This window comes from Camellia sinensis, unplaced genomic scaffold (genome assembly GCF_055761805.1).
Source record: "Camellia sinensis isolate YWXY unplaced genomic scaffold, ASM5576180v1 Unanchor1, whole genome shotgun sequence".
Lineage (NCBI taxonomy): Eukaryota > Viridiplantae > Streptophyta > Magnoliopsida > Ericales > Theaceae > Camellia > Camellia sinensis.
In genome coordinates this window covers 2,976,354-3,042,334 of record NW_028128987.1, presented here as the reverse complement: position 1 = coordinate 3,042,334, position 65,981 = coordinate 2,976,354, and the positions used below count along the sequence as shown (strand labels likewise).

The 65,981-nt window shown below is 35.6% G+C and overlaps 1 protein-coding gene and 1 long non-coding RNA gene across 6 annotated transcripts; both read right to left on the bottom strand.

The window, feature by feature from the left end:
* Positions 1-19,428: 19,428 nt before the first annotated feature.
* Positions 19,429-32,855, bottom strand: LOC114316080 (uncharacterized). Of its 5 annotated transcripts, XR_014357633.1 has the most exons (10): positions 32,727-32,855; positions 32,445-32,633; positions 30,549-30,592; positions 23,438-23,530; positions 23,229-23,347; positions 22,985-23,114; positions 20,721-21,048; positions 20,457-20,629; positions 20,245-20,323; positions 19,756-20,122 (listed from the first exon to the last, which is right to left on the bottom strand). XR_014357633.1 is itself a non-coding variant. In XM_082910954.1 (9 exons), the coding sequence occupies exons 1-8, from the start codon at positions 32,739-32,741 to the stop codon at positions 20,471-20,473; spliced, it is 1,077 nt and encodes a 358-aa protein (XP_082767080.1). In that variant the 5' UTR covers positions 32,742-32,855; the 3' UTR covers positions 19,429-19,681; positions 20,457-20,470. The 5 variants fall into 5 exon arrangements, 4 of the variants coding, with proteins under 4 accessions (XP_082767080.1, XP_082767081.1, XP_082767079.1 ...); XM_082910954.1 differs by lacking the exons at positions 19,756-20,122; positions 20,245-20,323 and adding an exon at positions 19,429-19,681; XM_082910955.1 differs by lacking the exon at positions 20,245-20,323.
* Positions 32,856-50,219: 17,364 nt separating this feature from the next.
* LOC145814290 (uncharacterized) lies at positions 50,220-53,810 on the bottom strand. The gene is made up of 3 exons (XR_014357632.1): positions 50,799-53,810; positions 50,571-50,692; positions 50,220-50,490 (listed from the first exon to the last, which is right to left on the bottom strand). It is a non-coding gene; the product is annotated as an uncharacterized LOC145814290 (long non-coding RNA).
* Positions 53,811-65,981: the final 12,171 nt, after the last annotated feature.

Below are 65,981 nucleotides of genomic sequence, written 5' to 3'. Positions count from 1 at the left end.
AATTTTCATGCATATAATGTGTATATATTTATATAAAAAAATACACATATTTTAATGCATAAAAAATAAGCACAAAAAACCCATATAGGCTCTGATACCAATGTAAATCATAAAGCATTATAAATTAACGCAGCGGATAAAAATAATTCGGATCATACCTTAATGACACAACCTCGTGGGTAAATCACGTGCTTCCAAAATCTGATCAGTCAACGAACCCAGCAGTGGAGTGATACTACAAAATGAGTATCACCTACACAAGTCACAGTGCAAAATGGCTTGATCGTTGTTTTCTGGGAGAGAGTTAGAGAGAGAGTCTGGAAAAAAAGTTATGGGTAAAAACCACATAACGTATATCTGATATACGTATATCTTTAGATTAACCATATAATCTGATATATAACCAATATCTATCTATCCATCTATCCATATCTATTGATATGATAGATATAGTGAAAAATCTATAAATCCTCTAGATGTTGATTTGTGATTATGTATCAATTTTAAGCAAAAAAAACAATCCCAATCAAACAATCAAGACAAAACGACACAACGATTTTAACGTGGAATAACCACAATTGGACACCTCCAACTGTGATTAAAAAACCACGGGCAACAGCCACAAAACAATTCACTAAGAAGATTTAAAGGAATTACACAGGTATACTCTCAATTACCTAGCAAATCCACGCCTAATTGAACCAACCTCTATGTGCCTCTTCCAACCCCGTCTTCACCTCGGAATTGTCTTTACGATGAGCCACTCCAGAATCCACCGAAGCTTCAGGCTCAAATTCTTCAGAATCCACGGAAGAACAACTCTCTCTCTCTCTTGTGTATAGCAAACAAAACCTTTGATGTACTCTCTTTAAACCATGAGTTGAATACTCAATAAAACATCAAAGAAAACTAACAAAATATTCCCAGATATAAACCTTAAGAATCAAAAAGAAGATCTGGAGGAATTCAATAGTTTTGGGAAAAAACCAACTATTTATAGAAAATCCAAAAGTAATCCTAGTTTTGGAAGAAATCCAATTACTTATAGAAATTCAAAAGTAATCCTAGTTTTGGAAGAAAATCAACTTCTTAAAGAAATCCTTGTCAAACGGGATTGCCAATAATAAATCTTAACATATAGATATCTTGGATGGTTATCCAAATAAGTTTGAATTCAAATTCAAACTTACATGGATAAGGTTCAAAAGGTTCAGGTTTAAAAGGTTCTAAGGGTCATGCCACATGGGCACCCAATTTCTAACATTTTACTTTTGGTTTTCTTTTTCATTGAGCAGAGAGCTTGGCTCTCTTTCTCCTCTCTGTCGGCCTCTCTCTTTTTCCCTATTCCTCCATTGTTGCTCAATCTTTGGGCTTCGAGTGGGAGTCTTTTGAGTGAGATTTTGCAAAAGTTTTGTAAATGAAAGTCAGAGAGCTCATCGTGATCTTCGCAATGGTAGTCTTGAATTCATGATGGGGCAAGATTTGCCTTCCAGATTTGCTCTTCTTCATTATTTGAGGTAGGGACTTTCTTCATATTTTTACATTAAAGCTATGTTAGGGTTATTTTGAGAAAATATATCATTATAAGAGGTATTGCATATATATATATATATATATTCAGATTTTTGTTTGGTAATTTTTGGAAAAGAAATTATTTTGAAATGTTAAGAATATTATTGTTTTGAAATTGATTTGGAAAAATCATCTTGTGTTGGAAATACTTGTTAAAAATCCGAAAATAAAATAAAATAATAGTTGTATGAGTTGTATCTACCTCATATTATGGTTAGATAATTTATTTTGGAAAAATAATGTTGAAATACTTATATCATCTTTGAGTTTTGGAATTTATTTTTGAGAAGAAAAATAAATTGATATTGATGAATATGGTGTGAATTGTTCAGTTGAGATTATATAATGATTTTGGGATTTAAGGCTCTAAAAGCGTGATATTTATGATGTTTGTAAATGTTAATTTATTAATTTTAGAAAAGTTGTGAAATTGTGGTTTGTAGAGATTTGGGAAAAGTGGCTAGGCATGAAATGTGGGGGTATTTTGAGTGATGAGTCATGTGAATTTATGTTTAGTGTTATTAATTTGGAAGATGGTAAACTTAATGAATTTACTAATTTGATGAATTAAATTAGTTTGGTTAATATTTAAAATCCTTTGTAATTAAAGGGGTGTTATTGGGTTTAAATTCCTAACTTTTAATATTATGAGATCAAAAGTGATGATGGTGACCAAGAATGAGATTTGGGGAAATTAAGCGAGATTAAGTTAATGTGATATGGTATTTGGTCCATAGTTTTACTAGTTGAGTTCTGTTATCATAATAATACCTAAAATTCATATATGAGATATTTGAATTGTTTTGGCGGATTTTGACAATAAAGGAAAAGAATATGATTTTAGCTCGTTTGGAGCAAATAGATGAATTAGATTAAAACAAGAATGAGTTATCAAAACTTTTATTTATTTTTCCTTGGTTTAATTTGATGCAGTTGATGTTGATAATCGGAAAGTGAACACTCACATTATATTTTATATTTATAGTCAAGAAAAGATTTTGATATAATTGATTAAATGTTAGAATATTCACTTATGCTTATTGAGGATTATGATTGAACTTGAAGATCTCGAGATTTCACTTGCATGAGAAAAATAAGAATTTGATTATATTTAATGTTTGGAATGGGGATGAGTTTTGAAAAGATTGTAATTACATTTCATTGATAAAGTATGTGAGTTAGAAATCGATGAAAACTTGAACCCACCTTGGTGTCATATGTTATTTCTATTGATGAACCTATTGCATAGAAATTTTAGTTTTGATAACTGGTAGGGGATTGCCACGTTGGTATTTAAATGAAGAGATTTTTGGAAAGGTAAGAAAATGTTTGACTTTGGAAGTTTGTTTTATATAAGGAATATTGTTGAATTGTCTTGAAAAGACTAAGTTAGAAGTTGTTGATTTACATGTGGTAAATACATGAACATTGACATTGTTATATTATCTCTTGGGATTGTGTCATGATATTACATTGATAGGGATATGGAAATTGATCACAATGGAGAATTGTGTGGAGGAAATTGGAAATGGAATCATATGAAGGATTGTACATTTTGCATTATCATTTTATCGAACCACTATTGAAATTGATTTTTAATCTTGCATTGGAAGGTTATGGTTTTAAAAGAGAAATTGTTTTATGAAACAAGATCTATTGTTTTGTTTTTGGTAAATACGTTGGTAAGTCCGAATAGGGGGTGTAGTTGGTATTGGTTAAGTTGGCCTGAGTGTCCATGGTGAAAGACTAGAAACCCGCGTGGATAGGTATCGAGACTTCCAGTTAATACTGGTAAAAATGACAGATTATAGGTGTCGAGCCTTCCAATTAATACTGGCAAAAATGGCAGATTACAGGTGTCGAGCCTTCCAGTTAATACTGGTAAAAATGACAGATTACAGGTGTCGAGCCTTCCAGTTAATACTGGTAAAAATGACAAATTGGTAGTACTTGTATAGTCTACTTGCAGACACCAGCCTAGGGATTACTTGAGTCATATTTACCATCTTGGAATTTTATTAAAATTGTTGGATTAATGTGTTTTCAAAATGGCATTGTGCGCAAGATTTTCAAAAGATGAGAAAAAAAATTTGAGCATGACATGGCATATGCATTCATCTCATAAGACTGTATAAAATGGATTTGATGAATTGCTTAATTATTTGATTCAATTGATAATGAGATAATTGAATGAATTGAAAAGGATGTCATGTTGCTATTGAAACATGTTTATTTATTTAAGTTAACTTGTTGTGGTTAATTAAATAAATTGGATTTAAGAGGTTATGTAATAAAATCATATGGTTTTGACATGATATGATTTCACGTATATGTATGAGAATTTTGGTACCCACATATTTTTTAATGTTTTAATATGAGATTGCTTGGTGGGCTAGTGGCTGCTCACCCCCTGCCTGTGCATGTGTACAGGGAATGCTTTTTGGATTTGAAGATCAAAAAATGGGTTTTACCATTTCATAAGTGTAATGTAGTGATGGATTGTACTACTTCATTTGTTGTTTGACTGAGTGCTATTTGTTTTGTAAAGAGTAGTGTCCTCTCTTTTATTGTAAGCCTCAGGGCATTTCTTTTATTTATATGTAAATGTTATTGTTGTATAACGAGAGGGAATATGTATATTTAATTATTCATCATTTCATCCAATGATGAAATGTTATTTGTAAATGAACTTAATTAATGAATATTGGTAATGTTATCCAAGTAATAAAATACGAGGCGTTACACACACAATCTCAATTCATGTAACACTAAGGTGTGATTGGAACCAACCAAGAAAATTAAAAAATAAAAAATAAAAATCATTATACAAATCAATTTAGAAAAATTACAAAATTATTTTTAAAAAATTAATTTCCAAACATCACCTAAACAAGTATCCAATAATTATTTTGAAGTGAGATCAATGAATTTATTTTTGGGACAATCCTGGGAAATTTAAAAAGTGTGATACAACATGTGATCACACCAAAATGGATATACACAAAAATAATTAGTATGGATATATTTATATATTTTAAGGAAGGGTAAATTTAGGAATGACAATGGAGACCCTACCTAGTTGATGTAGGACAAGATTTTAAGAATTTTTATATTTTTATGTATTATTAGGATTCTTGTAATTTAGTATAAATATTTTAGAATTATTAGGTTTCTTAATTTTATTATTTTAGAATTAGATTTTTACTAGGATTTTAAATAGTTTAGAATTTTAGTCTCTTAGGTTTCCTAGTTCTCTTAGGTTTCTTAATTTGTGTTGATTTAAGTTTCCTAGTTTATTTTGGAATCACTTTTCTTACAAGTATTAGGTTTAGCCTATTATAAATAGGGAGTTTTTTTGATAAATCCATTTTCTAAGAGCTTTATTCCATCCAACCCATATTCTTTTTGACTATTCTATTAGGTCCAATTTGAGATAAGAAGACCAAAATACCCTTTTCATCTACTTATGTTCCATTTAGTTCACATTATTTTCTTATATTTCAATAAGTCCTATGGGTGACATAATTACTAAAATACCCTTAATGTGAATGTTCACACCGTCAACGTAAATGTTCATATCGTCAATGTGTAGGGGCCCGGCCCATGTCGATCCTCGTGGGTGCCCAGAAAAATTTGAGTCGGGCCGGGCCGGGCCGGCCCACAGGCCAAAAAAATAGGCCCGGCTCGGCCTGTTGATAATATAAATATTTACATTGACAAGTTAACATTCACATTGATAGGAGTGTAAAATTGGCCTGCGGCCCGTGGGTGGCCCGAAACCAGCCCACCGCCCGGGGCGGGCCCGGACCGGCCCGTTCACAATGTGAATATTCACATTGACATATTAACATTAACAATAACATTGACAAGAGTGTAAAATTGGCCCATGACCCGTGGGCAGCCCGAAGCCCGGGCCCGGCCCGGCCCGGTCCGTTGACAATGTGAATATTCACATTGATATGTTAACATTCACATTGATAGGAGCGTAAAATTAGCCCGCAGCCTGTGGCCGGCCCGAAACCCGCCCGCGACTCGTGGGCTGCCCTGGACAGGCCCGGCCCGACCCGTTGATAATGTGAATATTTGCATTGACATGTTAACATTCACATTAATAAGAGTATAAAATTAGCCCGCGCCCCGTGGCTGATCGAAACTAGCCCACGGCCCGTGGGCGGCCCGGGGTGGGCCCGGCCCGGCCTGTTGACAATGTGAATATTCACATTGACATGTTAACATTCACATTGATAAGAGTATAAAATTGACTCGCGTCCCATGGGCGGCACGAAACCCGTGGGCGGCGCGGGGCGAGCCCGGTCCGACCCGTTGACAATGTGAATATTCACATTGACATATTAACATTCACATTGATAGGAGTGTAAAATTGGCCCGTGGCCCGTGGGCGGCCCGAAACCCGCCCGCTGCCCAGGGCGGGCCCGGCCCGGCTCGTTGACAATGTGAATATTCACATTGACATATTAACATTAACATTGATAAGAGTGTAAAATTGGCCCGTGACCCGTGAGCAGCCCGAAGCTCGGCCCCAGGCCGGGGCGAGCCCGGCCCATTGACAACGTGAATATTCACATTGACATATTAACATTCACATTGATAAGAGTGTAACATTAGCCCGTGCCCCGTGGCTGTCCGAAATACGCCCACGGCCCGTGGGCGGCCCGAGGCGGGCCTGGCCCGACCTGTTGACAATGTGAATATTCACATTGACATGTTAACATTCACATTGATAAGAGTGTAAAATTGACTCGCGTCCCACGGGCGGCCTGAAGCCCGTGGGCGGCCCTGGTTTCGGTCCGGGCCTACCCCGGGCCGCGGGCGAGCTTCGAGCAGCGGACAAATTTTACACTCCTATCAATGTTAATGTTAACATGTCAATGTGAATATTCACATTGTCACGGGTCGGGCCAAGCCCGCCTCGGTCTGCGATCAGGCTTCGAGCCGCCCACGGGCTGCGGGCCAATTTTACACTCCTATCAATGTGAATGTTAACATGTCAATGTGAATATTCACATTGCCAACGAGCCGGGCCCGCCCCGACCTGAGGTCAAGCTTCGGGCTGCACACGGGTCACGGGCCAATTGTACACACTTATCAATGTGAATGTTAACATGTCAATGTGAATATTCACATTGTCAACAGTCCGGGCCGGGCCCGCCCCGAGCCACCCACGGGCCATGGGCGGGTTTCGGGCAGCCACGGGGCGCGGGCTAATTTTACACTCCTATCAATGTGCATGTTAACATGTCAATATGAATATTCACATTGTCACGAGTCGGGCCAAGCCCGCCTCGGGCTGCGGTCGGGCTTCGGGCCACCCACGGGTTGCGGGCCAATTTTACACTCTTATCAATGTGAATGTTAACATGTCAATGTGAATATTCACATTGTCAACAGGCCGGGCCGGGCCCGCTCCGGGCAGCAGGCGGGCTTTTGGCCGTCCATGGGCCGCGGGCCAATTTTATACTCTTATCAATGTAAATGTTAACATGTCAATGTGAATATTCATATTGTCAACGGGCCGGACCGGGCCGGACCGGGCCCGCCCATGGGCCGCAGGCGGGTTTCGCGCCACCACGGGACGGGGGCCAATTTTACACTCCTATTAATGTGAATGTTAACATGTCAATGTGAATATTCACATTGTCAACGGGCCGGGCCAGGTCGGCTTGCCCTGGACTGCTGTCCAGTTTTATACTCTTATCAATGTGAATGTTAACATGTCAATGTGAACATTCACATTGTCAACAGGCAGGGCCGGGCCCGCCCACGGCCCGTGGGCGGGTTTCGGGCAGCCATGAGGTGCGGGCTAATTTTACACTCCTATCAATGTGAATGTTAACATGTCAATGTGAATATTCACATTGTCAACGGGCCGGGCCGGGCCCGCCCCGGGCCGCGGGCGGGCTTTTGGCCGCCCATGGGCCGCGACCCAATTTTATACTCTTATCAATGTGAATGTTAACATGTCAATGTGAATATTCACATTGTCAATGGGCCGGACCAGGCCCGCCCCGGGCTGCCCATGGGCCGCGGGCGAGTTTCGCGCCGTCACGGGACGGGGGCCAATTTTACACTCCTATTAATGTGAATATTAACATGTCAATGTGAATATTCACATTGTCAACGGGCCGGGCCGGGTCGGGCCCGCCTTGGGCTGCTGTCCAGTTTTATACTCTTATCAATGTGAATGTTAACATGTCAATGTGAACATTCACATTGTCAACAGGCCGGGCCGGGCTCGCCCACGGGCCGTGGGCGAGTTTTGGGCAGCCACGAGGCGCGGGCTAATTTTATATTCCTGTCAATGTGAGTGTTAACATGTCAATGTGAATATTCACATTGTCAACGGGCCGGGTCGGGCCCGCCCCGGGCCGCGGGCGGGCTTTTGGCCGCCCATGGGCCGCGGCCCAATTTTATGCTCTTATCAATGTGAATGTTAACATGTCAATGTGAATATTCACATTGTCGACGGGCCGGACCGGGACCGCCCCGGGCCAGCCATGGGTCGCGGGCGGGTTTCGCGCCGCCACGGGACGGGGGTCAATTTTACACTTCTATTAATGTGAATGTTAATATATCAATGTGAATATTCACATTGTCAACGGGCCGGGCCCGTCCCGGCTCGCGGCCGGGTTTCAGGCCGCCCACGGGTCAATTTTACATTCCTACCAATGTGAATTTTAAAATATGAATGTTCACATCATTAAATTGCTAATCGTTCAAAAAATATTTATAAGGGTATCAAAATTAAATATAAGGGCATAAGTGTCCAAGAAAATAGTGTAAATCAAGAAAATGGACTTTATGGAATAAAACTATACATACATGGGACTAAATGGGTTAAAAAATTCCTTCATGGACTTCTTGGATTAAAACACTTCTAAATTGGACTTATCAATAAAAATCCCTTATAAATAAGCCTACAAGCATATGTAATACTCATTCATTCAATAATATTTTTAACAGCTTTTCTTCTATCTTCCTTGTGGATTCAAGGGTATTCTTGTGGATTCAAGAATTTTCGTCTACTAGAACGATATCTAGTCTCGTGTGATTTAATCCGCTGCACCAAGTGGTATCAGAGCAAGGATTCACCTGGCTCTATGGCACAAGACAGAGTAGATCATGCAAACCCTACTAACGGTGATCGTAGGGTCGAGGCCCTGTGGGTACCATATAAGAAACAGCAAGAGCAGTTAAACGAAATTCGTGATCTGCTTATTGGCCTAAATCTCAATGCCAACAACAGGCCACCAATGGTTGATAGGGTCCGTGCTGAGGGAGTTGCCCAAGGCCAACCTATTAACCAGAACAGGGTGCGCACCGAAGGATTTGCCCGAGGTCAACCTGTTCAGAATGCTCCTAGACGTCCCCTTCGTTGTCCATCTGATAGTGAGGAGGAGTCTGAGCCAGAGTTTGAACCACTTCCAGTCAACTATCAACCCCGAAGGCAACAACAACAAGGGTTCGATGAGTACCGAATGAAGATAGATCTTCCCCAATTCAATGGAAATCTACATATTGAAGATTTTCTTGACTGGCTTTCAGAGGTGGAGCGATTTTTGGGGATGATGGATGTTCCAGAATTAAAGATGGTGAAATTGGTGGCATACAAACTAAAAGGAGGTGCTGCAGTATGGTGGGATCAATTGCAGAAAAATAGGCATCGACAAGGAAAAGAATCTGTACGGACTTGGCGTCGGATGAAACAACTCCTCCAAGACAGATTTTTACCACCAGATTATGATCAATACTTGTTCCAGTTGTACCAAAATTGCAACCAAGGAAGCCAATCTGTATTTGATTACACAACTGAATTTTGCCGACTTTCAGATCACAATAATTTGAATGAGACCGAAAGACAGCGTGTAGCCCGGTATCTCAATGGGTTGAAATTAACCATTCAAGAGAAGATGGGGCTATCAGTAGTGTGGATTGTGGATGAAGCACATAATATGGCTCTCAAAACCGAGCTAATGGATCGCAAGACAACCTATTCTGGATATTGTTGGAACCTTCCTGATTCATCGTTTCCTACTAAGGAAAAAGGAAAAGGGGCTACCCAACCAACAATTCCAATAAATCAGCAGAGAAGTACCACTGGTGGAGGAGGAGGAAACCAGATGACTGGATCAAGTAGCAGAGAGGCACCTCGAAACACAAATCCTTATGCCAAACTAACAACGGATAAGTGTTATAGATGTGGTACGCCTGGCCATCGCTCTAATGTGTGCCCAGAAAGAAGGACTGCTAATTTAGTTGAAGAAGAAGATGAAATTGGAGATAATGGAGATTCAGAATATGAGGGTGATCAGTATGAAGGTGCTGAACTCACCAGAGAAGAAGGAGAACGAGTCAACTGTGTAGTTCAAAGGGTTCTATTTACACCAAAAACTGAGGACCTCAGTCAACGTCACAGTATTTTTCGCTCTTGTTGTACCATAAATCAAAAGGTGTGTGACCTTATTGTGGACAGTGGAAGTTGTGAAAATTTTGTGGCTAAACGATTGGTAACGCACCTGAACTTGTCTCCTGAACCACACCCCTCTCCCTACAGTATTGGTTGGATCAAAAAGGGACCTGCTGTCAAGATAACTGAAGTATGTAAGGTACCTATTTCTATTGGTAAACATTATAAATCCGATGTATTATGTAATGTGGTTGATATGGATGCTAGTCATGTATTATTTGGAAGACCTTGGCAATTTGATGTGGATATTACATTTAGAGGGCGAGACAACACTTATGTATTCAATTGGGGGTCTCATAAAATTGCTATGAGTCCCTTAAAGCAACACACAGTGCCTCCGAAAGTCGAAGCAAAGTCTTTCCTCACTATAACCAATTCAGAGGCTGAGTTTGTGGCAGATGCGAAAACTTCACAAGAGTTATATGCTATGGTTGTGAAAAAAATTGTACCTATGGCCAAGGAGAACACAGTCACACCAATCCATCAGAAAATTCAACCATTGTGGGAGGAATTCCAAGAACTTACTGCTGACGAGTTGCCAGATGAACTTCTACCCATGAGAGACAAACAACTGAAATATTCCAAGTATCTTTTTATTTGGCATGGACGATAACAGATCTCTAATATGAACTCGAGGGCGAGTTCTTTCAAAGAAGAGAAGTCTGATGTAGGACAAGATTTTCAGGACAAGATTTTAAGAATTTTTATATTTTTAGTTTTAATATTTTTGATGTATTGTTAGGATTCTTGTAATTTAGTATAAATATTTTAGAATTATTAGGTTTCTTAATTTTATTATTTTAGAATTAGATTTTGACTAGGATTTTAAATAGTTTAGAATTTTAGTCTCTTAGGTTTCCTAGTTCTCTTAGGTTTCTTAATTTGTGTTGATTTAAATTTCCTAATTTATTTTGCAATCACTTTTCCTACAAGTATTAGGTTTAGCCTATTATAAATAAGCCTACAAGCATATGTAATATTCATTCATTCAATAATATTTTTAGCAGCTTTTCTTCTATCTTCCTTGTGGATTCAAGGGTATTCTTGTGGATTCAAGAATTTTCGTCTACTAGAACGATATCTAGTCCCATGTGATTTATTCCGCTACGTCACTAGTGGTCACCTATGGAGATCCAATCCGAAATACATGGGTTTCTCCCATTTTTCTACCCATCAGGTTAGCTTGGTGGAATAATTTAAAACTCCATCGGAGGTGGGTAAGGGATGGATACCCACCTATTTCTCTATATGTTTTGACACCACTTTTTTTAAAAATAAAATTATATTTTTTTAGAAAAAATTAAAAATAAAAATAATAATTTTTTTTAAAAAAATAAAAATATTTTTTAAAAATATATATATATAATATTTTTAAAATATTTTTTTTAAAAATATATATATATATATATAATGTATATTTTTGAAAATATATATATATATATATATATTTTTAAATATGAAGTAAATGGGTCAAGTCGAGGATGGGGGAAACCTAAACCCGTTTGGGGATGGGGAGAGCAGTCGCCATAGGAGATGGGGTTAGGAAATGGAAAAAAATTAGGGACCTTTTTTTATAAGTCCTCTTATTAAGAGTTTTATTCCATCTAATCCATATTCTTTTTTATTATTCCATTAAATTCTATTTGAGGTAAGAAGGCCAAAACACCCACAATCTCTCTTGCCCCCTATTAATGTTGATATTTAATGTTGATTGTCATTATATTTTGGTAGTTCTCATGCATCAAGATATTGACTGTCATTATATTCATATTAATTTAAAATGAATTTTTGTCATTGTGTTGTCAATTACATGATGTGAATATTCACATCATGTAATTGAAATGAATATTCACATCATTATATTCACATTAATTTGAAATGAATTTTTCTCATTGTGTTGTCAATTACATGATATGAATATTCATACTAAAACATACAAATGTGAACGTTCATATCACTATATTAGATAAGAGAGAATGTTCACATGTTGTCAATTAAAAATATAACATGTTGTGAACGTTCACATCACTACATTAGATAAGAAAGAATTTTTCAGAAAAGTGTTGTGAACGTTCTCATCAGATGAGAGAGAATGTTCATATTATTTTTAATGTGTTGTCAATTAAAAATAAGAAGGTTCACATGTTGTGAACGTTCACATCACTACATTAGATGAGAGAAATTTTTTTGAAAAGATGTTGTGAACGTTCACATCAGATCAGAGAGAATGTTCACATTATTTATAATGTATTGTCAATTAAAAATATATTCATATTATATAATAATATAAAATAATAACATCAATGTTATTTAATTTGTGTATGAAATTTCCTATGCTTTGGTTATTCCCCTTCTCTCTCATTCCCCTAACATTAAATATCAATATTAAATATAAGGGCATAAGAGTTTAAGAAAATAGTGTAAATCAAGAAAATGACTTTATAGAATAAAAGTTTAAATACATGGGACTAAGTGGGTTAAAAAATTCGTTCATGGATTTCTTGGGTTAGAACAATTCTAAATGGAATTTATCAATAAAAATCCCAAAAATTTTATAATAAGGGAATGGGGATGGGGAATTAATATCCGCCCCTTGCTCCCATTTCCATTCCTAGATAAATTACAACAAATTCCCTTCAATTATGATCAATTATATATTCTAATATATAAATTGAAGGCTTCTAGTGGTGTTGATGTTATGTAAAAAAGAAGAGCACAAAATTTGAAGCTAATATCATGATGAGCTTGGCAAAGCAAATCCTTACTTCTTAAGTAAAAAATACTATATGTATATTTTTTCTTTATCATTATTTTTATACTATTATATTTTTTTTGAATTGTACACACATTACGTGTGCAGCCTTCTAGTTTGTTAATATTTAAACCCCTCTAGCAAACCCTTGGGGTTGTCACATGTGCAACACATGACATGGCAAATTTTGTAGCCAAGATATGACATCCTTAAGCTTGGGAAGGAGATGATTCGTTGATGATGCTTCATGGTGAAGATTCATTGGTATATATGCATTATCTATGTATATATATAGTTTGATAAATGGTCATTGATTTCCTTTGTAAAATATTGTTGTTAATTGATCTTCTTAAAATGAATGGAATATTGATAATTGGCATGGAATTTGATGGGTTTGTGATAAGTTGCTTTGGGGAATTAAGTGTTGGGGATATAATGACTTTATGAGCCAATGAATTTTGTTATTTTGCTCATTATTTCTCTTTATTGTATTTTGTAGAGGTATACTTGGAATTACAGGTTTAATATGAAGTTACGTTCATAACATTCACTCTTTCTTCTTCTTCTTCTTCTTCCTCCTCTTTTAGGAGTTCGCGCTTCATTCGAGATTTCAACTGCAATGGCTTTTTGACTATATTTTTCCAAATCATATTCAACGCTTGGTGGATGCAGTTGAAACTCAGCAAATTCCAATCTAGTAGATTGGGTGAAGTACAAGGCTTTTGGAGAAGCTAAGAAAATTGGTTTGGATCTTTCCTCATAGATCCTAGGCCTTGCCTGAATGTATGTGAGTACCCATGAGTTCATTAGAGACTTGAGAGGGCTTAAGAGTGTTCTTTATGGCCATTTCTTGAAGAACTTGGCGGTGGATTCACTTACTTGCAGTTTTGATTTGCATACTTGAAGCTTTCCCTATAACGACACGGTCCCCATCTGTTTATGCTAGTTGGCATCCCTTACCTTGTATTGTTTCCAAATTCTTGATAATGATAGGTTTGCATTTGAAATTTAAATTATTGTAAGACTAATTTCTAGATGCTTTGAACCATGATTGATGTCTCAACGTGGTGTTTGGGCAAGATTGGACCAAAAGTCTTAAATTCAAGTATTTGTTTTTAATTAGTCTACATTCTTTTACTTTTTTCTCTCTCCATACTTCAAATCTTGATGCGAGACTAAAATCATTAGAAAGCTTACTTCTGATTCAAAATTTGCTCAAAACAAAGTATGAACGAACGAGTTATGCATATTCGAAGTTCAAGCATTGAAGTTGTCAAGAGTAGTTCGCTTGAGCGGGTAAGTTGCACTTGAGCAGTCTATGTGACTTTTTATACCTAAAAGACGCATTTTTTTCATATTTTAGTCCAATTTATGTATATATACACACTATAACATATAAGAATTTTATATACTAAAGTTTTTGGTCTCTAAGGTCTCTAAAAGTGAAAATTTTGTTGCAAAAAAGATTAGGGACCAATTTCTATTATCGTAAGGATAGTCGCTAAAAGATCATCCCGAAAAGTCAAAAATAATGTTTTTAGTGACAACATTTTGAAAATATCACTAATAAATAGACTTTTAGTATCAAAATTATTTGGTCTTAAAATGATTTATTTTTTGGGACAACAAATTTGGTCCCAAAAGGATAATTCATCACTAATCTTCAATTTTTGTTGCTAAAAATATAAGAACAACACTTTCTGCAATAAAAATATTTAGTCTCTAAAAAGTAATTTTGTCTCTAAATTTTGGTCTCCAAAACCTTAAATTTCTATAGTGATATATATATAAATATATTCTCTCCTTATATCTGTACACCCAAGAACATATTTGTATAACTTAAGATTTGAAGGCCAGGGAGTTGGATTCATCTTAAAGTTGAAGGATTAAAGTTATTCTACGCGTCAAGTTACTACTAAGCCATCAAAATGAATTTGTTTTGGTCATCATCTCTTTCTTGGAGTTGTGATTCCTTCTCTCTTGAGGGAGTGATTTCTTCTCCCTTTTCAATATGGGTTTGTAAGATATGTGTGGTAATTTCATTGTATACAAATTTGTACTCTTTTCTCTTGCACTCATGTGGGTAGTTAGGGTTTTAGAAATTTATTGTTATGGTGAGATATTTTCTTCTCTATTGCATTTATTTTGACAATATTTCTCTTAAAACTTGTTTTATTTGGGAAAGTCCCAATTTATTCAAAATCCTAGATTGTGAAATTAAGAGATTTTGATAAAATTGTTGATATTCATCCTCATGAGTTGACATTTGGAATGTATCAACATTACATGTCTCATACCTCATGGATTGAATTATATGAATGTTTTGTGAAACTCGTAGAATGGCAAAGTGCTGACTTATATAAGATGTGACAATTGATTTGGTATTTCAAAAATAAAATGGGCCACGATTTTGCTAATCGGAAGAGATGGAAGCGGTTGATTATTAAGTATTCAAGAGGGTGGTAATGTGGTACTCTATGTTATTATAATTAATAGAGAATCTGAAATATTATGATTTTGTGTTAGATAATAAAGGTACATAAAAGAATATGACAATTGATTATTGGTGAAAGAATATAAATACAATACTTAATAATTTTTCGATGAGGGCCTATTGACACGTTTATAGGATGTTTTGAGAAGTAAATTAAAAGTCAATTTTTTATTTATTTTTTATTTTAAAAAAATATATATAAAAAAATTATAAAGATGATATGACTCTAAAAAATTTAAAAATTTATCTTTTTACTTGTAATTCAATTACCAAAATAGGCCTATATGCACAACTAAACTGTCCGTAGGCTACAAAGCATGCATTCTAGGGTAGACCCTTTTAATGCTTAGGATATGATGACCGAGTCTGTAGACTAACCATTGTGGAAGTTATTATTGGGTGGTTTAGGAGCATTGCTTCACGCTAATAGACACTTGACATTTGTTAAGTTGTCTACTATTAACCTAACAAAAAGTGCTGGATCTCATAATTTCAACAAATCATATTAAGTTAGGGCACCATGTGACAATGCCCTAGGACCACTACATAATTTTTCCCATTGTGGACATATATGCATACTAATCTCTTATCCGTGCTAAACTTGCCTATTACCCGTATTGAATTAAAAATTATTTTGATAAAATTATGTTTATGATAAAATATACATACATTTCTTCTTGATAAATTTTGTAATTTTGTTTTTTCAATTAACCAATTACCTCATTATTCATTTTGTAAAATTCACTCAGTATATATATTTTGCAAAATTTAATCAATTAAAATTAGTTTATATATTAAAAAAAATTTGAATAAAAAATATATAAAAAATGATTAAAAAGGAAATATCTCTGAATGACCCTTATCTTCAAGTCACTCCTCAAATAAGACTTGATCTCATTCATTAGACATAACCTCCGAAACAATCCTTCTAATATCAGCTAACCATATTCGGCAATTTTCTAAGAAACTGGGACAATTCAATATTTTATTGACCCTAAATTTATTTTGTTGATTTGGCTTTAAGAGTTAGAATGGGGATATAGATATTAAAAAATGCTTAAACAATTCAACTTTTAAGCCAGCTTGACCGTGAACTAATTGTTAAAAAATTATCTTAGTTTATGCTTACCTTATGAATTATTTGACCTACTTATTTATTGAATTGATAAATAGTAAGTATTTTCATAATTAAAATAAAAAATATGCATATGTTTATGCATATTTATTAAGAAAAAGTAAATTTGAGTAAAAAAAAAAAAGTTACATATTTATGTTTAAAAATATTAAATGAATAGTTAGGCATATTTATATATTAAAAAAACTATCTAAATCGAATCGGCCAAAATTTTGAGCCATATTTTAGCCTTAGCTTTACACCTAATCTAAAAAATTCATTGGTTCATCAATATAAACATTTAATAATAATTTAAACTTTATGTCATAGTTTCTCACATTGTGACGGCAATGAGCTAGTTTAGGGGGTTCTATTATTAGATTAAACACTAAAATTAACCTAAAAACCAAGTTTGAATCAATTTTTATACCAATAATTCTTAGCTCAAGCCTAGTCTTTAGAGATTTGTTTTGATTTTTTGTCCAATTCATGAGTTACTTGACCCAGTTATTTATTTATTTTTGATTTAAAATATATATTTTATAACAAAAATAGGAAATATGAGAGCAATTGTTTAAAAGTTACCTTTTATTAATTTTTCTTTCCTTCAATTAAAATAAATAAATCCATATTAATTTTTTTCCCCTATTTTTGAGGTCCTCTTATTCAAGAAGAATCTAAAAAATTGAAAGAAAAAAAAAGGACAAAAAATAAAATAAAATTAAGCTTACTTGAATTTTTCTCAACAACAAAAAAGTAACTGTTTAAAAAATTTGTCAGACTTACCAATTTCTTTTCCCAAAAACTTCATTCTAAAAATAAAAATAAAAAACAAAAAAAAATACTAAAACTGCCTTAGCAAACCATTCATATAATATAAGTTTCTACAAAAATAGTAATTACCGAAATTTAAATTACGAGTTTCTACAATGACCCTTAAAAAAACAAATATGAAAACCAGATTAAAAAAGAAAAAAACAAAGTAAATTTAAGAAAAATTGTTAAAGAAAAAAAATTTCACGCCAAAGGTATTGGATAACAACCTAAGAAGCCGATTTGAGCACAAATCATAACTCATATTGCAATTCACACAACCTCTACAACAAAATAACAAAAAAAAAAAAAAAAAAATTAAATAGAAAATCAAAACAAATAAATCAAAAGTGTTTGAAAATTACAAAATATGGAATGGAAGAAAGTTATGTAAGAAAGAGTATAAAGTAGAAAGTTTATTTCTTTTCAAAATTTTCAAATTATGGTATAATAATTAATTTTAAATAATTAATGGCCAATAATGTTTTTCCAAAAATAATTTTAAAATAAAAAAAGTTAACAATTTTAAAAAGCGGATTTGGAGGCCTTAAAAGCTTCCTCATTAGATTACCCTTTTTGCTTGTATAATATATAGATAGATAGATAGATTGGTGGCTAAATCATATACTAGTTTTAGGAGGGCATCCCTCCCGTCCATATTTTAGATTAAACATTTTTTTATTTAAAAATGTGATAAATTAAATAGTTTACAATTGTTTGATTGACTTAATTTTTTTTATAAATAAAATACACAAAATATCCGATAAAATGAATAATTTGAATCATCGAGACAGGACCCATGGTAAACCCCACGGGCCCAAACAACACCATTCAAGTTAAAATTTGAACTGAAAGGATCCCCCTCCCTAATTTTATTAGTTCTATATGCATATTGGTTGGCTAACATTGTGATTTTTATTTTTATTTTTTCTAGTTTGCATCAATCAAGCTTTGCATTAAAGATATTGTTTTCATTTCTCGTTAGACAACGGCTGGCTAGACTGATTTTTAGTCTAAGATGCCTCTATGCATTCCACTGAAACTACTGCTAACTAGTTTTTGTTTTGTTGTATGATATTCTGGTGATGAGTAAATTATTATTATTATTATTATTATTATTGATAAATGTCTTGTAATAAGAAATTTAACCTTTATGTTGGATGCAGATCAGCGCTTACCCAAAGCCAACAACCAGAAGATGTATATATGGGGAGACTCCTGGATCAGTGCCAAGACTCAAGTTAGTAATTATCGAGAAGCTTATTATTATTATCATTTAAAATTTCAATATCAGATGATCAAAATTCAAAATCCATTTATTAGGAGCAATTTTCTCTTGTTGCTTAAATCTTCTGGGTAGCGTATCCGAAGAGCTTTTCACCTCCCATTTCAGATTCCACATATGGTATTCACCCCCTACAACTATTCATTTAGACCATCAAAGCGATTAGCCTAACTGAGCTTTACTACGCCGTGGAAGCTTGAACTGTGTGTTATATCCAGAGGCTTTCATATGAATGTGATCACCAAATTTCAGGCCGTCTCTGTCACAAACTTGAGCAAATTAATTCTGAGGTCATTCAACTCATGGATGATGTAATATCACTTCTTATTACAAATACCATGTGTTGAACTCCACAGGAATGATGTAAACTGAATTGTCAATTTTTCAGAGTTGTATTTGTATAATAGTGTGTTTGTGTGTGTGTGTGTGAGAGAGAGAGAGAGAGAGAGAAATGAAAGACAAAACAAAAACCAAAAAAAAAGACAGCAGAAAACAATCATTTATTTCAATAACCTAACTAAAGACTGCTGACCAATTTAAATATCTAATTGACTCGCAGCAATGAACCAACGAAGTTCAGCAATCAAACGAGTCAGCTAGTTAACTAGGTTTGTCACAGTTGAGATGTATCCCCTAATGCAGAAGTGAATAACAATAACTATGCATACGCTACATTTCACCTAATTTTTTCTTTTTCAAATTTCTTTTCAAATCTCCCAACTAAACACATCGTTAGGGTATTAAGGTGAGTTATTATTTACTCACACATTATCACCACCATAACAACCTCTGTATGTCATATAGCATTCTTTTCTCTTATATATTGACCTTTTTGCTTTTGGATGCTTGAAAAAACTATTACATCTCAACGTGGCCGCATGCTATCTTAAAATGGGAGAATGCAAAAAGTCCAATGAAGCATATAAGGTATGTTTGATAGACTATAATTCATTTTACGTAGTTTCACACACTTTTTTTTTTCCTATTTCAAATCTCTTTCCAAATCCCCAATCAAACATAGCATAAAAGAATCACAATAAAAAAAATAAAAAATAAAAGAAATAGAAGGAAAGAAAAGATCATTTCCATGTGTCAATAAACACATTCAAAAACTCTTTTACATCCTCATCATCTTGTGGATTGACATGATTAAATTCACAAAGCACCTGCAGAGCAATTACCACAGTTTATATCTGCTGGCAACTTAAATTATATCTTAATTCTACAAGAGGAAATCTGCTGAGTTACATTACAAACAAAAAATGCTAAATTTTGGTTCATAATTTCAATTCACAATAGGAGATATTCAGGTCATATTCTCAAGAAACCATTATCTTACAAAACATTAAAAGATAGTAGCAACAGGACCATTAAATCACAGGCCGCCTTTAGAGATTGTTGCCACAAAAAACAGGTCTCCAAGTGACAAAATGGGTACAAGCTTCAGTTAGCAATCCAACAACATCCTAATGAGCCCTGGACACCTTCAATGGTGCCATTGAGACTCACTTCTGCACCTACTCCCACTGGTTTCCCTCCAAACAATCCCATTTTAGCTGATATGTCAGAGCATTTATCCCCAATGTATATGTAGCACAGCATATGTTCTAGGACAAATGAAAGGATTGTATTGCGTAATAAGCTAAGTTTAAATAGAAGATTAGCTTAAAATTTCAACCAATTGAAGAAAACTTATAAAAAGTTTTCATGTACACAAGTTGACATTTACTTTTGGAAACTCATGAATTCATCAAATTTTGAGCTTCATGTGTCATGGCTCCTAGCTATCATCCTAAGCTCCTAGAAGCCTAAAGAATAAACAAAAGATAGTCAATTGAGCCAAAACAAACAAGATGATAAGATTCATCAAGACGTCCACAATACATAACACTTGTCTTGCAAAAATGTAAATTCTTGGTTGTGAATCAAAAGCCCACTTACCACAAAAACGTCATTCATGGTTCCTTGTATAGCTTACTCAAAATTGTCTTTTGCGGAAGTAATTTTACTTGTGAACTAGCTTCAAAAATCAACGCCCACTTATATAGTTGTCCGATGTAGCCCTTGAATGCTTTTTCAAAACATTTTGCTACTTCATCTTCATTTTTGAGACCCTATCAAATAACATAATTTCAAAAAACAAATATTTTAGTACATCATATCCAAAGTACATTACACAAAAAAGGGAAAAAAAAAATTTATTACCAAGCTTGTAATTTTCAGTTCATGAAAGTGGGACAAGCACTTGCTGATTAAGGCCAAGTTGTTCCTTACTTCAGTTTCACGTGTATCGAAAACAGAAGACACATATGGATCCTTTCCGAATTGACTTTCGTAATTGTCCACATGCTGCTTTAGTTGCCTCAATATAGGATTGTTTTCAATCACATTGACACTTTCTCCAAAAGGTGAGATACTCATCACACTAGATAGAGAAGATTTTCCTTTCATGAAGTTCCAAAATGCACGAGGAAATAATCTTCTCTCTTCTGGTGTCCAAAAGAGAGGCAGTTTGGATAAGTCAGTAAAACACCTACAAGAAAAATGGCAAAAATAAGAACATAACTCACTATGAAAATAATTGTTGTAAATACCTACCAAAACTACTCAAATATTTTAATTAATCATCTATCAATCCGTTACCAAATTTTTTATAACACAACTGCATCTCTCCATGAGAAAAGAACCCCAACCAAATTTAAAATTTAAACTCAAAAAATATTGCAACACTTATATTTGATTTTTCAAGTCACTTATTTTTTTGGCAACAAATTAGACAATGGTCTGAAAAAAATCGTTTGATAAACAAACAATAAAAAATTAAAATTACACATAATTTTTTTTTATTTGTAATGTTAATGATGGATGAAGACTTTCTTCTTTTTTTTAAAAAAAAAAATGGAAATATATATGCACAAAGACAAAAACATATATAGCTACGAGTAGGTAACTTATAGAGACAAATTACATAGTCAAGTGAAGAAGTATATTAGTGAACACGTGGAGCAACCAATCGCTCTATTTGATATGTATCAAACTTGATGGCACGAATTCAGCCTTTTTCCAACATTTTTGGGATGTGGTGGGTGCTAATTTTTCATGTCCAATCCATAGCTTTTTCCACTCAGGTCATTTGTTACAAACAATGAATTATAAACACATTGCACTAGTTTAAAGATCAAAATCCCTCCTCTCTAGTCACCCATTATAGTCCATCTTTCTATGTAGTGTTGTTTACAAGATTGCAACAAAGTTCACCCATTATAACCAATCTCTCTATGTAATGTTGTTTACAAGATTGTGGTGAAGGTCATGTCCAACACGTTGAGCAATGTAATGCATGTCATTATTACTAAGTTCCGATGAGCATTCAAGAAGGGGCAACAAATATTTTATAGCATTCTCAGTGCCCTAGAAATAGAGCATTATCTTTAGAATAAGAGGTACAATTCATTGCTTTCAAACTTGATTTAACAAAAACTTACGATAGAGTAGAAAAGCCTTTTTTACAAGATGGCCAAGTTGGGTTTTGATCCTAAGTGGATTAGGCGGACAGTGGCTTGCCTTCCCACCGTCACTTATTTTATTTTTATTAACAGTACCAATATCGTTCAAACTTGTCAATCTCATACTAGACAATGTACCGGTTTTTCCATTTGTACGGTATGTATCGGTATTGGTAAATTTCAGGTACCGTTTCGGATTTATCGCCACAAATATTATATATTATATATTTATTGAAAAGATCATCCAATTCCAAATAACTTTAGCATGAAATATGAAACACAAGTTTATATTTAAAAAGACTTCAGTACAATAGCATTCAATGTTTCACTTTCACAGCTATGAATTTTGACGAAGACCCAATGAAGTTCTTTACAGCTATATATGTTTGCTTATGGCTTCAACAACTCAATCAAGATAAAAATAAAACATAGAGAAAATAAATATTTACAACAAAATACACAAAAGCCGAGTAGAGACAGTGATAGACACAGAGACAAAGAGACACAAATACTCTGTTTATGGCATTTTATCAAACACCTAGCAGACACAAAGCATATATTCATACATAGAGAAACTATAGAAATACAAGAAGAGAAAAATCATATATAGAGAAACTACAGAAATCCAAGAAAAGAAAATCTAAATAGGGAGTCAAAGATACAAAGAGGGAAAACATGCCGAGATTATGAAATCAAGTTCAGAATTTTCTACACAAAAGATTCATAGCCAAAGGTGTAACGATCAGTAAAAATTTGAACTTTTATTTATTGTAATTGGGCCTAAATCAAGTTTAAAAAACATGTATAATACCATTGCTACAAAAGCCAAATTTATTAGTTTACAATATAAGAGAACGTACACTATCATCCAAATGATTCATTTTGCTCCCCAAATAACTTTGCTAGTAAGAGTCAAGATAAAAATAAATAATAAATAAAATAAAAATCTAATAATGCACTTACTTTGCATTTTCACTTTCAAGATAATTTATAAAAATATTCATTTCCATGTTTGCTTCATAATTGGTACTTTCATTTATAGCCTTCACAACCACGGCTAATTCTTTCCATTCAGAAATTGAACTAGGACAACCTGCAATTAAATCATGTTATTTAGACAGAGAAACTCGTATGCACTAATAATTGTATAATAAGAATAAATTATACAATTTTTTTGGTAAGCAATAAATTTTACATTTTGCCATACCTCTCAATTTAAAATTTGTCATCATAACATGTCCACCATTCAAAATATAAATGTCTGACAGATCAAGTGTGCACTTGACTATGGTATCCATCAAATGCCTTACCACTAGAAGTAAGTCACTGCATTGGTAAAAATATTTATTAATAAGCATTAAAAGAATTATAATTATTCGTATCATGAAATACTAAATTTTAAGTACTAGTACTCACGTCAAAATCTTTTGGTAGAAAGGTGTAATTCGATTATCCTCATAAAATTTCTTTACATCAACAAATTTCTCCAAAATGTCTTTCAAGCTTGTAAACAGAAAAACACAAAACATGCAGCGGAATAAAGTGTTTAGATCATACCTCATTTGATCTAAAACCTCGTGGATAAATCACGTGCTTCCATACTCAATCAATCAATCCCAGCAGTGGGGTGATATTACAATGGTGAATATCACCCACACAAACCACAGTGCAAATGACTTAGATCGTTATTTTTTGGGAGAGAGTCAGTATCTTGGAAAGAAAACAAACATACGTTCTTTCTCTCTTGGTTACCCATAACCATATATCAGATATATATTATATTTATCTCATTTATCCATTGGTTAAATGAGATAATATCTGATATCTATATCATCTATCCATATCATGATATGATAGATATATATCCTGAGTGGCTCATCCAAATAGGTTTGAATTCAAATTCAAAACCCATTTGGATGAGGTTTAAAAGGTTCTAAGGGTCATGCCACATGGGCGCCCAATTTCTAACATCTCCCACTCGGACATGAGTTGGCATGACACTGCCACGTCTCAATCTCAATCTCCCCAAAAATAAACAATCTCATACTAGCCACTGCACCGTGCGACTGCTGAGAACACCTGCATGTGGGAGCTCTATACTAGAAACTCAAAATGAGCCAGCATAGAGACATCAACCCAAAAAGAATAGAAATAGTGTCTCATATACCCCAGACCCATCTAATTACACCGGTCCAAAAAACATCTCTAATCCCTCAAAAAGAGCATGTTTGACCCTCTCAATTCTTGCAATATATTCACACTCAATTCGCCTCTCATACAGAGCGATGTGAGTTGCCGGCAGTGAATATACAACAGTGGTGTAATACTAGATGATCTTCCCTTTGCACTCATGCCATTTAGTTTAGGATTGACCGCTTTCCCAGTGATGTCCCTTAAGGCCGAATCATGCATGACCGCAGGCAACATACCAAAGTAGCAGAACATCAACCCCTTACCTTATGACATAGTCAAAAGTCACAAAAGGGTACATAAATGAAAGTCATATCAATAATGACTCGTAAGACTCACACGGTGAGGAAGCAGGGATCCATTCTCTCACCTCATTACTCGGTCGCTAAGCACATATAGTATGAATATATGTTACGGTGGAGTAACTCTTCCATAAAGAGTGACGTCATACTCGATACACCGTACAGATATTAGTCTAGTCGCTTTCTAGCGCCTAACCCGAATTCTCTATTTGCTCGCCTTCTAGGCGCCAAATGAGATCTCGAATCTGGCTAATCATAACAGGCACAACATGGAAAGTGGGTACTAACATCCATGTTTGGTCCTTAACACGACCTCATCTTGGTTATAACCAAGGCGACATACATAGTGGATGATTTAAGCCTCTCTTGGCTCTGAATAAAAATAAACCACCAGTCTCATCCTTGCTCGCTCCCAAGCGCCAAGGGCGATTGCTCGTGTGAGTGAGCCAATCTTGCCTGCTGACATCATCATTTGCTAATCATTATGACACAAACCATAATAGTGTCAACATCCCATCATCTCAAAATAAGTGATCGATTTAAAAAAAATTGACCACAGCTTGCGCAATTATAGATTCCAAACATAAGCCTTATCAGCACCTTTTGCGATAAGTATATACAACGGAATCCACCATGTGCGCCTCACATGAAATGATTTAAGATCACTACCTCTTGCGCAATAACCTCTCTAAAGATATTTTTGGTGACCAATTTGCGTTCATTCTTAATGCGCCCAACTAGCGCAGATGCGCCCAACTAGCGCATTGAATTTTACAAGGAGCAAATTAATATGCTTCTAATAAAGCATCTTATCCACAGTCTAATGAGCAAGGTCAATGTCTAAACAACTCAGTTAACCATTTACCAAAGATAACACTTATCATGCCGAATACGCCCACATAGCGTACTTTAGGCTCCCACAACAAAGAAAAGATCGAGGAATATAGGTCATCTGTTTCTCCCAAAGACAATCTGAGGATTCCCTTAATAGCTAAGGCTTTGGCTTTTACCGATAGGTAAGTCAATGGATTTGCAATTTTGCATCTAGAATCATTCTAGGATATTCTCTATGTAAGTCATCGAAGACAAATCGAGAATTTTCCTAAAACAATCCCTAAGGATCGTACATCCGAGCATATAAATTACATCACCCATGTCCATCATATCTAAAATAGAGGACTGCCCACCCTAGGTGGCGACAACCTTATAAATTCCTGGCTCATAATGACTAAGTAAGGAAAAACTTCTTTTGGACCATTGATCATGCCTCAGTGGTCTTCATCGATCATTGTTGCCCTATCATGGCTTGACGAAATCTAAGAACCACTGTTTGGATAACTGCTTTAGGCTGTAAAAGATTTATTGGAACCAGCAACCTTTTTGCGCTCCTAACTTTTCACTATAAAAGCAGAAGGTAAATCCTTACGGATCTACTTATCCAATTCTCTAATGAGAAATCAGGTCACAATGTCCACAAATCAATGTTCCGAACTTATGTCAATTATAGCCTAAGTCAAAATAACCTCACTCCCCAGGAGGAAGTCTTCTCATGGTCTACACTTTCCTCAATGGTGCGACCATTCGGTATCTAGCGAGCCTTATGCCTCAACAATGACTATCCAAATTACGCATAACTTTATAACAGTTTTGCGTCATAATGGAAAGTCAACCAAATTATAAAAATGGTTAATCCTCAAAGACTTTGTCTTAAACTGCGCAACATTGATCCACTTTCTAAAAACAGGGGACTAGAGCCTTTGGCATTATCCTAGGCTCTTTATCATCTTGCGGAGCAATCATGAATGTTTCCCTCTCAATCACCCAGTGATGACGTGGAAAATTTTCACATTTGCTACCACGCAACTAAGAATGTAGAGTATTCTGCTCTAATGGAGTAATCCATTAGTAGACACATCGCTCCCACTGTCCCTAGGATATTGGAAATTTCTTTCCATTCTCAACTAGGCTACATAGAGCGCTATGCTTGGAATTCTCCATCTTATAGAGTTCTGAAAACTCTATTCACGTCACCTTTACTAATAAAACTTTATGTGACTTAGTTACACTACCACAAAGCTGCTTACCTATATGCACATGACCCGGAGGGTTTGCATGACCGCATACAATAATGCGCCACACGACCCTTTGTGTTTACAAGACAGCATACAATAATGCGCTATAGAACCCTAGGTCTTAACTTCGCAATCTTATGAGAAGTAGAATAAAGATAAGCTGCTTAATGGTTACAGATCGCCCATAGATGGCTCTCTGCTAACCCATTACTCAAAAATGGAGTGTAAAATCTGATATGGAGGGCACTTAGTTAGGGATATAGGCAACAAACTAGTGCAATTCCCAATTGGGAAACATTTTGCGCCATTATCTACCTAACATTAACAATATTTAATTCCTTATCTCTACTACACCAGTGTGTTGTTGAGTATTAGGAATAATCAATTTTCTAAGCATCCATCTCTCTTCACAGAGTTTTTCTGAAAAAATAACTCAAATAGATACTCGCCACCTTGGTCAAAACTAAAAGCACAAAAAACTCTTATCTAATTGATCTCGACCTTATATGTGCAATGTCAAAAATCATCTCAAAAATTTTTGACTTATGGGAGATCAAATAGTCTTGACTCAGATGCGTATCGTAATCTATAAATGTGTCGAGATTGAGGCTTAGCTATCATACCCTCACACATATCTAGTCACAAAATATCATAGTGGACTAAATGCGCCAAAACAAATGACCTTCTGCGGCTTTCCTACTTACTTGTGCGCACCCATTGCGAACAAAGTTACACATTCACATGAGAGCAGGATGTCATAAGCGAGTGGGCCCGAGAAGGCCTACTCAAACCATCGTGTCATCATCTCATTAATGTGATTAAGTATAATAAGCCACTGGTTCATGACCAATGTCATAAACTAATTCCAATCATCTTAATGTGTGAGTTCTCGAAGACAAGTTTTTAAAGGTTTAGGCCCAACTAGGTAATGACTCACGACTAAGTCATATTCACTAGATCATAAAAAAGATGCCATGGAGATATCAACTGCGCCTAAGTTGCAAATTTAACTAATAAGTGCTAATCCCCTGCACCTTCAAGTCAATTTTATTCTCCATACACTTTAATACATCTAGTTGAAAGATGACGATACTCCTGTTGCCATCTCTATTTCTCGCTTCATAGTTACTTGCAATTAATTCTACTATCCACAAGAAGGAGAGAATAAGCTATCAACTATGATAGCTCCTGAAGTAACTTAAGCGCGAATTAGGCTAAAGAGTCTAATTCAACACAATGCTCTTACAAGCGATGCGTTAAATTCTTAGAGTCATAACAACCTTGTCAGCCTTAACCTTTTCATTACTATGCTGCAACGTTTGCGCTTAGTGGTAAATGTTATTCAAAACGTTAGCCTAGTAAAGTAATCACACAAAGAAGCACCTCATCCATGTTTCACACTCAAGTGTGGAAACAGTAAGTGTCCACACTTAGACAAGTTGGCAATGCTAATAGATTTTGCAGCCACTAAGCGCTAATCTTTTCACTCAGTGTTAATAGATTTTGCAGCTTCTAAGCGCTAATCTTTTAACTTCACGTGATATTTCAACGCACACTATTATAGTGCATGAAATTTCGCTCAATCCACTCCCAATAATTGGGTAGAGAGCAAAACACTGCTCGTACTGGCTACTTGTCTTACACTTAATGACTAATTTATTTAAGCTCGCATTTCTTGGATGACGTGACTCTTGAATGTTACTTCATCCAATGATGTAACATTATTTACAAGTCAAATTACAAAGTCAATCCGCGCAGCTCATTAGTCAAGATCATATACAGATCTATTGAGGGCTTACTAATTTCATAACTCCAAAACTCGCCAACCAAAACTATGTAGCGTGCCGCTAACTATAGCGCACACATTAGTTTTTATTGTGCCAAACAAGGCAACAAAAACACGGCGACTTTGAGTCATGTTTCCTTACTTTGGCTCAATTAAGGTTTGACCTAAAGTCTCCAAGACTTTTGTTCATCTAAAGAATGGGATTAGTTTGTTCACATTTGAACATCTCTACTAAGTTTAGGTCAACCAAATTAACTTCCATAAGCTAAATCAATTTAGAGAGAAATTCGCATTGGGATTAATTTGATTAGCATAATATAATTTTGTCGCAAAAATCTAAATTAAATAGTGACAATATTGCACAAGTCGCAAGATCGAAAATCCGCTATGCTCGTAATCATCTCTTGCGCCACAAGTGACAATTATCCAAAATTTAGTTTAATTTATGCGCAAAATATTGGTTTTCGGGAGTTAATCTACAAAGATTTCTCTCAACCGAATAACCTCCCACTGACTATGGCATATACAAAGCATGATAAATTCCATACAATAGCATCTTAATGTAAATTTTATAAATAACTCATGCTATATCATTTAATAATGGAATTCTAATAAATAAATAAATAAATAAATAATCATGCTCCTCTAATTACAACATATTACAAACTCTAAAAAAAAATATGCTGTATTCAATATTCAGATTATGCCATAATTAAAGTACATCATCCTGAAATTTTCTGGAATTTTTCTGAAATATTCTGGAATTTTAAATAACTAATAAACACACATAAAATTAGAAATAAAAAATTCAGAAACTGATAAACTGAGACAATATTACCAGTAGATAGTAAAACATTTCAGAAGTCCACAATAAAAATTTCAACCCCAGAAAATTAATCATGCAATACCAGATGCATTTTAAAGCAAAAATAATGCATTATTATTTCAGGAAAAATATTTTTTATTTTCATAAAATTTTCAAAATTTTACAGAATGTAGAAAAATTAATTCTGAGTCTAACGGTATCAACCATGCTTAAAACAAAGATATAACGAATAAATTATGGCTAATTAACGCAATTCAGAATTAAAAAACAAACAAACAGAGCCTTCGTGCCAAGCCAGGCGGGAAAAACGGCTCGGCTCGGCTCGGCGCCGCTCGGCGCAACTCGGCGCGAGTCGGCTGAAGGAGCGGCTCGGCGCGCGGCTCAGCCGCGGCTCGGCGCTCGGCTCCAGCCCTCGGCTCGGCGCTCGGCTCCGCACGCGTGGCGCGGCTGGAAGCGGCGCGGCTAACGCGCGCGTGTGGAAGGGAAGGGACAGATCGCGCGTGTGGCGCGTGGAGGCGCGTGCCTAACGCGCTCAGCGCGTGGTGACGCGTGGAAGCGCGTGGTGGCGCGTGGCGCTGCTGCTCGGCGTCATACAGCGCGTGAATCACACGCGCCGCCTTCCCGGGTGTTTTCCGGTCCGATTTTTGTACTGTCGGACTCCATTTTTCGCAATAAAAGTATTTATGGCATTAAAAAAAACATTTAAGCAACATAAAATTGAGGTTTATTACTCTCTCAATCTAAATGGAGTTAAAATGCAAAAAAAGAAAACCGTGCACTTCATCTTCCTCTTCCATTAATATTCATGCATATACATGTATATATACACATGTAAAAATAGAAACACGAAAATATCCATCAATGGCTCTGATACCAATGTAAACAGAAAAACACAAAACATGCAGCGGAATAAAGTGTTTAGATCATACCTCATTTGATCTAAAACCTCGTGGATAAATCACGTGCTTCCATACTCAATCAATCAATCCCAGCAGTGGGGTGATATTACAATGGTGAATATCACCCACACAAACCACAGTGCAAATGACTTAGATCGTTATTTTTTGGGAGAGAGTCAGTATCTTGGAAAGAAAACAAACATACGTTCTTTCTCTCTTGGTTACCCATAACCATATATCAGATATATATTATATTTATCTCATTTATCCATTGGTTAAATGAGATAATATCTGATATCTATATCATCTATCCATATCATGATATGATAGATATATATCCTGAGTGGCTCATCCAAATAGGTTTGAATTCAAATTCAAAACCCATTTGGATGAGGTTCAAAAGGTTCTAAGGGTCATGCCACATGGGCGCCCAATTTCTAACAAAGCTTGTACCTTGTTTCCTGAAGGCTAAAAAAAAACCTCCTTCTCCTTCCACCTAAAATATGTTTTATCAAATACAAATAACAATTTAGCTCGTATTAATTAATTGAAAAGTATACCAGTAGTAGCAATTCATTTTCAATCGAATATATAACAATAGAATACCATTTCTAATTTCTTTTGCAACGTATGTTAGGATTTTCCTTTGTAGTGTTGACCCTTTTATTGTATTTTTTTTATGTTTTGGAAGAATTTCACACGGCATATTCAACTTGGATGACACTTTGCTACCAATGGATGTGAAGGGTATCCATAATATTTCTCAAAATAAAAGCAACAATCATATTACATACAAAGAAATTTGAAGCATAAACTTGAAATTAAATATATAGTTTGAGTGTAACTAGCTCTAGTAGTGACCTCACATTTTAAGTATACAGTTCTTAAATGGATGCAACCCAAAACAAAACCAGTCAAAGCTGAATGGAAACTAGACAAGCTGCTACCATATCTTCTTTGTTTTTAATCCCTTCTACCTCCTATTACTCTTCCTTATTCTCATTTACCACTTTATTTCATAATGTTCATTATTTTTACCTTTAATTTTTGAATCTTTGTACGACTTAGTTTAAACCATGACACAAACCAGGTAAGTATGTATATTGAGTAATATATATGGACGTCTAGTGAAGGGTGTTTCTGTCATTTTTTGGTTTTAAGCCTAAGGTGGTCTAGCTGAACCAATCTGACGTTTTTTTGGTTCTTTGGGGGTGTTTTATAGAATGCATGAACTTTAAATGAACGTGCAAAAAGTACGACTATACGCACTAGATTGTCAAAACCATTCTGAGAAGGAATTAACACTAGCATATATGATAAATCGTGGTCCATCTATTCCTTTGGATGGAGAATTACCAAAGGAGACCTAAAGCGGGAACGAAGTAAAAGTACTCCAAAAAGTAACCAAAAATAAAAATTGATAACATTAGCCAAGGGAAAAATTATAGGTAGAAGAGAAAGAATATATAATGAGAACATTGAAAGAAAACTACAAATGCAACTGGAGAAAGAAAGGAAAAAAAAAAAAAAAGGCAATTTCCAACAGTGACATATATTTCCTACAATTACGAAGACATGAAATCAAAAAGAAGCAACTAGAAAAGGAAATGGATGTGTGTGAAAGAGACTATCAGACTTTTATTCAACTTGCACTTTTTACAGTTTTAAAGCAGGGTGGACATCGGCTTAATAGCCCGACCCAATTATTCTACTGTTTCGAATTAGTGTTTAGGCTCAAAGGATCTATACAGGCTAAGGCACAAACACTTTTTGGACCAAGCTTGCAATTAGTGCTTAAAGGCCCCTAGCCAAAGTTTATATAAATACTATGTTCATATTGATTTTGTTAGTATATTGAAAACACTTACCCTCAATGAAATATGAATAAAAACTTAAACCATCAAGGCATGTGGTAGTTGTAGTGATTTATTTTTTCTTTTCAATTTAAGTTATTGATTTGTATTTCATAGTAAGATGTCAGGCCAAGCTCAGGCCCAACAAAAACATTATAGGGCCGGTCTTAGGATAAAGAATATAAGCCCAATGTCAATAGAGGATGGACTCGGGTCAATATTAGCATCCCGTGTCCACCCAAGCTTTAATCTCATTCATCATAAAATTTGGAAAATTTACCTAAATCTAAAGTGTTAAATGTTATATAATATACTAACTCGGCAAAATTTTATTGTATGAAAATTGAAGATTCAACTAAACCAATTAGCAATACTTCTTAAATTTTTTCTATATATTTTTTAATTATTTAGTAAAAAATGCACAATCCAAAAACATGCAGGTACAAAAAACACTCAAGATAATATTAGATTACTTTATAAAACATAAGGTCTCACCGTAAATTGTAAAACATGCGCCAAGTTCGGATGTCGACAGCGCATTAGAGCACCATAAAGTTGCTTGGCCTCGTCAGAAGATTGGAATTGCACAAGACGAAACATGCCACCTTCCTTGTTTTGGTTGAAGTACATCTCTTGGCTACTAGAAATTGAAGTTTCGGTCCAAATAGAAGCACCAAAAGATGCCTATAGATAAAGAGAATTTCTAATAAAAAATCATAATTAAACAATTTAACAAACCAATGCAAAAAAAATATAATAATAGTATGAGAATATCACAGTATAGCTCCTCATGTTGCACTTCTTCCTCGTATCACAATGAAAAGAAAGAACAAGAATCCTGATATTAAAAGAGAAAGTAAATAATTAGAAAGAAAAAGGAGAAGAAAGATTTTGAGGGAGTTCTATTGTACTTCTATAAAAAAATAAAAACAACACTCGGCTTTTAGCCGCATTTTGAAGAACAAAATAAGTTTGAAACTCAAAGCGCAAAATGAACAAACCATGAATGTACTTATTAGCATAATGCAATTTCACTGAATTTCATGATGAATAAATTACAATTTATAACACATAACATAATCAGCATTAACCACCTAGGTGAGTCCAATGGCTAGAACACATGTATGTCTCTTTAAAGTCAGATTACCCTCCAATATACCAAATAATAGGCAAGCGGGTTTGTGAGTATTGGATTATTGGGCATGGTTGGGACTGGACCAAGCTTTCATTGTGGTTGCCACACAACATAATTGATACTTCGCGAGCAGTGGTGCTCAAGACTGATGATGATAATAACCATGACCAAACCATTTGCAAGTACTCTTCAGAAGGAAAATTTTCAATTAAGTCCGCCTTTGATTGCCTTCATCTGGAGTCCAACTCAGCTGGGGTTGATTCAGGTTGGACAAAGTTTTGGCATCATTCTAATCCCCAAAGATGGAAGCATTTTGTGTGGTTGGTTGGCCAGACATGATGGGCTCCTAACCAATGCTATGAAGATGAGAAGACAACTCAGCCTAAATTCTACTAGTTCTTTGAGTGGTCATTATAGTGAAACAACCCTCCATGCACTTCAGGATTTTCAAAGGGCGAAGAAGGTATGGCATGAGCTTATTCCTCCCCCTCAGTGGTTACGACTCTTTTCTCCACCTTTGGTGAGTTGGATGGATACAAATTTGGGGAATTGCCCATGGGTAGGCCCTGATGTACAAAGCTGGATTCTGTTATTTTAGGCCTCTATCTCCTCTTTGTGGTTCTGGCATAATAAACAATTACATAATCCTTCCTTTAAACAACCTTATTGTCCAGTTGCTTATCTTAAGGGCAGGGTTAAGGAATTTGAGGCTGCAAAAATAAGTCTAGCCAAGGGGAGCTGCACTCCCAAGGGTTCATCTCAATGGATTAGTCCTCTGGAAGGTTGGGTTAAGATCAATGTCGATGGAGCTGTTGCACAACGGCGCAGTCGAGCGGGAGTAGGGGGTCTCATTCGATCAAACCAGGGTGATTGGATTATGGGCTTCAAATATCATGTAGGTGGAGCTTCTGTGGTTCTTGCGGAGCTGTGGGCTATTTGGAATGGGTTACAGCTAGCAGGGATTCAAGGATTTCGTCCGGTTCTTATTGAATCAGATTCTATTGAAGCTATCCAAGGTATTAACAACCCAAGTGTGCTTGATCCTAACTTTAATCTCCTTCAAGAAATTCGAGAGTTGATGTCTCAATACTGGCAATGTATCTTCCTTTCAGTCGGGCGAGGCTAATATGTGTGTGGATTTCCTAGCTAAAGAAACTCTTCAATTATCTAATGGGAATGTGGTTCTTTCTGATATGCCACCAAATCTGTGGACAGCTTTAGCTGCTAATAAGTAAGGAAAGCGCTCGCTCCATTCTGTGTAGGTTGTTGGCTTTGGCCTAGTTGTAACCACACACACTAAAAAAAAATTTATGAAAGAGTGAAGGTTTTGCAGTGTTTTCTACACTTTTATTTCCAAAAATAACCCTCCCTTAATGCTATATTACTTGTGTACATTGCAACTCGAAGAGACACGTCTGTTGGAATGCAGTTCCAATCTCAATCTCTATCTCTATCTCTACCACTGTAAAAGGGAAGGTTTTGACAATGTTTTCTACACTTTTTTATTCCCAAAATAACCCTCCCTTAAATGTGCATTGCAACCCGAAGAGACACGTCTGTTGGAATGTAGTTCCAACACTCTCAATGTACAGAAGATACAATTGGTAACTAAGGGATACAAATGTTCAAAATAACCATATATATTGATTCATGAAAATGCCTATATTATTTATCTATTTACAAGTAAAATTGACGTTCCAAATGTGGCATGCTCTCTTTCTAACTCAAAACAATATTTCAACAATCAAATTGGCACAATCTTATCCCATATGATTGCATGAAAACAAGCAGTAGTAGCAAGAGTCCAATGATTCATGGTTCGTCTCATTCTTTAGGGCAATGAACACCACAAATCTATTCTTTCATAGTCCACAGGAAGAATTCACATAATTCTGTTGCTTTTGTTAGTGCATCAAATTGAGGAATATATGGTGAAGATAATAGATTATACACGGATGAACCGTGAAGAATGGATTTTACAGACATCCAGTAAACAATCAATATAGAGCTTGAGATTAAACCCAATGTTCACATTGTTTGTTGTAGTGTGTGTATATATTATATATACCATGTGTTTATATACAAATTGAAGAAGAAGAAAGAGCGGTGGCATTATGATGGGTAAAGAGGATGAATGGATGGCAGTGGTTGAGAAAGGGGTTGGCATTGCGATTGGAAGAGAGGAGGAAAGGGATGTTGGTTGGGAAGGGACGATGGCGATTGCGATGAGGGGCTGGGGCAATTCACAAATTAGGAATTACAGTTCATTCTTTTGGGTCTTGTAGAGATTAGCAAACGAAGGAAGAGTATTAGAAAAGAATGGAATTGCAAGAGAGCAAAAGCTTCTTTTTTTTTCCGTTTCTGTTGTAACAATATGCTTTGTTGCAGATCACTTTGCAAAACTTTGGTTATGATTGTCCAAACGAGAGTAAAGGAAGGAACAGAGGAGACAAAAAAAACAGAAAGCCCTCTAAGAAATTTAATTCTCTGCCATATAAATATCTCCTTCCTTGACACGGTGCGGTAAAATTCACTTTTCACAGATGACCACTAAATCATTTAAACATTTTCCAAACTTACTACTTTTCACTTTGAAAAGTTTTTTATTTTGATGTCTCGTAAATATTCCCTCATTTGAAAACATGATTCCTGTTTATTTGTGAGTTTTCTTGTTTATGGATATACCTTCTTTTTTTTTCTTTTTTGAACAGGTTTATGCATATACCTGTCACCTAAGATTTTACTCTCCAAAAGGCCAAAATGTGTGCCTAAGTTGTTTGAGAAAATTCCTCTTAAACAACATTGAACTGGTTTAATGATATACACAAGCTTTATAATTTCATTTCGTTGGGCCCTTTTCTTACAACACCATGTTAAAAAAATTGATTCAGTTCCCTTGTTTAGCCTCTGGTACTATCAACAACAGTCTTTGGGAACTAGCATTTCCTCTCTTGATCAAATCAAACCAATAGAAAAAATCACTCAAGAAGAAAATCTCTGGTGTCTATAAATGTACAGATTCCCTTTAGTGTTTCACACTATTTTGCTATAAAAATAATATTCTAAATTTAAGAAAATCCATCCCAATTGGGCTCTCTTTGAATTCAAATAGTAATTTTTCCATTCAACCCAACTATTTGGTGAATAATCTCTTCAGCTTTAGATAGTTTTCACCAATCTTGTCTACTGAAATAGATAGCAATTTTCACGATTGAACAATTTTTCTTCCCTTAATAGGTGTTTTCTTAAAATTGTTCTTCCCTTAATGTACACTTTGTTCTGTTACAATTTTTGTGAATGAACAATTTTTCCTCCCCTTAATTTTTCCATTCAAACCAACTATTTGGTGAATAATCACTTCAGCTTTAAAATTGTTCCCTTTCCATATACATGTCCGTTAGATCTAAGTTAGAAAGGTCATTCTCTTCACAAAAATAAGCAAATAAAACTAAAAACTTATGTAATATATATTAGTCTATAAAATAGGACAACTATAGTTCAATGTATATGGCCAAAAATAGTAATCTGTGTGAAGGTGCAAGTGTTTTTTACATAGAAAAACAATATTAAAAAAAAAAAAACTTGCATCCCCTAAGATTTTCGCCTTTTTAAAAAAAATAAAAAAGGGGGAATTAAAATAACTATTAAAAATATATCAATAAAAATAACTATTTATAAACCATATTTATTTATAATATATATGTCAATTAAAAATTAAAATTTAAAAATATATAAATAAATAAATTAAAAATATTATTAATAAAAATAATATATAAGACAAAAAAATAATAAATATATTTAAATAAAATATAATGACTAGTGTTCTAAAAAATACCACTCCACTACTTTTATTTGTTATTCATTTTTAAAAAATATTTTTTATGTTGTATTTAAGTAATTAAATATTACATAAAAATAATAAATTTATAACATATATATGTTAATTAAAAAAATTTAAAAAATGTTTATATAGATAAATTAAAAATATTTCGATAAAAATAATATATAAGCGCTTCCAAACTACGACTCCTTTACATGGCCACGCTTCTCCACTCCTGCTCCCGCTTCGTGCAACTAAGATTTAAATAAGCAGTTGCCTCGATATAATGGTTAAGATGAGAGGGCAACATATAGCACATGCATACTTCATTTTTCATAAAATGACAATAAGCAGAAAATAGATAGGATTGACGCAATCAATTTATATGTTAATCTAAAAATTACAATTTATAGTTATTTTACATGAATAATTTTGTTCACATCCCCTATAAATTTGATTTTTCATTTTTTTACTTTTCATTTCAAACATTTTTTTTTTCATGTTAGGCTAAGTTGGGTTAGGATGAAAATAATAAAAAGTATGAAAAAATAATAATAATAATAATAATAAATTTCAAGTTTGTTGAGCATGAATAGTGGAAGTTATAAGAAATTTAATTTACTTGTACAACTCACGATAGCATGGTAACTAAAATCTTATTTCGTTACAAAAAAACACAGGAAAATAAGAACATAAGTGCTAAAAACTTACAATTTTAGATCTTCAAATTCACCCACAATAATGTGACAAGAGAGTTAGACCCTAACACCATTGTGGGTATAATAAATTAAAAATAAACACTTATCTTATCATATCATTGTAGGTAAAATTGTAGAAGCTTTTGGAGAGTGTTAAACATTTTCTATACACAAATGTTTACATTTATTATAAAAATAGTTTATAATTAGATTTTTTTTTTTTTATTTTTGCAAACCTTTCATCCTAATCAAATTCATACATGAAATATATTTTATTTTATTTCACTTTTTACTATTTTCACTTACTATCATTTTTTTTTTATCATTTATTTATTTTTAATCGAACGGACACATATACAATGTCATTTCTCATGTGCAACGCACATGCTTTCTATATTAGTAATATAAAAAAAAAAAAAAAAATTTACTACGCTTGTTTGTGCAAGGGAAATGCACAGCTGTTCAATGTATGGAGCAACCCTGTACCTAAAATCAATCAGCCCATTATGAGACAAGCAAATAATGAGCCAAAGTTACTGTTGTTGATTCATTTAACTAATGAAAACAAATAACCTAAAGTTTGAATTGAATAAACTCATTTCTCACACACTCGAAGGATTGATTCTCCAACCTACATATTCTCACTTAAATCTGTTTGGGGTCTTTGTTGGCTTTATTAATATTTGTGGTAATTTGTTGGACTCAATAAATTGAATGCAGTTTTCAGTGAAATAACAATAGTAATAATTATTACTATAATAATAATATGATGTAACAGATTACTTACTGAGAATTAGGAGTGATCGTGGTTCGGTTTTGGACAGTTTGCGGATTAGTTCGGACCCGTCCGCATGTATGCAATTTGGAAAAAAGTCAACCCGCATCCGCCCGCAATGCGATTTGCGATTTGTACGGATAGGATTCGCGGATGTGCAAGCGGTTTGCGGATTGGATTTTTTTCTTTAAAAATTTATTTTTTAAGTCTTCTTTTTCCATTTTGTAAATATTTATTTTGAACCATTTTCCCTCCATTTTCTAAAATACTCCAACATTAATAATTAATGAACTCAAACTTATAAAACTAAAAACACAACAAAATCAACTCCTAGCAACACAAACAAATCATTCAAAATTTTAAATCAAATCATAATCTAACACAAACACATATTTTAAAATCCTAAAATAGATCATCAATCTCATCCACTATCTGTCTACTAGATTGGGGTGGGTTTGGTTTGGTTTGTTTGGGCAAAAATATCTAGGATAAATGAACGGTTCAGAATTTTTTTTTTTTTTTATAAATGTAAATGCAGACGAGTTGTGGCAGACACGGTTCAAACCAGCAACCCATCAACAATCCGAAAAAATATTATATTTCAAACCGCACCCAATCCTATTGTGTTTGCGCAACCACCCATATATGTGCGGGTCGGGTCGGGTATGATGGGTTGTTCGAGTCGGCTAACTCTATACCCAGCCCAACTGGGCATTTGTATGATCCTTAAATAAATGCAATGATTAGCAACAAGGGATACCCAGCCCAAATGACTAGCTCTAAGCATAAATTTGCCTATTTCATGAGGTAAAACACTGAGATAGTGGTTGATTCACTTGAATGAAATGGAATGGAATGGAATGATAATTTCATTTTCTCTCATTCCAATGAACCAAATAGAGCACTTAAACACCCACAAACAAACACCCAAAACATAAAATGAGACTCAACCAGATTCTGTTTAGAAACCAAACCAAATAGACTAAATCAAAACCCAAATCTTCTGAATCACGGAGACAACCCGATTATCTTAACAAAACCAAATAGACTAATAAATCAAAACAGAGTAAAATCTACTAAATAAACAGAGTCAAATCTACTGAATCATTGAGTCAACTCACTGCATGGACAATCATATACGTGTAACATAAAATATAAAACATAACATATAAAAAAATAAAAAAACTGAGTAAACTTGGAAACCCAACAATACGCAATAGAACCCAAGCACAGAGAGAGGTGTGCGCACAGAGATGACCAACCTGTTGGGTTATGAAATGTAAAGGTTGGTGATGATCGTCCCACCGACAAGATTTGTTCCAGTGATAAATGATCGCGAACCGTAACAAGATGCTCGAATCCCAATAACCTGATTGCGCAAATGGCTTTCGAATCCCAACCCTAAACAAGTTCTACTTGGAAAAGGATAGTGGTCTGGCGGAATGTTTTAATATATGTAGTATATATATTATTTTCGTATTCCATATTTACGTTATAAGCTCCTTCGTATTAGGTAAGTTCAAATCTTGCCTTATTAGGTAGGTTCAAATCTTATCTTATTCTTTCCTTTCCTTATTCTTTTTCTTGTACAACACTCCTACATAGTGTTATATGTAAGGAATGGTTTGGAAAATTGGCTTGAAAAATATTGGTTTTTGTTAGGTTTGTTTGGTAACATCACTTTTTAGTTTAAAAGTCAAAAAAATATTAAAAAAATCAAAAAAATCAACAACTTATACTAAAAAGTCAAAAATTTCATTTTCTCTCTATTTTTTACATATCTTTTCGTAAAAAAATTAAGGATAAATTACACTGACACCCCCTGAGATTTATGTTTATTACAGTTCCTCCTTCACCTTTTTGAAATTACATCTCCCTCCCTAAGGTTTAAAGTTTCATTACAGATTCCCCCTTCAACAATATAATTTTTTTAAATACTAATTTTGTCCTCACTGAGTAAATTACATTGACACCCCTCACATTTTAGAAATTACAATCCCATCCCTAAGGTTTAAAGTAGCATTACCAATTACCCCATCGATTAGTATTAGTTGGAAAAAAAATTCATTGAAAAAAAAAATTAATTCGAAAAAAAATTATTCGAAAAAAAAATTAAGTGAAAAAAAATTTTGTTAGGAAGATTTTTAAATTTCTGTTTAAAAGCCAACGTAACTCATTTTTTGAATTTACGTTTTTTCTTCAAATTTACAAACTGAGACAACAATTTATAAACCAAAAAAATTATCAAATAAGTTTTATGACAGTTTTTTTAATTTTTGTAAATATAAATTGAAAACTGGAAACAAAATGGTTGCCAAACAGGCCTCAGATGGTAAAAATGTCGTAAAATTAACAAATAATTAAATAAGTTATCAACGTAAAAAATGGCTTATCAAAAGATTCTTAGGCTATGTATGGTTCGATTTTTAAAAAAAAATTAAAAATTAAAAATTAATTTGGTTAAGAAATAAAAAATAAAAAATAATGTCATTCAGTTATATACATATGTATGGCTGTTTCAATTTAATTTGTAAAAAATTATTTCTAACCACTTGAAAGATAAAAATTATATAAAAATTTAAAAAAACTCAAATTAATATTTATAAATTATTTTTTTAATATAAAAATCATTTAGTTATATACATATGATAATTATTTTTTATTTTTTATTTCTTAACCAATTAATTTTTAATTTAAAAAAAAATTCTAAAAATCAAACCATATATAGTCTAAGAATCTTTTGATAAGTCATTTCTTACGTTGGTAACTTATTTAATTATTTGTTAATTTTACAATATTTTTACCATCTGAAGCTTGTTTGGTAACCATTTCGTTTTCAGTTTTCAATTTATATTTACAAAAATTTAAAAAAACTGTCATAAAAACTTGTTTGATAATTTTTTTTGCTTTATAAATGGTTGTCTCAGTTTATAAATTTGAGGAAAAAACATAAATTCAAAAAATGAGTTTCGTTGGTTTTTAAACAGAAATTTAAAAATTTTACTAACAAATTTTTTTTCAATTAATTTTTTTCACAACTAATACTAATCGAGAGAGCAATTGATAATGCTACTTTAAACCTTAGTGAGGGGATTGTAATTTCTAAAATGTAAGGGGTGTCAATGTAATTTATCTAGTGAGGGAAAAATTGGTATTTAAAAAAATTAAATTGCTGAGAAGGAATCTGTAATGAAACTTTAAACCTCAGGGAGGGAGATGTAATTTTCAAAAGGTGAGGGGGGAACTGTAATAAATATAAACCTTAGGGGGTGTCAGTGTAATTTACCTAAAAATTAAAAAATTATCCCAAACATACTAATTTTTTTACATCATATTTTAGCCAAAAAGTCAAAAAGTTACTAAAAAAATATGTTCCCAAATAAGGCCTTAAACTTTGGTCTATTTTTCAAATAGGACCTATGAGCCAAAGTTGGCGAGTCCATGTGGCAACGCGTTCTTTGCTGCGTAACGATTCACCTTGTATATTTGGTTGCTCAAAACCATTATCAAGTGAATGAGAAATCGATACTAAAATGAGTTCTATGAAAACAGTGTTTTGGTGAAATTTCCATAAATGATAGAGATAAGGTTTGTCCCAGAATGCTTTGGTGGGCAAACTTAGTGTGGGTTTATAAGCCTTGAGTTTATATCTTGGAGAGGACCACAAAGGGTATCCAAGTTTTGTGGAAGGGTGAGATTAGGGGCAAAGTGGGCTAGACCCATTGGACCCAAAACAAATACACACGTACGCATACCGTCTGTTTAGGCTGGTTGGGTTGGGCTTGTCCGACTTATCTTTTTTGGGCAAAAAACATTTAAATTTTATTTTTTCTAAAATTAAATTCTTACCGTTTGGAATTTGAATTTCAATTTGAAATTTAAAATTAATTTTGAATTAACCCCATCGTTTTTAAATGTTGGCCGTTTGGTCCAATGCACCTATTCCTCCAAATTGAACAAGTTCTTTACCTGTTTAAATTCAACTCGAATAGGTCTTTTCTGTTCAAACCTGTCTAAATAGGTTTTTACCTATTCGACTCTGTCCCAAACAGGTTTTTTACCTGTTGAAGTCTGTTCTGAAAAGCCACAAATTCTCCTATAAATATTATCTGTTCATTTTTGTCCCGAACAGGTTTTTTACCTGTTGAAGTCTATTTTGAAAAGCCATCAATTCTCCTATAAATAGACAAGTCCTCTATTTAGTTTGATCATCCAATTTTTCGTTCTTCTTTTCTGTATTTGTTTTCTGCATTTTGCTGCATTAATTTTTAGTGAGAAAGAGTATAAACACAGAATGTGTTCGCTGGGAAATTAATTGGCAGTGCTGCTACTAGTTGTCGTCAATCATTTTATTCTGGGAGATAGACGTCTATAATCTAAAAACACCGTGGAGAGGACGAATCTGTCTTAAGGACACAGTATTGAACACTGGACTTGATCAAAATTTCTGAGAAGATAATACTATAAGGGTGCATTTGATTAGGGGGATTGGGGGGGATTATTTACTGTTTGGATTATAATCCATTGGAAGCCTTTTATCTGGTTTTTTTTTTTTTAGTCCGCCGGATATGAAGTTCGGCCGGACTCCTTATTCCTTATATGTAGGATTACACTATCCCCGAGGGGGAAAGGAAGAGGGAAGGGGGAGGAAGGTGTGGGACAATTTCATGGGGATAACAATCCCATGGGATTAGATAGTGAAATAACCATTTTGACCCTCTACTATTTAATTATGTATTATATTTAATAAAATTCAATAAAATTTAAATGTCTCAATTTAAAAATAAAATAATTTTATTTAACTTTTTATTGATGTTTTATTTATTTTATTTGTTAAAATAATTTTTTATAGATATTTTATTGATGTTTTTATTTTAAAACTTTGTTTATATTTTATTTAATTATTATTATTTTTAAAATAAATTTATTTAAAATTTTAATTAAAAAATAACATATATTTTTATTGATATTTTATTTATTTTATTTTAAAAAATAAATTTATTTAATTGTGTAAAAAATAAAATAAAATAAATTTTTATTTAATCTAAAAATAATTAAAATATTAAAGATATGTTTAATATTGCTATTACTTAGTAAATAATTAAAAAAAGGTAAAATAGTCTTTTGCTCATTTATCGTTATCCAGTCCGTCCAACCAAACATTAGATTTACTAAAAATAGTCTCTTCCAGACATCTAATCCCATGATAAAACAAACACGGGATACACATCCAATCCAACAAAATAGTCAGGAGGATTCACAGTTCCAAGATTCAAGTCTAATGGATTCTAATCCCCTCTTATCCAGTCTGTTCAAACAAACACACCCTAAGGTCATCCATTTTCTATTTTCTTGGTTTATTTTTCATTCTATGGGCCATTTGACATTATTAATGGAGAAAGATTCCCCACCCTTATTAGGGTCCTCCATTTTCTAAGTAGAGCATTAATTGACACATCGACTGTGACACCGGACACTTCATGCATATGTATATAATGACATTCATGGATATTAATCTCATGTTAAGTGTTTATTTGTAGGAGTATAAGAGAAGGAGAAGTTAGTTTGGAAACTTAAGCTTAGAAAATATTACTTGTTTTGTGCTTTAAGTTAGGGGATAGTTTAGATTGGAATTTGTAAATCATAGGATGTCCCTATGCTTTAATTGAGAAGCTTAAAGGCTTTAGTCTAATGAACTTGTATATCCCATGCTATTTGCCAAACTGCTAATTAGGATTAATTAGGATAAGTATGATTAAAATAAGATTAGATTATTTAGTTTAAAACTTGGTTAACTACGCAAAAAAACAAGGAGATTAGCTAATTAAGGAAAGTTATAACTTTTGCCCCATTCATACCATATAAAACCTCATGTCTCAAGCCAAACAAATAAGGTATTTGCTAGAGAACTCAAGAACCATAGGGAGAAAACGAAGAAGAGAAGAAGAGGAGGAGAAAGTATGCGATCCCGGTTTTTCTTCCATTGAGTATTGTATTCCGAACTTGGTTCCGTAGATGTGGGTTGTTGTATTTAGCCTGTTTCCATCCGTCAATACTTTGTATTTGAGTTATAGGATGTTTTGGGCAGGTTCGTTTCAGGTTGGTTATGATTGGAAGCATATGGTTGCTGTCCAGTTTTTAGCCTCTTCGCTCGAGCCAGGACTTTGTCGCTCGAGCGAGCCTTGTGTTGTTGCTTCTTCGCTCGAGCGAGGGTTTGTACACTTGAGCGAGCTTTTCGTGTCTTCAGGTTTTGTTCAGACGCAGCCTTGGCTCGAGCGAGCGAGCGAGCTGTATGTTTTGGGCTTCTTCGCTCGAGCGAGCGTTTCTTCGTTCGAGCATGCTTCTAGGTTGCAGACCTGAAGCTTCATGTTGTTCGCTCGAGCGAGGCTGTGTGCGCTCGAACGATGTTTCTTTGTGTCTGCGACCACTCCTTCGCTTGAGCGAGGAACGTATATATCAGTTCGCAGCAGCAGCTTCTTCTTCACTTTTTGATTTCCCTTTTGTCTCAAAATCCTAGATTCGACTCTCTCTCTCTCTCTACACTCACTTTCTCTCTAGGGATTGATCTAGTTCTTGGGTGTTCCTACCCTAATCTCTTTGTAAGAAAGATAGAGGGTTGTGTGGGCTTTGTTTTGATCCGAAAAACTTTGGGATTGGAGCACTTCCGAGTTTGGCTCTTCTTCCCCTTGGGTTCTCCATTTGAGGTAGGGATTCTCCTTGTTCTTTTTCAATACTCCGTCTATAGATAGACATGTGGTAGTTTTGTATTGCATGAAAATCGTATCATGTTGAATTTCTTTGAAAACCATGTGAAGGAACCTAGGGTTGGTTGTTTGAGAATGATTATTTTATCATTGACAGTTCTTTAGGCTAATTAGAGTATAAATTAGCATGTTATTGTGGAAAGAAAAACAAAAAAACCTAACTTATGTTTTGATTTGGTAAATTAAAATGGAGGGTAGTTGATCAATGTTTGTAAGTCTCTGTTGTTAATATGAGTTGGGTGAAGGTGTTAATGCCTAAGGGATTAACTATGGCTTTGGGGTTGTTTTGAAATGAATGTATTGAATCGAGTCAGGTTATGGCTTTATAATGAATGGAATTGGTTTTGTGAAATGAAAAAGGGGTTTTGGAATTGGAAAATCTTGGAAGTTGATCTTGGAGATGGGAAATGAAATGTTAACTCTATGTGAGTCTCGGAAAATGAATCTGGAAATTGAACTATTATGTCATGAGTGTTGAATGGTATATTTGGGGTTTTACCTTTACCTATCGTACTAGCGTTGTTGTTGAGTTTAAGATCTCATGATAGTTGAGTCTTCTAATAGGTGTACTGAATACATGCATCTAGAGGTTTTGTCCTTGGTCATCGGTGGAGGATGACATTGTTGTATTGAATTGTTGTGTTTGCATTACACCGGTGTTGATTGAACATTGTATGTAATGAAGTGCTATGATACATTATATATGTATAATTGTTAGAGAGGAGATAGGTAATGTACTCCAGTGTGTGGGAGGAGATAGGGGACGTACTCCACACACCTAAGTGTTCATATACTTTAACACATTGCTTATGTATCTTGATAGTTTATGTGTGTGCATTACACTTGTTGGTTATGCTCTGTTGTATTATGATTATTGGTGTTATACACTGCGCTTATAATCAGATGACCGTTACCTTCTAGCTAGCGCCTGGAGAACTGACTGCGCTTATAATCAGTGGTACCGTCACCTTCCAGCTAGCGCCTGGAAAACTGACTTGGCCGGTAGAGCAGAGTTTTATTGTTATTGTCTCAGTGTATCTGAGTGTATCATGGATTGCGATGGTTACAGTTTTGGAGGGCTGAGTTGCCTCATTTGTTGATTATATATATGTTGATGATTTGTTATCTCCCTCTTATTAAAGGCATGCATGTATAGATATGAATGTATTGGGAACAAACCAAAATGTCATTTTGAAATTTTGGAAAAATGTGAAGGAAAATTGGGTATTTGAAAGCATGTTTTGAAAAAGGAAAAATCTGTTGTAAGTATGGAAAATGGTAGAAAAGTGGTGGGCTTAGTGAAATTATTTTTCTAAGATGTTGTTATTGTTATAAAAGTTTGGGAACCAGGGATAATGAAAAGAAAAGAAAGATGAATCGCTTATAGCGTTGAATGAAACGGCTGATTTGAGAAAAGTTCATACATATGTATATTTTGTATCAACTGTCACCTTACTATTCTAGTATGAGATTAGGCATTCATAATCATAGCTATCTGTAAGTTGTTATTGTTGAGGATCATGTAGAGATCTCTACTGGACTATATGTTCATCCCACGTTGTTGAATCTTTTTCAGGTGTTAAGCAGGATGTGCTACAAGATTTGGATCTTCTTATTTGTTAGCCACGGGGCCTCTTTTGTGTTGGCGGAATGCCATATATGAAAAAGGGTTATACCCTTCTTCTTGATTCCTTAATGATGTAAGCCATCGGGCAGTTTATTTAGAATGCTTATGTTGTATTTTAATTTGCATTCGAATGAGAGAATTGTTATTTATTTATACTAGTCGAACATTTGAGTTTATTTTCGCTTGTTATCTCTGAAATTGAATTAAGTTCATGAATTTGGTAATACTTTCGAGTAATAAAAAGTGGGGCGTGACAGAAAGAGAGAAAATGCAAGAAAATTCAAAAAAGCTAAGGATTCAAGCCTAGAAATTCCAAGAAAATCACCACGAGGTAAGAAACTCGACCCTTTCATATTTCCATATCAAAACATAGCCAAAAATTGATTAGGAACAAGTTTTGGAAGATTGAAATAAAAAGAAAATAAGAGTTTGGAAATTAGGAAAGAGTTTGAGGAAATTATATAAAAATTATGTTTTGAACTAATCTTATGTAAGATTTGAGCAAAATAAACATTATGCTATGAACTTACACCTTTTATTTATGATTAAGAAGTTTTAGAACTTGGTTTTGAAGAATTGAAAACATTGAATGAAAGAAAGGGGTGAAGAGGTTGAGAAACTTGAATTAAACTATTTATTACTTGTTTAATCTTCAAATCAATGCATAATCCTAAGTTTTTATTATTCTTTCATTATATATATGATTAATAGGATGTTACGGATCAAGATTTAGGGTTTGAAAGCTTGAAAATTGAGTTTGGAAGCCCTAGAACAGCCTAGAATAGAGCAATTCATGAACTGCAAGACCTGTTCTGCACATCATCGCTCGAGCAGTGAAGAGACCGCATGGGCAGATTGCCCAAGAACCTGACTAAGTTAGTTAACTGCTCAAGCTATTGAAGGGTGGCTCGAGCGCACTTTGGCACTCCTAGAATCTCCTTTTACAAACTTGAACTTCTGGAAATATTCATTCATTGCTCAAGCGGTGAAGAGGGCGCTCGAGTGGATTGGCTAGTCTTGGAAAATTGAAAACTTGATTTTGCTCAATTCTCTCCTTTTACTTGGACCATTTTAGGCGTGTTTAGGACCTAGACACATGAGTGACATAATTTGAAACCCACTTGAAACATGTGTAACTAGAAAAGAGAACTGATAAATTTCTATAAGAAGTTTGAAGTTTTTATGCTTCAATGTTTGCTATTGTTTTGCGTAGGTCAAGCCTTAGAGGAAAACGCCTTGTCTAGCCAAGCTATTTGTGAGTAGTAATTTAGTAATGCTATGTTTGACAAATTATGTTTTCAATGCAAAACTTGACTATGTTTACAAGCCTGTTACGTTTTACTATGAATGAACATTTTATACTTTTGTATCACGTACCTAGATGGCATTCTTGGATCATGTGAAATCCTTGAAATGCTCATCACTATGTATTTTGTTTGCAAGTCAAGCTATGCTTTATCTTGTACAAGTGAATATGTTATTTTGAAAGAATGTTTAAAGCTTTCAATGTTTAACAGCTTACTTTATTACTATTCATTGGACAATGACTCACCCCTCTCCCTTATATGTATGTAGGTGAAGATAAGGAATAAGGACACAGAGAATAGTCGCACTAGAACCCTTTTTCTTTTGGAGAAGTTGTAACCTTGAAACTAGAGTTTTGTCTTTATGGTTTGGTTTTTGTGAGGATGACTTTTGATGTTGTACCATTTTTCTTTTGTTGGTTGGACATGTAAGTATCAAGGTAAATAAATAAAAAAATTTATGCTTGTTTTGTCTTCATTCTACTTATGCACTTGCTCTGAATGGATTTTAAATAATATAATGAAGAGGTTATTCTGCTTAAGCCCCAAGGTTGTAGTTCAGTCTTGTCTTATTTTGTCAAGCGTTTGGTAGTTGGACGCTACTGGCTGGTCATAACCATTATCTTGTTTGGGGTGGGATGGGGTCATGACATCGGCATTGTATTTTTTTTGTTGAATTATCCACTAATTATTTGATAAAATACTACGATTAGGAGTAACATGTCAATGGCTTACACCTCCATTGGTTCAAGCAATAATGGTCGCCTTTTCGAAAATCAAAGTTGCAAATATGGCAAAAAAGCGGTTGTCAAGTTATCAAACTCACAAAAAAATCCAGGGAGGCTTTACTTCAAGTGTGCAAATAGCATGTGCGATTACTTTACATGGTGGGTGCCTGCTAGCCAACATTGCAATGCATCAAATATCTAATGCAGGTCTAATCCTAGTCATAGAAAGAATGAAGATGATGGAAAGAATGATTCAGAAAGAACCAACGAAGCTTTGGACAAATTAGAGCAAAGATTAAAACGCACAAAAAAATCCAGGGAGGCTTTACTTCAAGTGTGCAAATAGCATGTGCGATTACTTTGCACGGTGGGCGCCTGCTAGCCAACATGGCAATGCATCAAATACCTAATGCAGGCCTAATCCTATTCATAGAAAGAACGAAGATGATGGAAAGAATGATTCAAAAAGAAACAATGAAGCTTTGGACAAATTGGAGCAAAGATTAGAGCGGCTTGAGGCAAATGAAGAAGCTATGAAATTGCTTTCAATGACAAACATAGTGTGTACTGGTTTTAGCATGCTAATGGTGTCAATTTCTTTAATGTTCAAGTGAATGTTGTAAACTTATACATGTGATTTTGGAATGCACATATGGTTTTGTAGAATGGTTGACGAATGAAGGAAAGAACCACTGTTATTAGTCGCTCTAAACTTTTTACATATATCTAAAATTTATCTGTATAACATTATTTTTCTTGTCGGATATGGTAAGTGATAGCAAATGAACATCACTCTATTTTGAACAAATTCGTACACTCTTAGAGAGCTTTATTTATTTATTCATTTACTTTTCTTTCTTTTTTTTTTTTTTTTTTTTTTTGAGTAGCGCTCAGAGAGATTGAGGAGTCAACAAATGACCCCAATAGGCATTATTTTCAGCATTATTTGGTTCTTACTGAACCTAAACAACATGACCCTTTTTTTTCTTTTTCTTTTTTTGGCATCAATCAGTGAATTCCATTTTATTCAACAACAATTAGTTAGAATTACATGCAAGAATGATTAATAAAACCATACCTCCAGATCAAATACACACAATTGAATGAGTTATTGTGCATGTTTGTGGGACTAAGAATTCAAACACTGCAGCTATTATTGAGCAAATTCTTGACAACCACATTAGTATTGTCCTTCAATACACCCCTGTAAACAATACCATACCTACCTCACAGAACCAAAAAAAAAAAAAAAAATACAAAAAAAAAAAGCACAAAATTATTTAACACTCAATTCATATATATCTATAAACATCATCAAATATGCTCATCAACAATATCTAGAAACATCATCAAATATGCTCATCAACAACAGGTCCTACAAAATCAACTCTTGGGAGAGATTCTTCATTGTCCCAAAAATAAAATTCCATAACAATAAAAACATCACTTCTAGGATTCAATGCACCATATAGCAATAGAAATGTTCACAATCCAAATTGACAATAAACATTCCTAAATTTAAGTTTGACAAAAAAAACCATTTGATGGTTATAGCATAGTTCAATTCATCAATAGCTCATTATCAACAACATTAATAAAAATCTTTCACTTGCAACAATCTTCATTGGTCTCCAAGGATTTCTAGATATATTGATGTATGGGAATTTCGAATAATGTTTAGATTAGGAACCTATGAAGAAAAAAAAACATAATCAGAACAAGTTCAAATCATATAATTGAAGGATATCCACCATAATTCATGTTACATACCTGATTGTAATGTGTGCTGGTCAAGCATTGCGATGACTGAAGCAAAGTAGATCCTTGAAGTAAGGCTTGGAAGTTAGTATACTGAGGCTCTTCATTCCATATCCAAGGCATTGAATTTGGTACTTCAGCATATGGTTGCATCATATGTGAGAGTATATTCAGAGATATTTGCATAACTCGAATAAATTAAAAAATGTAAAGATAAGAACACAAAGAATTAAGTATTACTTGAAGTTGGTACTTGAGCATATCATGGCATCACATGTGGGAGCCTATTTGAAGATGTTTGTACATCCTATAAAGTGAAATGAGATGAAACCAAGTAGCATAAATTGAAAAAATTAAAGAATGTAAGGGTAATAACCAAAAAAATTATATTATACCTAAACACGTTGCTTTTTTCTTTTTCGAAGTCTCCAATGCCTTTTCCGAGCTACTTTTAATTTGTTGTCTTCCACGAATGGGGTCAATCCTTTTCTTCAGTCCTTTCGATTGAATGACATTTTTTCTACCCTTATTTGTTTTCATTGCAAAGCTAGCATCATTCATATGAAGTGGTCCATTGGTGATACATAGACACACCTTGTTTTGAACAAGTGCAAGCAATTTGTTCCTTTCCTTAACACAATTTTCATATGTTTCTTCCAATTCAGATGCCTGGGATGAAATCATAGTAAAGAGGGAGCACAATTACTTGTATCTGCTACTTTGTTCCAACTTAGGGTCAGCTTGAATGTCGAGTCCTTTGTAATCTTAGACAATTTCAGCTCTTGGTAAATTGGTCCACCTTTTCAGGATATATTGCCTTGGAATTTCCATTATGATCATTTCATCTTTAAGAACCTTAATAACATGACTACACAATATTCCTTTCATCTCAAACAACCTACAAGAATAAGAGAAATTACCATATTTGTCTTTCTTCACTTTACGCATTGTAAACTATTGATATGCTTTGACAATATAAAACAAAAATTCATCCTTGTGAACACAATTTACTATGTATAACTCAAGTGAACCCACATATTCATCTTGAAATTCTTTAAAGATAGTCTTTGTGTAAACATCTCCCGCTTGAATCAACATCATAACTTGCACTTTTATTTTGGGCAACTTATACGATAATGCATACTCAACTTTATATTCCTTATATCGCTTCTCAGTAAGTACCCTTTCAAAGTGAGTGAAAAATTGAATCAAATTGTACTATGATCTCAAGAACTCTTCCAAATCAGCATTTAAGCTTTCACTAAGTTGTGTGCTCTTCATTCCTGCCAACCTTGTCCACCTAAGATATGCCCTAACTTATTTTTTTCTCAAATGAAAAATGTTTTGTTTAACATGCCCGGGGGTACCCATGTGCGTTAAATAGTTTGGACCCTCGATTTCTTTGATCTGATCTCACGAGTGCAATATGAAACATAAATGAGAGTCCATATCAAACAACTTTGTAGAAAATCCATTTTTATTGCAAAACCTTTGCTAGAAACAGACTGCATTACCAGATCCTAGAGTCGCCATCTAATATTTTGATAAAAATTAGGAAGCCCGTTACTCATGCCAAGGCCACCATTCATCGAACCTTAAGTATGAGAGGGGAAGGTCCTTAATTGAGCACCCCCGCTCACCCGATCAAAGATCGGCTTTTACTAAGTCATGATATGATTTTTATTTACTTTATATGTTCATATCCTGATTATTTAATAAATACTAAATTTACTATGTAAAGCATACAAGTATAGAATATGTCATTTATTTTGGAACAATTTGATTTCATGTATTTTGAAAGAAGGTTGAAGATGTACAACTCAAAGAGAGTGAGTTTACAAACATGAAAATTAACATCATTCTAAATTAAGCAACACAACCTCCATGCACGGGCATTCATAGAGTTATATCAAATAATCAAATAGCCTCATGGTAGAATGATAAACATTGTAAGAACACACACAAGCGAGATGCTAAAATATAAAAACTTACATATTTACCGACGTCCTGCGAACAGCTACAATACAAAGTTAGTGAAATATGCATGATCTTATATATAAAATTCTAATGCAATTCACTCATGAAATGAAACTAAAGATTCGGCATCTAATATATGACATGCAAATCATCTCAAGAACATGAGGTAACGCAGAATTGATTAAATCCACAAATGCAAATTTAGCCAAATCAAGATGCATGAAACATGGATGCAAAGCATGGATATGATGAAAATCAAAATATGATGCATATTTACAAATAAAGAAAGCAACTAAAAAATTGGATAGAAATAAGGAGAGTGGAGAATTATTACAACACTTGAATAATTACAAACCGAATAAGGGAGGAGAGGAAGAAAAATATTACAACAAAATAAAACCTCACAAATATGTCAAATTAAAATATAAAAAAAAAATCAAAATATCTAGGTCTTGAGGATCACCGAACACTATTATGTTCAACGTCGGAAGACTGCTCTATTCTATTCAGAAGAAGTTAGCTAGCCGGCCAACTAGGCCTAGGAAAATCTGTTTTGTTACAACACCGAAAAAAGAACAAACAAGAAATATGTAGGTGGCTCAACTAACCACTTCTAGTTAGATTACAACAAGTTTGTAATATGAAATCAAAGTAAGAAAACTAATATAAGAAAGATAATATAAGAAAAATGAGAGAAATTGAAAATTCACATTCCAAAGAAAGGATGAACTTTTTGATTTCCAAACTTCCTTTTGATCACCCTCAAGGTTGTGAAGTATGCTCTTAATCCTTAATTCAAAAGCTTGGAATTTGAGCTAGAATGATGACTTGAATTGTATAACACTAGATGTGGAGGAAAATTAGTGAAATTCTTGATTTTCTCTTTCAACAATAATCACTCTCTCTTTGATCAAAACTCTAGAATTTAATTACAATAATATGACTTGGATGACTTTTGTAATAGAAGATGAGACATGGTGTATATCTTGAGAAAATGGAAGTTCACAACTAATACTCAATTTTGGTTAACTCTTAAATTCTAAGCTTAGACTTTCTCTTTCTCTATATTTAGCCTTCTCCTCTAATCAATCTATCCTCTCTCTATCTCTTAAATTCATCTCCTAGTCCCCAACAATATGATATGTTCATATAAGCAATGCAAGTAGAGAAATGGTGGAGGACAAAGTGGAAGATTAATGAAGTAAAGATAATGGAGCTAATGGAGCACTAAAATGGAGCATTGCCTTCAATGAATCAAGTACTAGGCAATGAAGGTTGAATGCATATGCATTTGGTGTATGAATATATCAGAAAATGGGATAAGGGAATGCCCCACACGAATTGAACAAAAAATGAGTCTACATTGTCCTTGGGTGGTATAGCGACCCCAGTCTTTTCCCATTTGATTATTGTATCCGGACTTGGGTTCCGTTTATTCTGTCATTATATATTTGTTGTTGTCGTCCTTTATTTTCTTATTTGGAGTTGTAGGATGTGTTGGGCAGGTTTGTTTCAGGTTGGTTGGTTTCGTAAACCAAGTGTTGTTGTCCAGTTTTTGGGTTGGTCACTCGAGCCAGGTTTTGGTCGCTCGAGCGAGGTTTGTTTTTGTGTCTTCTGGCTCGATCCAGATTTGCTTCGATCGAGCGAGCGACTGCGTCTGGTTTAGACCTGAGGACAATGCTTATTCGCTCGAGCGAGAGTTTCTTCGCTCGAGCGAGCGAGGTGTTTGTTTTCGAGTTCCTTGCTCGAGCGAGCATTCTGTCGCTCGAGCGTGCTCCAGGGTTGCAGACCTGAAGCATTGCATTCTTGGCTCGAGCGAGCTTTTCTTCGCTCGAGCGAGGATTTTTTGTGTCTGGTAGCTCGAGCGACCAAGTCTTCGCTCGAGCGAGCCTGTCCAGTTTAATTAGACAACAGTGGGTTTTTAATCAGTTTTTCATCCTCTTTTTAGATTCCAAACCCTAAGGTCCGACTTCTCTCTCACCCTGCTCACCTTCTCTCTTAGATTTGATCCACTTAGGGTGTGTTTCTACCCTAGATCCTTCATTAAAAAGAGTGTGTGAGTCGAGGGCTTCGTTTTAATCTGAATTGTTGGTAGTTTGGAGCATTTTGGAGTTTGGGTCTTCATCTACATCTTCTCTTTTCGGGTTATTTTCTTCGAGGTAGGGATTTCCTACTCCATCTTATAAGTTTTGTTCTAAGTTTTAGTATTTTGATATGTTGGGGTTGCTTTGATAATTTTGGGAAAAACCCTAGTTGTATTAATTAATTAATTTGTATAATTAATTTAAGGGAATTGGGGAATTTGGTTAAATTCATGAAATTGGGAAATTTATTGATTAAATGGTGTAGTTGGATAATGTAAATCACTCGCCCATTGAATTGTTGGTATATTTATTTTCAAGTCTAGAAATAACTGATTTGGGCTATCAGTGGAGGATAGTCGTGCTTGTTGTAGACATTACATGTGGATTAGGGATAACTGAAACTAATCATTGATTAAGTCATCAATTTTGGCTGCTGAATTAATACAGACATTATGTGTATTGATTGTGTGTTGTATATATTATGTGTTTGCATACATTGTTTTGTGTGGGAGGAGATAGGGGATGTACTCCACGGTTTAGGGGAAGATAGGGGATGGACCTCTAAACCGGATTTTGTTTGGGAGGAGATAGGGGATGGACTCCATTAGCATCACTTTTATGTGTGCTTATTTATATTGAAGTGTTTTATTGATACAGCACTAAAATGTGTATCAAACTGGAAGTATGAAGTGTTTTGATTTGAGCCTGAGTCTCAATTGTTTGTTGACACTGGAAGAATGTGAATATGTTATATATAGTTCACTGTTGTAAGATTGGCCAGGTTCTGAGCCATATTGATAATGTTGGAAAGTAAAACATGTCTTAGACATTAGTGTCATGAAACTGTATAATGATGTAATTGATTATCTTGGTTAACCATCTATTGAATGCTATTGCTTTATTCAATGCTTATATTTGGTTTAGTATATTTCTACTGGGCTGTGGCTCACCCTATATGGGAATATCATTTTCAGGTTCAGGTGATAAGCTACCTCCAAGAACTTAGCTTAGAAGGACTTGGATTTTGAAGACTATCTTTAGTTACTTGTTTTTATTTGATAAACGTTCAAGCCCAGGGCTTTATTTGTATTTGAGTTAGAACTCATACTTTTGTGTCCAAGTGTTGGCTTGGAAAGATGTAAGCCTGTAGGGCATTTAATTTGATGTTTCATGCAATGTTTTTATTTGGTAATACTCTGATGAATGAATTAATAAAGTGTTTTCTTTAAATAATGCATGTCAATGATATATATAATGGGTTAATTTTTGAGGGCATGACAACTTGGTATCAGAGCGTACCGGGTTTGAATACTTTGGGTACGTGGGAAGTGATTAGTATCACATTGGGTTCGTCTCGTTTGATAGAGACTTAGCGTAATGTTATATGCTTATGTGATAACATGTTTATGTGATTATGTGGGTATGGAATGTAGTTTCTAGGATGTTGATTGGACCCCTTGAGTTTCTAGTAGTCTTGTTGGAAAGGCACTTGATCACTGCTGCTTCCAACCGGAACTATAGCAACGCATTGGGACTATCATTATCCAGGAATGAAATTCGTAGGTGCTTATGTGATTATGTGCTTACGTGGAATGAATTATTATTGTCCCATGCATTAGGACGCGAGTGTTTAGCTTCGGCACATTTATTAATGTGCTAATGTCTTTGTTTCCTTTATTAGGATGTCAGGACGAGGACGCGGTAGGCGTGGTAAGCCGGGTAGGCAGGAGGTGCCTGTGCCAGAGGAGATTCCAGCAGTTCAGGAGGGAATTGGCCGAGCCAGTAGGCCAGCAGGCTGTGGACGCTCTAGCCCGAGAGATAGCAGGGGCATTTAGGGAGTCAGTAGGCATTCTTAGAGCTGAGAATCAAGCTCGGGATGTTGCTGCAGACACAGGACCTTTCTTTCTGAAGAGGGAGTTCTTCCGGTCTAATCCGGATGAATTTGTGGGTGATCCTAAAGAGCCGCTTAAGGCAGATGAATGGCTCGAACAGACAACGAAGACGTTTGAGATGCTTGGCATCGAAGACGAGGGGTTGAAAGTAACCTTGGCATCTTTCCAGTTGAAGGGGGATGCGGGTCAGTGGTGGAAGTTTACTAAGGGTCGTATAGGAGGTACATGGGAGGCTTTTGTGAATGCTTTCCAGGAAAAGTTCTTATCTCCAGCAGTTAGGGAGAAGCTGAGAGACCAGTTCTGCCAGCTTAAGCAGTCGAGTTCTTCAGTGGCCGAGTTTGAGGCTGCATTTACTAGTTTGTCCAGGTTTGCACCTGAGTTGGTGGCGTCTGAGGAACGTCGTTGTATTGAGTTTGAGAAGAAGTTGAGGCGTGGCCTCAAGCTGAGAGTTGGGGGAACTATGATTCAGGATTATGGGCGTATGGTTGATGTTGCAGCCCATATGGAGATCATGATGCAGGAGGAGGAGGAAGGGCAGAAGGGCTTCAAGAGGAGTCAGGATGGTCAGAGTGATGGTAGGAGACAGAAGGGTTTTAATCCTCAGCAGTCTCAGAGTAGCTTTTCTAGATCGACTTTTCCTGTGCCGAGTGCTAGTTTGGGGAAAGGCAGTCAGGGAGACATTACCTGTTTCAAGTGTGGCCAGCTAGGCCACAAGTCTCCAGTTTGTCCTCAGAGGGGAGGAGTGCAGAGAGCAGCATCATCTTCGGCTCGATCTCAGAGCCAGAGTCAGGGTAGAGGTCAGCCACTCTCGTGTTATCAGTGTGGTCAGCCAGGGCATATGAAGAGGTATTGCCCTCAGTTGGGTGGCACACCTGGTGCATCTGGTTTGAGGCCGATTCAGGGTCAGCAGCCAGCTCAGTCGGGTCAGGCCTCGAGGGCCAATCAGGGGGCTTCATCGTCCCAGTCGGTGCAGCAATCTTATGCTCCTAGGGGTGAGTAGGTTGATCAGAGGTCATCTTGGTGCGTGTATGCTGTTACCGCGCAGGATCTTGTGCCGGCACCATCAGTTGTGAGAGGTACCTTCTTGTTTTGCAACTCGGTTACTAATGTTTTGATTGATACGGGTGCATCCCATTCCTTTGTGTCTGCTACATTTGCATCTGTTTTGGAGTTGGAGTTAGCACAGTTAGCATCTCCTATTTGTGTAGTGTCACCTCTTGGGGGTGAATTGATTTTGAAACAAGGTGTTAGGGGTTGTGATATAGAGGTTGATTACCATAGGATCCCATTTTCCTTTGTAGTTATGCCTATGAGGGGTTTCGATGTTATTTTGGGTATGGACTGGTTATCGTCATACCGGGCAGTTATTGATTGCTATCGCCAGAGGGTCACTTGTTGTACCGTGAGCGGAGAGTATTTTCATTTTCTGGGGGACCGGGTTGGTAATGTGTTGCCACCGGGGTATGTTCCGCGAGGACGGAGTGAGCTTAGTGGTCTACTTGCTAACCTTTCGATTAGTGAGGATGATGAGACTCAAATTGTGTTGCCAAGGGTGGTTTGTGAGTACTCGGACGTCTTTCCCGAGGATCTTGTTGGTTTGCCACCGCATCGAGAGATTGAATTCTCTATTGATCTAGTGCCCAACACGGCGCCGATTTCTATGGCACCTTATCGTTTTGCCCCAGCCGAGTTAGTTGAGTTGAAGATTCAGCTCCAGGAGTTACTAGACAAGGGTTATATTCATCCTAGTGTTTCGCCGTGGGGAGCACCGGCCCTCTTTGTTAAAAAGAAAGGTGGTGCTTTGAGACTTTGTATAGATTACCGGAAATTGAATCGGGCTACGGTTAAGAATAAGTACCCTATGCCTCGTATAGATGATCTGTTCGATCAGTTGAAGGGTTCTCGTTGTTTCTCGAAGATAGACTTGAGATCGGGTTATCATCAGTTAAGAGTCAGGGAGGAGGATATTCCGAAGACGGCATTCCGTACACGGTATGGCCACTATGAGTTTCTGGTGATGCCATTTGGGCTCACTAATGCACCGGCAGTTTTTATGGATTTGATGAACCGAATATTCCGGGAATTTTTAGATTGTTTTGTAGTCGTCTTCGTGGACGACATCCTTATTTATTCACCCTCTGAGGAGAAGCACAAGGAACACTTGAGAGTGGTGCTTGAGTTACTTAGAGCCCATAAGCTTTATGCTAAGTTTGGGAAGTGTGAGTTCTGGCTAGAAGAGGTCAAGTTCTTAGGCCATGTAGTTTCTGGGGAAGGAGTGTCTGTTGATACATCCAAGACTGAGGCGGTGCAAGATTGGGCACAGCCTAAGAGTGTGTTTGAGATCCGCAGTTTTCTGGGGTTAGCTAGGTATTATCGTCGGTTTGTGAAAGATTTCTCCAGATTAGCTTCGTCTTTGACTAGATTGACTCGGAAGGGAGTCAAATTTGTATGGAGTGAGACTTGTGAAAAGTCGTTCCAAGAGTTGAAAGTTAGACTGACCACCGCTCCAGTATTGATTATTCTATAGAGGGGGTTGGGTTATGCAGTCTATTGTGACGCCTCACGAGAGGGTCTGGGTTGTGTGTTGATGCAGGAGGGGAAAGTGATTGCCTATGGCTCACGTCAGTTGAAAACTCACGAGCAGAATTACCCTACGCATGATTTAGAGTTAGCAGCTGTGATATTTGCCTTGAAGATTTGGAGGCACTATCTTTATGGTGAGAGGTTTGAGGTATTCTCGGATCATAAGAGTCTGAAATATCTATTTACACAGAAAGACTTGAACTTGAGGCAGAGGAGGTGGATGGAGTTCATAGAGGATTATGACTTTGAGTTACATTATCATCCGGGAAAGGCCAATGTAGTGGCCGATGCCCTTAGCAGGAAACCTGTTGGTGACATAGCTAGTATAGCCATCCGAGAATGGGAGATGTTGGGTGCACTTGAGGAGTTTGATTTACTTCTGGACGAATCCATTGAGGCTGCGACCTTGTTTTCTGTTGTTACACAGCCTACACTCGTGACTCGAGTGTTAGAGGCTCAGAGGGGTGACTATGAGGTAGAGTCCCTTCGTGAGAAGATTTCCGGCGGGAAGGTTGAGAAGGGTTTGACGGTGTATCCCGATCTGAGTGTGAGATACCGAGACCGTCTGTTTGTGTCGCAGTCTCGTCGAGAGGAGGTACTCCGAGAGTTTCATCATTCACGCCTTGCGGTGCATCCGGGAGGCACTACGATGTATCGGGATTTGGGTCGCCAGTTCTGGTGGCGGGGTATGAAGAGAGATGTGGCAGCTTTCGTATCTAAGTGCCTTACTTGTCAGCAAGTGAAGGCCGAACATCAGAGGCCAGCGGGTTTGTTGCAACCCTTACCTATTCCCGAGTGGAAGTGGGAACATGTTACTATGGACTTCGTTGTGGGTCTTCCGAGGACTCAGCGGGGTAGTGATGCTATTTGGGTAGTTGTGGACCGGTTGACTAAGTCGGCGCACTTTATTCCTATGCGTGTTAGAGATTCGGTAGATCATCTTGCCGACTTGTACATTCGAGACATAGTGAGGTTGCACGGGGTCCTAGTGACGATCGTCTCAGATAGAGATCCTCGTTTCACTGCCAGGTTGTGGCAGAGTTTGCAGAGTGCCTTAGGCACTAAGTTGACCTTTAGCACGGCTTATCATCCTCAAACTGACGGGCAGTCCGAGCGTACTATTCAGATCCTTGAGGATATGCTTCAGGGTTGTGTTCTAGACTTTAGTGGGTCGTGGGAGAGGCACTTGCCGTTGGTGGAGTTTGCCTACAACAACAGTTTCCAGTCTAGTATCGGTATGGCACCATTTGAGGCCTTGTATGGCCGACCGTGTAGATCTCCTGTTTGTTGGGCTGAGGTGGGTGATGCACCTCTGTTGGGTCCGGAGTTGGTGAGGGAAACGACGGAGAAAGTTGAGCTTATCCGTAAGAGGCTTGTTACAGCACAGAGTCGTCAGAAATCTTATGCAGACCGTAGGAGGAGACCTTTGGTGTTTGAGGTGGGTGATCATGTCTTTCTGAAGATATCACCTAGGCGGGGTTTGTTGAGGTTTGGGAAGAGCGGGAAGTTGTCCCCTCGGTTCATTGGTCCTTTTGAGATCCTTGAGAGGATTGGCGAGGCTGCTTATCGTTTAACTTTACCGTCGCAGCTGTCCGGAGTACATGACGTGTTTCATGTGAGTATGCTTCGGAAGTATGAGCCAGATCCATCACATGTGATGGATTGGACCGATTTAGTGGTTGATGAGGATGTCTCATATGAGGAGAGACCGGTTCGGGTATTGGATAGGCGGGATCAAGTTTTGCGAGGCAAAACCATCCCTTTGGTCAAAGTTTTGTGGAAACATCACGGAGTGGAGGAAGCCACTTGGGAACGTGAGTTGGAAGTTCGCGAAAAATACCCGGACATGTTTATCGATTTGTAATCTTGTATTTAGATTTTGTAATATTGTTGAACTTAAGAGCCTTACATATGTCTTAAGTTGTAAAACATTGTGTATGTTTTGGTAAATTGGTGTATCATGAAACTTGCTTCATTATAGAAGTTTAGTGTAACATTGCATATGCTGATTACATTGTTGAATGAGTTGTGTATGTCATGCAATTGAATATGATATGGGAATTGCTAACATTGAAAGGAATAATGCATAATAGTGATGCAGGCTTAAATATATGTTGTTTTATATACACATTATGAGATACTTCTTGATAAGAGATGAAACGATCAGTTTTGGTCAAGTTGTTTACTATTGAATTGTCATAAAAAAAAAAAAAAAAAAAAAAACCTGTTTTCACAAACTTATGTTTAATTTCGGGGACGAAATTCTTTTAAGGGGGGGAGGTTATTGCGACCCCAGTCTTTTCCCATTTGATTATTGTATCCGGACTTGGGTTCCGTTTATTCTGTCATTGTATATTTGTTGTTGTCGTCCTTTATTTTCTCATTTGGAGTTGTAGGATGTGTTGGGCAGGTTTGTTTCAGGTTGGTTGGGTTCGTAAACCAAGTGTTGCTGTCCAGTTTTTGGGTTGGTCGCTCGAGCCAGGTTTTGGTCGCTCGAGCGAGGTTTGTTTTTGTGTCTTCTGGCTCGATCCAGATTTGCTTCGCTCGAGCGAGCGACTGCGTCTGGTTTAGACCTGAGGGCAGTGCTTATTCGCTCGAGCGAGAGTTTCTTCGCTCGAGCGAGCGAGGTGTTTGTTTTCGAGTTCCTTGCTCGAGCGAGCATTCTGTCGCTCGAGCGTGCTCCAGGGTTGCAGACCTGAAGCATTGCATTCTTGGCTCGAGCGAGCTTTTCTTCGCTCGAGCGAGGATTTTTTGTGTCTGCTAGCTCGAGCGACCAAGTCTTCGCTCGAGCGAGCCTGTCCAGTTTAATTAGACAGCAGCGGGTTTTTAATCAGTTTTTCATCCTCTTTTTAGATTCCAAACCCTAAGGTCCGACTTCTCTCTCACCCTGCTCACCTTCTCTCTTAGATTTGATCCACTTAGGGTGTGTTTCTACCCTAGATCCTTCATTAAAAAGAGTGTGTGAGTCGAGGGCTTCGTTTTAATCTGAATTGTTGGTAGTTTGGAGCACTTTGGAGTTTGGGTCTTCATCTCCATCTTCTCTTTTCGGGTTATTTTCTTCGAGGTAGGGATTTCCTACTCCATCTTATAAGTTTTGTTCTAAGTTTTAGTATTTTGATATGTTGGGGTTGCTTTGATAATTTTGGGAAAAACCCTAGTTGTATTAATTAATTAATTTGTATAATTAATTTAAGGGAATTGGGGAATTTGGTTAAATTCATGAAATTGGGAAATTTATTGATTAAATGGTGTAGTTGGATAATGTAAATCACTCGCCCATTGAATTGTTGGTATATTTATTTCCAAGTCTAGAAATAACTGATTTGGGCTATCGGTGGAGGATAGTCGTGCTTGTTGTAGACACTGCATGTGGATTAGGGATAACTGAAACTAATCATTGATTAAGTCATCAATTTTGACTGCTGAATTAATACAGACATTATGTGTATTGATTGTGTGTTGTATATGTTATGTGTTTGCATACATTGTTTTGTGTGGGAGGAGATAGGGGATGTACTCCACGGTTTAGGGGAAGATAGGGGATGGACCTCTAAACCGGATTTTGTTTGGGAGGAGATAGGGGATGGACTCCATTAGCATCACTTTTATGTGTGCTTATTTATATTGAAGTGTTTTATTGATACAGCACTAAAATGTGTATCAAACTGGAAGTATGAAGTGTTTTGATTTGAGCCTGAGTCTCAATTGTTTGTTGACACTGGAAGAATGTGAATATGTTATATATAGTTCACTGTTGTAAGATTGGCCAGGTTCTGAGCCATATTGATAATGTTGGAAAGTAAAACATGTCTTAGACATTAGTGTCATGAAACTGTATAATGATGTAATTGATTATCTTGGTTAACCATCTATTGAATGCTATTGCTTTATTCAATGCTTATATTTGGTTTAGTATATTTCTACTGGGTTGTGGCTCACCCTATATGGGAATATCATTTTCAGGTTCAGGTGATAAGCTACCTCCAAGAACTTAGCTTGGAAGGACTTGGATTTTGAAGACTATCTTTAGTTACTTGTTTTTATTTGATAAACGTTCAAGCCCAGGGCTTTATTTGTATTTGAGTTAGAACTCATACTTTTGTGTCCAAGTGTTGGCTTGGAAAGATGTAAGCCTGTAGGGCATTTAATTTGATGTTTCATGCAATGTTTTTATTTGGTAATACTCTGATGAATGAATTAATAAAGTGTTTTCTTTAAATAATACATGTCAATGATATATACAATGGGTTAATTTTTGAGGGCGTGACAGGTGGTCTACCGGCCGATCAACTAGGCAAACGACCGGGCAGTCGACCAATTAGTGAAAAAAAACTCTAGGTGGCCGACTGGCCAGTGAAAAATTTTCCCGTTTCCTTTCAGTTCAGTCTAGCTTTGCTTTGGCTGTCAAACAAGACTTAAATACTTGGCCAAAACAAGCTTATGGTTGGGAGTAAAGCTCAAATTCTATCTTTCTTACTGAGAATTTTGTGAAAAACACATTCTTATTTTCATCATCAAGTAATAAAAAAAAAAGCACCTAAGTCTTAGGACTGGTCAAAATGGGATGTCTACCCTTTGCAGCCAAGAATTATCATGAACATCAAACTCATCTAACATAGCATTCCAAGCTGCAAAAAATTCCTCTTCCTCCTTATACTCATCCATAAACTTTCTCAAAACACTTCTTACCCCACCAGGACCTCTAAAAATGCCACTCATATATTTTGCAGCATTTTGCATCACATGCCATGTGCATGGCCTATGATATGTATTAGGTATCACACATGAAATAGTCTTAGCCATTGCTGCACCCTAATTTGTGAAAAAAGTTTTTGGATGCTTAATTGACATTACCTCTAAAAAAATGTTTTAAACAACCATATGAATAAATCAGCTGTTTCATCATACATCAATGTAGCTCCAAAAACAATGGTCTCTTAGTGGTTACTGAAGCCATTGAAAATAGCAAAAAGGTCGGCTCTTTCTATTAATCTTTTATGTTGTGTCAAATGTTACAACATCCTCAAATTGACTGTAGTCAATTATTGTTCTAGCATCTACCCAAAAAATATTTGTTATTTGCTTTTCAATATTCAACTGCACAGAATGAAATAATGAAGGATTTTGTACCATTTGATCTTGAAAATACTTCAATATGCTCTTTGTTTCACCGAATTCCAACATTCTTTGTCTTTTTGTTCTTGAATAATTCTCTTAATCTTTTTTCAAAAACCCAACACATTCCCTTCCACCTACACCTCTACCCATTAACTCATAGGATGACCTAAGAGGTATCCCACAGTCATATGCCAAATCTATTTCAATATATTAAGAGGGGGAAATTTTTCTTTGGGAAGGAAGCATATGAGCACATGCACTTACTACAAGGGATGGTTGTGTGTTTCTACAAAATGGATAACTCTATACTTCCCAATTTGCCTAATTAATTTAACACTCATTAAAGCACCACAACCGGTCCTTGTCAGGAATCCTTATAGCAAAATCTCATTTATCAGATCTTCCAAGACCCTCCTTAGAACAAACAAATGTCCTTGAAGTATTTCACCGGTCTTACTTTTGTGAGCATTTTCTTTTCTAATACTAAATCCAACTCTTCCTCCATAAGAATTATAAACATCAAAAGCAGATTGTTCAGAGTCAAACTCCATACGTAGTATGGATTTACACTATGTATCATCCTTGCCATGAACATCCATCTGGCTAGCAATTGTTAAATCATCCATCTTCGATATATGCAACACCTAAAATGCAAAAAAGTAAACATGATTATTGTGTGGGTGATTTTCTGATCACACTGCCCGACTCAGTATTCAGCTGGAGAACACTGGTAGAATAGATGACACCTAGCTAACCTGTAACAGAAAGAGAAGATTCCGGCAGTGGTTTCGACCACCCAGGGGCACTCCGACAATCAAGTCAGTATATCTCTCAAAGATAATCAATAATGCTAAACTCAATGTTCAAAGCATAAGATTGCGTACCTTAGACCCACGGGGGTGCCTCTCTTTTATAGTTACCTCAATCCTAATCCCAATAGAAGCCTGACTTCTATGGATTCATGTTTAATACTTTGGACTCCTTTAGAGATAGAGATAAACTCCCTAAGAGTTTTATTCTTATCTTGGCTAAGTCTCCTCTTTATTATAGGACTCTTGTCCCTTATCTCTTATCCGCTTATCTCAGATTCTGATATCTTCGGAGATAACCTCGGCTTGACCGAGATCACCTTAGCGTTATGACCCTGACACGTAACACCTCGGCTGACACGTCGGCGTCACCTTGCCACATGTCGGTGCTCAAAAATATATCCCCACAACTGCCCCCTAGGTTCTATTACCTCGGCATTTTGAGGTGATGGAACCTATATCATTCCGTTTTCCCAATACGTCGGTTTTCAGTATCTCAGCCGAGATCATTATTTTGGCCGACATGTCTTTGTTGAAGAACAAGAACTTCAAGAACCCTTTCACGCGTATCAGCTGCCATACACCATAATTCAACCGTTTTTAACCACGCGTTTCCTTCTTATTGGTTCGTACCTGTGACGTGCCCGTAAGCCGTCTCTTTTTCACGTGCGCCGTCTGACACGTACGTTCTTCCAGGCGTATTGATTACTTTTTTCTGCCGTTTTCATTTTTAACAAAACATCTCTTCGTTTTTTTTCCTTTCACCTTATTTTCGTTTCTAGAAAAAATTTTCTCTCTCTAACTTTCTCTTCTCGAGTCCGCCATTGTTCAAGCTTCCTTGCTCTAAACCTTATTCCGTTCACCCCTTCCGGCGTGTTTTGCACCATTTCGTTGCCTCTACGACCGTCGTCTGACTTCGGCGATCTTTACACCGGCTTCATATTTTCTGGTAAGCAACTG

Coding starts and splice junctions, on each gene's coding strand:
- LOC114316080 (XM_082910954.1), bottom strand. Junction 23,348..23,437: donor TTCTACCAAAAGATTTTGAC/GTGAGTACTAGT, acceptor TTACCAATGCAG/TGACTTACTTCTAGTGGTAA. Junction 20,630..20,720: donor AACTGAAAATTACAAGCTTG/GTAATAAATTTT, acceptor GTTATTTGATAG/GGTCTCAAAAATGAAGATGA.